Raw genomic sequence first — 72,089 nt, 5'->3', positions numbered from 1 at the left:
TTAAAAATTTGGATACGGCTCAAACAATAGGAGGGGCTGTATCAGTTAATAGAATCCGTAGAGCCACCAAATACTGACGAGTGCCCAATTTTCTACAGAGTGGTTTGAGCCAGTGGGATCTAGGGCGCACATAATCCGGGCATTCAAAAAGAAAGTGTGCCACAGTTTCGGGTCTGTCGGTACATAGGGCGCAGTGAAGTGATACCTGCTTGGACGTATTCCATCTGGAAAGGAGATCGGCTAAGGGTAGAGTCCCTAGTCTAAATTTGATGTAGAGAGCCCGGTCCATGGGGATGGTAATAATGTCCAGAAAGGGCTCAAAGGCAACAGCGTCTTTTATTTTCAGGTAAGCTGCGGTGGAATTGCAGTGACGCTGGTTGCTGATGAGCTTGGCAGAAACCCATTCCCAATATAGTTTTTTTAGGGTCTCCTTCGGGGGAGCTGAGTGGGTGGACCAGCAAGAACCCAATCCCAGGTCCCCAAGCAGGTGCTTAATGTCCCTGAGCCATTTAATCTTCTGCCAGCCATCTAAACACATCACCTCTGCCAGCCCGTCAGCATAAGATTTTAGTTCCGGGACCCTCCACAGGCGAGCCCACAGCAGAAGAGGCCGAAGGCGGGCCTGGTCCTTGATTGATTTGCAACCCGCATCCAGGAGCACCGGAACTGTCGGGGTACTCATTAGGATGGCCAGGAGGTCCTTGATGAATTTATTCTCTGCCTTGGTCAGAGACTCCATGTTACCTAGACCCCATAACTCGGCTCCGTAGAGTGATGCGGATACTGCTCGGGCTTTGTAAATGTCTATTATCAGAGCTACACAGTGTTTTGATGAGTTGTTCCACTAATTTAACAAGGCTCCCCCACCCTTTTGTGACCAACAGTCATTTTGTTGATGTGGGGAGTCCAGCTCATAACATCACTCAAACGGATTCCCAAATAGTCAAATTCTGACACTCTTTCAAGGGGAATAGAGTTCAGGATGGGGGGGCGGCCAAGTTTGCGGGGGGTGCATGATTAAGTACTTCGTTTTATCCACATTAATGACAAGTCCTCTGTTTACGCAAAAATCCTGGAAGCGGTTCAGGAGCTTCTGGAGGCCTTGGGGGGTTTTCGAAATGAGAAGGGTGTCGTCGGCAAACAACAAGGTTGGGATCTGTACGCCACCCAATGTGGGGGCGTCTGCTGCTTCGCCAAGCAGGTGCTTTACCACCCCATTCACATAGAGGGAGAATAGGGTGGGAGCTAAAACACAGCCCTGCCGGACACCCCTCACAACCCGGATCTTATCGTTCTTTTCCCCGTTCAACCCCCATTTAACCTGGGCATAGTTGGCATTATGCAATTTAATGAGGAGGTTTAAGATGCAAGGGGGCATCCCAAGACCATACAACACCCTCCAGAGTTCCTCCCTAGGAACCAGGTCAAAGGCAGTCTTCAGGTCTATAAAGGCCAGATAAAGACTGCCCTTGCCCAGCTCCACCACCTTCCAGTAAAGTAACAGGAGTCTAAAGACTTGTTCGATGGTTCCTGTGCCTGAGCGAAATCCAGCTTGCATCTCAGACAGTATATGGTTATCATCCACCCATTGAAGAATCCTCCCCAGAATAGCTTTTCCCGCCACCTTCTGGGTTGAGTTTATAAGGCTTATTGGCCTATAGTTCCCTGGTAGATCCCGACAACCCTTTTTAAAAATTGGGACTACTTCTGCCCCTTTCCAGGACTCTGGCACAGATCCTCCCTCAATAATAGCATTAAGAAGGGCAGAGATCAACACCTCTCCATTCACCTGGAAAGGCTCGAAGAAGGTCCTCTGGTAACCCATCCGGGCCAGCTGCTTTTAGTGGTGTAAGAGTTTTAATCAGGTTCGTGACCTCCCGTGCGGAGAAAAGGTCCGTATCTCTGACCATGGTATAGGGGGGAAGGATGAAGGGGTCATTAAGTGTACCTTCTATGGCGGAATACAGAGCCATAAAATGGTTAAACCACGCCTGGGCAGTGATTGTACAGGTCCTCAAGGTGTCATCAGGACGATTCCTACTGCCCACCAGGTCCCAAAACCCTTTGGCATCTCTCCCTCGATTAGCAGCCAAGAGGTCCTGCCAGAAATTGTCCTCCCATTCCTTCTTAGCGTCTTTTTGGCAGTGAGAGTATAGCCTTCTGGCCTCCCTGGTCCTGATTTGTGATTTGGATTTAACTGCTTCAACAAGCAGTATCTTCGCCTCCCTGCATTTGCGATTGAACCAGCCTTGTCTGGCCTGGATTATTTTTTAATATGTTTTTCACGAATTCGCGTCGGGTGCGTCCTTCGTGAGCGCAGAGTGCGCGGATCCCATGTGACCTAAAAAAAAAAGATTTCATTGGTTCATAACATTTCCCACTGTAACTATTAAAGTGTAGAAAATAGAAACCTACTCGGGGGTCTCACTGATACACCTGGTTCTTTAAACCAACAAAGAAGAGATTGGCACAAAAACTGTAATATAAAATACATCTTTTATTCACCTCAGATGAGGAAGACTATGTCACACAGTACCCTCAGGAACTGTAGGAGGCATTCTAAGGAAAACAGGGGGCCTTATAACCTTATATATGCTTAGGTTACATTAGCCAGCATAAAACCAAGGGGAGGTCCTGGCACATGTAAGCATGCAAAATGACTAATATGGGTATATAAGATTTGCTTGCTCAACAAAGTGGGAGGAGTGTAATTTCTCCCTACATCAGCAAGAATAGCCTGACAGTTATAACATAAGAGCAGGTGCATTCTACCAGCTAAGCCCCTCTGAGCATGTGCAAGGCTCTGGAAGAGGGAAACATTACACAGCGAGCACACGGCTAACTAAAATGGCTGCCAAGTACAAAATGGCTTTCAGCTCATGCTAACAGATCCCTGCAATCTTTAACAGAAGGACCCCACCCATTTTATTCATTCAAGTTCAAGTTCAATTTATTTATGATTTTGGAACTCAAAAGAGATCCACATAAAAAGAAGAACAAAAGATAAAACATGCATTCTCAGACAATAAAATATGATTTACAAATACACAACATATTATAAAACATCCGATAAGATTGATATTATTAATCATAACATCCATATAAAGTAACCCTGGGCGAAGCACTACGCTACACTCGCGGAGTTTGCGAAGTTTGCGCAACTTCGCACTACGCGAGCTGCACGTAGCACAGTGCGAACACGCGTAGTGCAGTGTAGCGTAGTGCAATGTTCATTTTTTTGCTTGTTCGCGGTCCTGAACGTCATGTTCGCGACCGCGAGCAAGCAAAATGACATCCCGGCGAGATTCTCAACGCGGGGAGGTAAGGTTTCTCATTGTCAGTGGTTGCGCATGCTCGCGACCGCTCTCAATGAGAAACTACCAGTTCACGTTGAGAAAGCTGCAGCTCGAGTAATAATCTACTCGAGCAGCAGAAAACTACAGCTCGCACTGGGCAAGATGCCGTTTTCAATGATTGCACAGTGCCGGATGCTTGTCCGCACTGTGCAATCATTGAAAACGCATCTTGCACAGTGCAAACATGCTACTACGCAGCTCGCGTAGTGCTACGTGAAGTTTGCGTAGTGCGAAGTGCACTTCGCGTAGCGTTACTTCGCGAACTACGCCCACCCTTAATATAAAGTTTTAATACATATCTAAAAAACATTTAAAAAAGTTAAAAATCCTGTGACAAAACATTTCATTTGGTGGATTATAGATGGCGTCTATAAATGCGGAGGCATACAAAATGGATAGTTGTAGACAGATTGGCCTCATCCACTTACATCGATATAATAAAAGAGCAGGACAAATAAATAGCACATGGGTAACATCCTGGATCATATTATTACACAAATTACAGACTGGGGATGAACCGTACCATTTGAATAATACATTTTTTAGTGGAAGAGAAACCTGCCTCAATAAAAGCCAAAAACGGCGCACTCCATGAGGGAGGTTCCAAGTAATATAAGATTGTACTTTATTTATCAGACAGGAGTCAATAGCTGGATGAATGCCTCTCTTTAGAATACAGGCTTCCCTGTCCATAGTGAAACTTAATTTCCAGGTGGCCTGTTTCAAAATGGCCTTTAGCTGATATGATGATAGAGTAAAAAGTACAGATTCGTCCAATTGAAGCAAGTCAACCGCAATTCTAAAATGTTTTACAATTAATGATTGCTCATTTAAGCTTCCTAATAATTCTTTCTGAATAAAAGATCTTAATGTACCAGGATCACCTTTTACAAGGCGTGTAACCCATCGCACTTTCCCTGCAGGACCCTGTACCCAACTACTTTGCAGACCGAATTTCAACCTGAGTGCGGCCACAGGACAAGCAGAGTTAACTGAGGCTAGGTTCCGTAAGATTTTACCTTCTGTTGTATTTAAAAACCCCCATTTTTCTGAGTCGAGTAGTTTAGTACCATACAACAAGGAAGCGGGAATTTTAGCACAAAATACCTCTAGTAATAGAGCAAAGTGTCTTCTTCCTGTGGATCTATAGAGGGAGGTTAAACTTTTCCCTTGTGTAATTGCTTTACGGATATTGTTTTCTATATGAACCTTTTTACTTAAGTTTCCGCACACCGTTTTTCCTAGCAAGACATATGATTTTACCAATTCCAATTTTTGTCCACCTACAGACCAAGCATAATTCCCATACTTCAACTTTTTCCTTACATGCATGCACATTACTTTACTTTTAGACACATTTATCTTTAAGTAATGGGCCTCTGCATATTCATGTAATACCTGCAGACGACTATTTAATCCCCTCGGTGTTAGATCCAATATTAGTATGTCTTTGGCATAAAGTAAACAGACAATCGATTTTCCCCCCAGCAATGGGGCGATACCTTCACTTAAAGACAGGGCACAGGGGAGGTCAGATATATATAAGGAGAATAGTAGAGGGGCCAATAAACAACCTTGTTTTAAGCCGTTTATTGTAGGGATAACTTGGGAGAGACCTCTTTCCCCTCCCATCAAGACTCTACACCAAGTATCAGTATGGAGATCACGGACTAACTCCAGGATGATAACCGGCATGCCGAGGTCCGACAGTTTTCTCCACAGCAAAAGACGATCTACTTTGTCGAATGCTGTGGAGAAGTCTATGAATGCTGTGTATACATTTCCTCCTCAGACTTTAACATATTTTTCATTTATTACCTGTAATGCCTTTAGATTATCCATGGTTCCATGCTTTAACCTAAATCCGGTTTGCTCAAAAGGTAAGATTTTACCCGTGTCCACCCAGTCATTAATTTGCATCAAGAGGCATTTGGCAAAGACTTTACCCACGGCATCTAGAAGTGCAATTTGTCAGTAGTTATGTGGAACATCTCGGTATCCCTTCTAGAAGAGGGGGACTAATATACTCCCTTTCCAAGACGGGAGAACCGTTTTATGTGCATAGCAGAATCTAAACACCGGGAAAAGGATTTTACTCCACATTGTACTATTTTGTTTCAAAACTGAAATTGGGAGCTCATCCGGGCGCATCACCCCATAAGATTGCATACCCTTGATGGCCAATTCAATATCTTTTTCGGATGCCGATCCATACGGTGAGTGGACTTCATTTGCTCCACTACAATCAATTACAGTTCCATTACTTGCATATAGGTTCTGAATATACCCAACCCATATATGATCCTCTGTAGCAACTGGAAGTGGTCTTGATCTAACTCCACATCCCTCCCCGATGAGAGACCAGAACGTTCTTACTTGACCTTTCAATACTGCTTCCCTCAGTTTGATCCAAATGCTATCTTCCCTCTCTTTTCTCAACTTAACCTTCAACCTAGCCCTCCTCCTCTTTAATAGTAAAATTCTACGATATCTATCGGAGGAGTAGGTCAGGTACTGTTCTCTAATTAATTTATTTATTTCAATATTAAACAGACGTAGAGATCTGGGAATTACTTTAGTATTACTTTTTTGGTTCGACTTCTTTGCAAAAGCAATCACCGTATTCATAAAGTCATCAAAACATGCTATTTCAGATCCATTCCAGTTAACCAAATTTTCCACGGCAGCCTCTAAAATACTTTCCAAGCCCCTAATTGCCCTGATATCCAAGTGGTATCTCCCTGATTTCTTACCAAAACCAACAGATTCACTGTTTAGTGACCATGGATCGGTCAGAATTGGATTTAAATTTACAGTGAGAGTAAGTACTTTATGGTCACTGTGGAGAGTATTGGAGACCTTAAGATCTTTCAAAAGGAAGAAGGAGGTGCTTCCCACTATCACATAATCTAGAATGGATTCACTGCTATTCGATTTACAGGTAAAGTTCGCCGGTGTATCTGAGGGTAGTCTTCCATTTGCTATGATGCCATCAACTTCTATCAATTCATCAAGGAGCAATTTCCCTCTTTTATTCGTCCTAATGTTTTGTGGAAAGAGCGCTTGAGGGATCTGAAAGGATTCTTCTTTTTCCTTATTTCTGAATATATCTAGATTAAGATAGGAGATTTTACAGTTAAGATCCCCTAACAAAACTATATGAGGGGTGGGTTCTGCTTCAATGGCTTTCTTTTTGTATAAAAAGACTTTATTCAAGAGTGCATCATGGCAAGCGTCTGGTGGAATATAAGCATTTATCAGGATCAGTGGTTTTCATTTTTCAATGTTGTCCAGGTTGAACAATGTTATTGCCTGAAAAAGGTTGCTAGAATCCATGTAATAATCATAATTCCATGTTATCTTATTTGACACCAGACATGCCACCCCTCCCCTTGCATGTCCTCTCCTGGATGGAAATGCTATACCATCTAGCGTGAAATAATCCTTACCTAATAATAATTTCTCTGTGCACCAAGATCACGTTTGCATCTAGTGTATGTAGAAATTGCAACTTTTCCCTACTATTCTTTATTCCTGCTGCATTCCACAATATTATTTTTAATTCATTGCTAAAAGAATGGTTGCTGGGAGAGATTATTATTAGATCTGCTCGACAGGACTCCAGGAAGCCAGTTCCATTGTTGACTCTCCTCTTTGGAGTTCCATTGAGAGGAGAGAAGGAAAGGGTCTTTAAGTTTCACTTGTCTACCATTTTTTGTAATACAGATTTTTAAATCCTCAGTCTCATGTGGGCGATCTCTACTGCCTGAATCTGCCTGAATTAACGGGGGCTTGTTATCAAGGACTCTATTACTTGGTTTCTCTAAAAAAGGGATGACATCAATCCCCCTACTTTGTAGGCCTTCTGACCATTGTAGAATAAGGTTTGCAATACTTTTGGAATTAAACCTTACCCTCGTTTTATAGCCAACTTCTTTTTTGAAGATGGAGACTAAACTTATGTCACTGCTTTGAATACGTTTCAAACTTTCAATCTCCAAGAGACATTTGAGGACCGAAGACCTATTTAATATTAGATCCATATCAAACAGAGGCATGAAATCTAAGTGGAGTGTGTCTATACTTTCCGTTACACGGTCATCATCAGGCAACTCGGATTCTCCTTTACTTTGTACGATTTCAGGGAACGGCCTAGCCAAGGGTTTGAGTGCTGACGAAAATAGGCTAGCGGGCCCCTGCTGCACCGCAATTTTAACACATGGGAACCCCTCTATTATGGTATTATAGGGAGCTGGCAGGGGGTGTGCAGTATTTGGGGGGGGCATTGCAACGTCATCAGTGGCCGCATCGCTAGATCTTTGGGATCTAGATTCACCTGATCGGCTTCATCATACTGATTCATATCTTGTGATACATTGTGCATTGACCCCTGTGAAGAATCCTTTTCAACAGAGGTCTCTGTTTTCTGTAAAATGAATTCTCCTTTGCCTCTTTTTTGCGAATCTTCATATTGGTTTCATCTTTTTCCCTCTGTTCTTTTTATTTTTACAATTTTTTTTCTTTTTATCCAGACACGACGAATCCAGAACACCCTCTTTCTCATCATTTAACTGGGTCTTAAAAATAGGAAATAGCTCCTTATCTATCCTTTTTTCTGAGTCCGCCGGTTTTTTTTTTACTTCTTGAGCTAACTCATGATCACAATCAACTGCTATAACTTTTGATGGAGATTCGAGGATCTTCTCTATTGTCGCCACTGTAATCAATTGCTTAATAGTTTGGGAATTACCATCATGGTCAATATGAATCAGATCACAGTTAGCATTCTGAAATATGTTCTCCACCACCTTTTCTTTCTTTACTTCCATTTCTACTTGTTTAGAGTCAGTTTTTAAACTAAGTTCCTTCTCCTGTTTACTGTTTAATAATACCTTTAATATTTGAATTACAGTCTCCAACACACAGTCTGAACCTCCTACGAATTTTTCAAGTAACATTAGTATGGAGGATAGTAGATGTTCTAAAGATAATAAAGAGTCTGAGACTAGTATGTCCTTCCTAGTGGTTTGACTGGGTTGGATATCAGTAATATTTAGGTCGGGGCTCGTAGAGGCGTGATTCTGCAATAGAGGGTAATTGGATTTATTAGATGGAGTACTACTGAATATTGAAGTCCTATAGAAGCTGTTATTACTGGGGTATTTGCTAATTCTATAATCTTGCTAGTATCACAGGCAATATATCTCCTGCAGAGCTCTGGATCTAGATCCGAAAGAGTGAAATCATTACTTTGAGCTTCCTCAACCAAAGAGGGACCGAGAGGTTCGTCTATGATTCCACCGGGGGCAGGTAGAGGTCTATGCAGAACTACCTCCACTGTTTTTAAAGTAGGTCCAGAGGATCCCTTGAAAGTTGGAGAACTATTTTGATCCCCAGGAATTCGTGCCGAATGCCTCCGGGGTTCCAGGGGACCTCGGGACCCTCCCTCCCTGACAGTATGTGGTTCTGCAGCCTCTGCCGTATTTACCAATTCAGCTAATTCAACATAATTGTTGTTCCCGCTCACAATTACTCCTCCATCCCCATTACTTTCTCCGATATTTGATCCAGCTTGGGGAATTCTATCCTTTCCCCTTTCCCATAAACTAAATAGTTGACATTTTCCTTTTAACAGCATACCTGAAACATCATTGTTTCGTAGAGGATTTGATTTAGTCTTTGAGCAAGACCTACCTACCAGTAGCCGCCCAGACCTTAGTTTTTTCGCTGTCAATATATTTAGGGATTAAAGATGCAAAGAAGAGTTGGGTCCCACCGTAAAAACTGCAGGCTACAAGCAGGCAGCAAGGCTGGAAAGGCCGAAGGTAGCCGCCACGGGACACCAACTGCCCTGAATGCTCCGAACCGCCTTCAGGTTCTGTGGGTCCGAACTCTGCTTCACAAGCTTTCCGCGAGCCGCATGCCGCTGCTCTCGGTCCCAGGCTGCTCTCCGCAGGGGGGGGGGGGCTCAAGAGCTGCTCCACGAGTCCTCCCGGAGACACCACTCGTTGCACACTGCACGCTGCCAGCAATTCCCAGTCCCAAGAACGCCGGGTTGCTTCCGCGGTGGAGGGGGGTCAGGCCCAGGCTCAGGCACAAGCTCCGGCACAAGCTCCGGCCAGGCCAGAGAACGAGAAAGAGAAAGAGAACTGAAGTGAGCACTCGAGTCAGTTTACGCGAAGATTCATTTTTGTTAGAGCATCTTTAGAGAGACATCTCTTTTCTTACAAGAACCCTTTTTGCTTATTTTTTTGGTGTTTTTCAAAAAAATATCAAACAAAGTGGCATCTGGACAGCAGCAGCAGCAGCAGGAGCAAGTATCTTCGGAAGACGAATTTGTGCAGGAGGCACCACGTCCACAGAGGCCGAAATCTGTCATGTAGAAATTCTTCACTTTTCCACCTAGAGAGAAGAAAGTAAATGCGAGAAAGGTAACGTGCAAAATTTGTGACCGAGTCCTGTCAAGAGGCAGTGAAAAAAAATACTCTTGTGGCACTGCTTCTATGTACAAGCGTCTCTGGACCACACATCCTCTCAATCTTGCTCGGGAGGATATGAGGTGAGCTTCTTTGAACCCCTCACCTGCAGTGGCAAGTACGTCTGGAGCATCCTCAGGAACACCTGCAATGGACATTAGGGCAGAATTCGCCTTTCTTGAGCAACACTGCGTGAAGTGTAATAAACATATATGCTTCGGGGAGCAGTCGGTGGATGCAGTTTGTGCTGCGCAATGCAACCATCTTTGTTAAAAAATGTTTTGTTGTTTTTGGAATGATAAGTAATTCCAAAAGTTTCCTGTTTTATTTGTTCTTTTTTTTGTTCATAATTTGAAGAAAAAAAACCAAAAGTATACAAAATTGTTAAAAAAAAAAATACAGAAGAAAAAGAAGTTCCTACCAGAACTACCTTATCTGGTTAAAGAAAGAACTGTAATTGCAAGGTAATGTGTGAAAGTTTGGTTGAATAAATGTATACAGCATCAATGACTGAAAGAATGCATTAGTAGTGTATGGTGAATTTATAGGTGACGATTTATGAGGTAGTACTGCAGCGTGACACTGCAAGCTCTTTTGCTGCACTGCACTGTGGCACTTCCAAAGCACAGGGATGTAACATATGTACATGAATATGTTGCAACTCTGTGCTTCCCTCTGCACTGCTGCAGAAACTGCAGCCATGCGGTGACACAGTCACCCTTGCACCATGGTGCAAGGATGTCCATATCGTGTGGAGATTGTTTTTGTGCAGTAAGGGACACCTTACTACACAAAAGCAATCAGTAAAGGCATTTTCCTCTTTCAACGTATGCTGTGGAATGCAGCATGCATTGAAAGAGGAAAAAATGAGAAGAAATTAAAATAATTCTACTTGTTGCGCCTTGCTAAACCAACTCTAGGATGGCGCAGCATTCACACACATCTCCAGATTTACGATTTCTCATAAATCTCGAGATGTGTCTTGTTCTTTTGGTGTTGCGTGGGAACACCCACAGCAACACCTATGGAACGCCCCTTCAACGCAAAGTTCTGTGCATGAAGGGGTCGTATTTACAAGGAGAGGAAAAACCATACAGTATGGCTTTTCCTCTCCTTGTAAATATGAAAGAGTGCCTGGCACCATCACTGCGTTACAAAAAGTGACGTACTAGTGGCGCAGGGTGCTTGCAAACCTGCTCCATAAGTGCTTAGGTATTGGCAGACTGATACAACAAGAACATAGTGCTGGAAGGGTGATTGAAGCATTGCATGAGACTGGCAGGAGGTATCCTATGGTGCATGGGTACTACTTTAGTATTTAATGGAGTGGACCAATAGTATGTATCTGCTTAGAGATTTGTAGGGATTATGCACAGAATATTTTATGTGCACTTGTGTTAGTGCCTAGGTCATTATATAAGAATACCACTATTAACTGGAATGATGACAGTGCTGCAAACAGAGTGAACACTAAATTTATAAGTGCTTACGTATTGGTGGAGTGATAGGATAAGTAGATAAGTGATTAAAGAAGTGCATGGGACACACTGGATGATTCCTACACTGTGTGAGTACTAACTGGGTATTTATACGAGCGTATAAATAATATGTAGCTAGTTAGAGGTCTGCTTGGATAGTGCACAAAATATTATAGCTGTACTTATGTTAGTAGCTAGGCCATTCCATAAGTTCATGACTAGTAACTAGAATAATTACAGTATTACAATCAGAGTGTATAGTGAATTTATAAGTGCTTAGGTATTGGTGGAGTAATAGGATAAGTAGATAGTGCTGGATGGGTGATTGGAGAAATGCATGGGACAGACAGGAGGATTCCTACACTGCATAGGTACTAACTGGGTATTTAGAAGAGCGTCTCAATAGTTTGTAACTGGTTAGAGGTGTGCATGCATAGTGTTCAAAATATTGTACCTGCACTTGTGTTAGTGACTCCGCCATTCCTCAAGTATACGACTAATAACTGGAGTAATTTCAGTGTTGCAAAGAAAGTGCGTGCTGAATTTATAAGTGCTTAGGTATTGGTGGAGTGCTAGGATACATAGATAGTTCTGGATGGGTGAATGGAGAAGTGCATGGGACAGACAGAAGGATACCTAGACTGCATAGGTACTAACTGGGTATTTAGAAGAGGGTATCAATAGTATGTAGCTGGTTAGAGGTCTGCATGCATAGTGCACAGAATATTGTTGCTGTACTAGTATTGGTGTAGCTATGGTTTCGAGAATGGTAGTCTGGTGTGAGGAGGTGCATCAGATGATCATGTGGATGATGTCATCAGTGATGTCATTTGAGATGTCATCAGTGATGTCATCAGTGATGTCACTGACCATGTCATGAGTGATGTAATATGTGACATCATCAGCAGTGCCTTGCGGGGGCACGAGTTATAGTTTGCACAACTAACAAAAACAGCCAAATTTCTCTTGTTTTGTACGAGTGAAATGTCCAACTAACTATGACGTCCATGAAACCTGTGTTTTTTTCAGTGAATTTCTGAGGTTTTTCAAATGCTAATTTCTAACTATAATGTCCCTGAAACTTGTGGTTTTTAAGTGAATTTTATATATATGCATTTAATCCCCTCTCACTCTTACAAGGAAGGAATCAGCACTCAGGCTGTAGTTTGGAAATATTTAATCTGCAAAGGCCGTGATCCACACGTTTTGGCTCGTCCGAACCTTGATAACGATACAAGACGTCATTGTACCATCCTTATTTGAGTGTACAAATGCCTAAAGTTGCCAACATTAAGAAAGGACTGCATATTACTTTAATCCAAAAAGCTGGCGGCCATATTGGCCTGGTCACGATGTGAAAATTCAGGAATTGATATAATAAAGAAAAGAAAACAAGTGTTAATATGCACACAATGTACTAGTATTGGCGTAGCTATGGTTTCGAGAATGGTAGTCTGGTGTGAGGAGGTGCATCAGATGATCATGTGGATGATGTCATCAGTGATGTCATTTGAGATGTCATCAGTCATGTCATCAGTGATGTCACTGACCATGTCATGAGTGATGTAATATGTGACGTCATCAGCAGTGCCTTGCGGGGGCATGAGTTATAGTTTGCACAACTAACAAAAACAGCCAAATTTCTCTTGTTTTGTACGAGTGAAATGTCCAACTAACTATGACGTCCATGAAACCTGTGTTTTTTTCAGTGAATTTCTGAGGTTTTTCAAATGCTAATTTCTAACTATAATGTCCCTGAAACTTGTGGTTTTTAAGTGAATTTTATATATATGCATTTAATCCCCTCTCACTCTTACAAGGAAGGAATCAGCACTCAGGCTGTAGTTTGGAAATATTTAATCTGCAAAGGCCGTGATCCACACATTTTGGCTCGTCCGAACCTTGATAACGATACAAGACGTCATTGTACCATCTTTATTTGAGTGTACAAATTCCTAAAGTTGCCAACCTTAAGAAAGGACTACATATTACTTTAATCCAAAAAGCTGGCGGCCATATTGGCCTGGTCACGATGTGAAAATTCAGGAATTGATACAATAAAGAAAAGAAAACAAGTGTTAATATGCACACAATGTAATTTCAGCATATCTTGCCACGTGACCGCCGGCGCCATACCTGTATGTTCGTCAACGTGACTTATTTATTTATTTTTTTATTTTTTTAGGAAATTTGATAAAGCGCGAACAATTGCCCGAAGGCGTCTCTGCGCTATAGCATTTGCATCAGGATCTCCACTGAGTATGTAAGACAGAGAGGGACAGATTAATTGTTAAAAAACCAGGTTTTTAAAAGTTTACGGAAGGACCAAAGAGTGGTGCAGGTGCGAATTGACTGAGGAAGAGTATTCCATAGTTTTTGGGCAGAGACCAGAGACCAGGAACCGACGGTCTCCCCAGGAGACCATCTTAGTGCGAGGCCCCACTAAGTCATTCAGAGTAGAGGATCGCAGAATCCTCGAAGGACAGTAGAGGGTTAGTTGGTCTTTGAGAAACTGAGGTCCTTGTCCATGGAGAGCTTTATACACAATACAACGCGTTTTAAACTTGACCCTGCTTCTGATAGGAAGCCAGTGTAGTTTCCTGATGGTTTCTGTAGCAGACACGTGTTTGGGGATTCTGGCAATCAGTCTTGCGGCCGCATTTTGTATTGTTTGCATTTTATCGAGTACCCTAATCTGGGCGTTTACAAAGAGGCTTATTCATAATAAACATACATAGGATTTCAAACATCAACAATGGACTACACATTACTTTAAAGTAAAAGGCTATTGGCCATATTAATCTGGGCACATTGCGTATTATAATGGTTCTTACACTAAAGAAAAGAAAAAAAGGGGTATTAATATACACACACTATCCCTAAATAAAGTTCTAGTGATTATAGTTCCATTCCATTCACAGCTCATTTGAGATGTCACGAGTAATTTCATGAGTGATGTAACTGACCATGTCATGAGTGATGTAATATGTGATGTCATCAGCAGTGCCTTGCGGGGGCACGAGTTATAGTTAGCAAAACTAACTATAACAGCCAAATTTCTCTTGTTTTGTAGGAGTGAAATGTCCAACTAACTATGACGTCCATGAAACCTGTGGTTTTTTCAGTGAATTTCTGAGGTTTTTCAAATGCTAATTTCTAACTATAATGTCCCTGAAACTTGTGGTTTTTAAAGTGAATTTTATATATATGTATTTAATCCCCTGTCACTCTTACAAGGAAGCAATCAGCACTCAGGCTGTAGTTTGGAAGTATTTAATCTGCAAAGGACGTGATCCACACAGTTTGGCTCGTCCGAACCTTGATAACGATACAATACGTCATTGTACCATCCTTATTTAAATGTACAAATGCCTAAAGTTGCCAACATTAACAAAGGACTACATATTACTTTAATCTCAAAAGCTGGCGGCCATATTGGCCTGGTCACGATGTGAAAATTCAGGAATTGATACAATAAAGAAAAGAAAACAAGTGTTAATATGCACACAATGTAATTTCAGCAAATCTTGCCCCGTGACCGCCGGCGCCATACCTGTATGTTCGTCAATGTGACTTATTCATAATAAACATACTTAGGATTTCAAACATCAACAATGGACTACACATTGCTTTAAAGTAAAAGGCTATTGGCCATATTAATCTGGTCACATTGCGTATTATAATGGTTCTTACACTAAAGAAAAGAAAAAAAGGGGTATCAATATACACACACTATCCCTAAATAAAGTTCTAGTGATTATAGTTCCATTCCATTCACAGCTCATTTGAGATGTCACGAGTAATTTCATGAGTGATGTAACTGACCATGTCATGAATCATGTAATGCCTGTGGTCATTAGCAGTACATTGTGGGGCGTAAGCTATAGTTAGCTAAGGTAACTATAACTGCTGATTTCCACTGGTTGTGTATGAGCGAAATATGAGACTAACTATATCGGCCTGTAATCTTTGTTTTAATCAGCAAATTTCTCCGTTTTTTTTATGTTAGTAAGATGCATATCACAATGGTTGGTGGGGGGATGGAAGCAGAGCCTGGCATTTTGCTGCCCCCACCCAAGCTTGCTGCTCCTGCCTTCCCTCCCCCTAGCCATCCATTGTCCGTCCATGTCCCTGCTCCCGTATTATAGCCATGTGTGGCCTTTGTTCTGCCACTGGCCTTCCCGCCTTCTCTGAACAGTTAGCTTGCTGCCCCATCTACCTCCTCCATATCATCTGTTGTCTGAATCCATAGACTAGCCTCCTCCCTCCTGTCATGCATGGTCTGATGTGCTGCCACTGCCCTCCATTTAGCATGATGTACCAGTCCACTCCTCCTGCCCTCCATTGCCCAATTATATGCCAAATCAATGACCTCCTGCTTAGCCTCTGTGCTTAGCTTGCTGCCCCTATTCTCCTTCCCCCTGCTCTCCGATGTCTGTGTGCATGCCCCTGATTCATCCTTTTTGCCCACCATGTTCCATGGACCTGCAACTGCTGTCTACTCTGAGTGTTCTGTTGAGCTGCCACTCCCCTCCCACCTGCCTAGCATTGTCAGATGACTGTAACCTGTCCTTGCCACCTCCACCCCGCCTGTCCATATTCCATGCCCCTATCCCCTTCCTCCTGTCCTCCATGGTCCATTTTACTGCCACACCCTTCTGCCATCCCTGGTCTGTTGTGATGCAACTGCTCCTCCTGCCTGCCCCGCGTGGTCTATTGTGAGGCCCCTTCCCCTGAACTCTCTTGTCTGTGCCCAGGTCCTCACCCTGCCTTCTATCCTCCATGGTCCTTTGTGCATGCCTCAGCACCCTCCTTCATGCCCATCATAGCCATTGTGCTGCCACTAACCCTCCCGCTTGCCATGCATGGCTTTCTGTGCTGCCACTGCCCCTCTAACCTTCCCTATGTGGTCAGCTAGCTGCCCCTGACCTCCTCATACCTTCCCTCCATGGTCTGTGTGTATGCCATTATAGTCTCACTGTTGCTCTCCATGGTGTGTCTAGCTTCTAGTGCCCTACCTGCCTGACCTCCATGATCATCTTGCTGGTCCTGCCCTGCCCCCTTGCCCCCAGCCCTCTGTTTCCATGTGCAGACCCCTATTCCCTCCCTCCTGGCTTGTCTGTTCCATTGTAATGCCCCTGATCCGTCCCTCCTGCCCTTTATGGTCCGTTATGCTGCAGCTTTCTCTCCTGTCTGTCCATTATGGTCAGTTAGCCTTACATGATCCCATGATCCAATGTACCATATTTGCTAACATTTCAAACTTGGTAAGAGGGAGATTTTGAAAAAAAACTGGGGTATTGATTTTGCCCTTTGACTTACATTGAAAAAGAGGAGATTGTAGACAGGAGACAGATCAATTTGGGCTTAAAAACATTTGGGCAGATTTATGTCGGACTTGCGCCGCCGTTGCGTCACGCAACAGCGGCGTAAACGTGGCGCATCCCTGCGACCCATTTACAACGTGACACATCTAGGCAGATGCGTCACGGAGTAAAGCCCTGCGTCACATGTGGGCGTTCTGGCGCAGGGGGGGCATTCCGGGGCAGGTGCGCCTCGCAAAAGTGGCTGAGTGAAATCTACAAGATTTCACTCAGTCACTTTTAGGCCAATGCTGCATCAAAACCCTGCACCTGCTTGAAGCAGGCGTAACGCTTGACGCAGCATTGGACAGATAGGGCAACCCCGAGCCTTGCTGGAGCTGCGTCACGCTTGCGATGCCACTCCAGCAATGCGCCACCTTTACGGCACAGATGTGTCACGCATCTGTGCCGTTTTTGTCCCATGGTGCGCCGCATTGTAAATGCGGCGCACCATGGGTGGCGGAGCTACGGCGCACAATAACTGGCGCATCCCTGGGGATGCACCAGTTATTGTAAATCTGCCCTATTGAACTTTTCCTGTCTGAATCGGGTCTTTTAGCATGCATGGTTGTACTACCACTGCCCCTTCCTTCTGCCCACAATGGTCTATTATATTGCCACAGTCTCTCTTGCCAGTCCTGTTTGGTTGTTTCCCCTGCCTCCCTTTTCACTGCCCTCCATAGTCTGTTCTGCTGCCACTGCCCTTCCTGCCTGCCCAGTGTGGTCAAATTGTTGCCTCTGCACCCTCCTACCTGCCCCTGTCCTCTGCCTCTCAACAGTATCCTAATGAACAACTAGATTGATAACATTCTATATTTATTACAAGTGTAGAACACCTGACGTCATCTTGATGTAATCCAAACTGTAATACCTAGAGCATTTCCTTTAAGAAATTACATATATGAGAGGGTCTTATTTGTATCAAAATTATGGTTAGTGCTCTAAAAAACTAAAATGAGGACATATTTTCTGAGTTTTCAAATGGCGAAAAAGCACTTTTAAATGATTTGTTATCTTTATGTTTTTTTATCCAGTTGACCACTTGATTAAATGTTGCACTTAGGGGAGAGGATGTGGTGTTACTTCCAGAGCTGCAGACTTTGCAACTGGGGAACCAGGTTGGAGTTTCTACTTCAGCTCGACATTCTGTGATTTTAGTCAAATCACTTAATCTCCCCATGTCTAAAACCAAAATGAATGTGTTCTTGTGTGATGTAACCAATGCTCATGTAAAGCACTCCAATACCTGACAAGTCTGCACTATATAAAACTGCAAAAACACAAACATTAATATGTGTTTTGCACACTTCTGTCATTGGGCTACTTGTGGGCTACATCTGGGTGATAATTGTGCAACAATTGGGCTCTTTTGTCTCTGGTGGCCATCTTGGGAGATTTATTTGTTATAAAGTTTCCTAATTTCCTCATTTACTGCTGTCTCCTCAGTAGGAAATGCTTTCACTTTTTTACTTTGATTCCATCAAGAAGGTATTCAGATGTCACACATTTGCCAAAAATTCTGAATGTTAGCACTCTAGTTGCTCATTAGATCACTGTGGTAAAGCTACTGCTCACCACGGAAGTCTGCTGCTGGTATTAAAAGTGCATGTCAGAATTTTTTTATGAAATAGAAGAGGATTTGAGAAGTCACTCAAAATGTCCCTAATTTTTCTTTATTCAGCTCTAATCATAAATTCAATAGCAAAATGAACCCCCCCCCCATTGTGTTCCTTTTTAAATAAATGTTTTAAGTGTGGCCAGTTTATTCCAATCAAGATGGCTTCGGGTGTGTCATACTTTTTTCATAAGTAAGACATTAAGTGCTCTAGTTGTTCTTAATAACCCTGGGCAAAGAACTACGCTCCGTTCGCGGAGTTTGCGGAGTTTCGGCAACTCCGCGCTCCGCGGAGAACGCGAAGTTGTTGAATACTCCGCAAACTGCTGCGTAGCGTAGTTCTCGCGCGCTCAATAGCATTTTCGCGTGTGCGAGGATGCTTGTCGGTAAGATCGAGTTGCCGAACACGCAGAAACTGCAATCTGGCACAGAATAACTCGCGAACACGTTAGTAGTGACCGGAAATAAGGGGACGCGAGCGGGCGGGACAAACCTCATGGGTAACTTCGCGCGCTACACATCCCGAGCATGCAGGCAATCAATCAATCAATCAATCAGGATATTTGTATAGCGCGCTACTCAACCAGAGGGTCTCAAGGCACTTGGGGGAGGGGGGTCCGCTACTGCTCGAACAGCCATGTCTTGAGTTGCTTCCTGAAGTAGAGGTGGTCTTGGGTCAGGCGGAGGTGGATGGGGAGGGAGTTCCAAGTCTTGGCTGCCAGGTACGAGAAGGATCTTCCTCCTATGGTGGATCTTCGGATGCGTGGCACGGCGGCGAGGGCGTGGCTGGTCGATCGTAGCTGGCGGGTGGGAGTGTAGAAGGTCAGGCGGTTGTTGAGGTACCTGGGGCCCAGGTCGTGGAGGGCCTTGTGTGCGTGGGTGAGGAGTTGGAACGTGATTCTCTTGCTGACAAGGAGCCAGTGAAGGTCTCTCAGGTGTCCGGAGATGCGTCGGGGGATGTCCAAGATGAGTCGTGCGGAGGCGTTCTGGATGTGTTAGAGTCTTTTCTGGAGTTTGGCTGTGGTTCCGGTATAGAGGGTGTTTCCGTAGTCCATTCGGCTGATGAAGAGTGCCGGTGTGACCGTCTTCCTGGTTTCGGTGGCGAGCCATGGGAAGATCTTTCGGAGCATGCGTAGGATGTTGAAGCATAATGATGAGACGGCGTTGACTTGTCTGGTCATCGAGAGGGAGGAGTCCAGGATGAAGCCCAGGTTGCGTGCGTGGTCCGCTGGTTTGGGTGCACTGCCCAGGGCAGGGGGCCACCAGGAGTCGTCCCAGGCGGAGGGTGATGATCCAAGGATGAGGACTTCCGTCTTGTCTGAGTCAGTTTCAGGCGGCTGTTCCTCATCCACTCGACTACGTCTTTCATCCCTTCGTGTAGGTTGGTTCTGGCAGTTCCTGGGTCGTTGGTGAGGGAGAGGATCAGCTGGGTGTCATCGGCGTAGGAGATGATGTTGAGGTTGTGTTGGCGTACGATGGCTGCGAGGGGGCTCATGTAGATGTTGAAGAGGGTGGGGCTGAGTGATGATCCTTGTGGTACGCCGCATATGACTTCGGTGGCCTTGGATCTGTACGGGGGAGGCGGACTCTCTGGGTTCTTCCGGTGAGGAACGAGATGATCCACTCCAGTGCCTTCTCTTGGATTCCGATGTTGCTGAGGCGCTGCACTAGGGTGCGGTGGCAGACCGTATCGAATGCTGCGGAGAGGTCCAGGAGGATGAGGGCCGCTGTTTCCCAGTTGTCGAGCAGGGCTCGGATGTCGTCAGTGGCTGCGATGAGGGCGGTCTCGGTGCTGTGGTTGGTGCGGAAGCCGGACTGCGAAAGGTCGAGGCTGGTTGGGCGAGCGCAATTGGTGATCCACTGTGTGAGGTTGTTGGCTGCTTGGTTGGGGTCCGTTGAGCTGGCGGGTGGGTTCTGGCTCAGTGAAGTGGTGAGCTGGTCGGTGGTGATCTTGTTCCAGTTCCTGCGGGGAACCTGTTGCGGGTGGTGGTGAGTCGTGGTCTTTCTGAAGCTGAAGTGGATGCAGCTGTGGTCTGTCCAGTGGAGCCCGGTGGAGTGGCTGAAGGAGATGTACTTGCTGGAGGAGAAGACTGGGTCAATCGTGTGTCCGGCGTAGTGGGTGGGGGTGTTCACCAGTTGCATGAGTCCGAGGTTGGCGAGGTTGTCCAGCAGGGTGGTGGTGGTGTTGGTTGTCGTTGTTGTTCTCCAGGTGGAAGTTGAGGTCCCCTAGGAGGATGTAGTCAGCGGAGGCGAGGGCGTGCGGGCTGATGAAGTCTGCGATGTCTTCGCTGAATTGTGTGCGAGGTCCTGGGGGTCTGTAGATGAGGGTGCCTCTGAGTGTGGTCTTGGGGTCGGTGTGTATCTGGAAGTGAAGATGTTAAGCGGCTGTGAGGGTGTCGTCTGAGTTGGTCGTGATGCGGATGGTGTTCTTGTGGACGATGGCGATGCCTCCTCCTGTCTCGTTGACGCGGTCTCTCCGGGTGATCTTGTATTCGTCTGGAATGGTGACCGCGATGTCGGGCGCTGAGGAGGCGTTCATCCATGTTTCCGTGAGGAAGGCGACGTCTGGAGATGTGGTGTTGAGCAGGTTCCAGAGTTCCACGGCGCTCCCGAAGACGAAAAATGGCTTGCGAACTGGTCAAGCAAGCTACTACGCATGCTCGCGGAGCTATGCGTAGTTCGCGGAGTGCAAGTGCATCTTCGCGTAGTTCGCGGAGTGCGGCTACGCGAACTACGCCCAGGCTTAGTTCTTAAGAACACTCTGGGACATTCTGTCATTGAGCTATACATGGGCTAAATCTGTATGATATTTCTGCTATATTTAGGCTCTTTTGTCCCTGATGTTCATCTTGGGAGACTTATTTGTTATGAAGTTTCCTAATTTACTCATTTACTGCTGTCTCCTCAGTAGAAAATACTTTCAGTTTTTTACTTTGGTTCCATTAAGAAAGCATTCAGTTGTGTCACGCATTCGCCATACATTCTGAATGTTAGCACTCTAGTTGCTCATTAGATCACTGTAGTAAAGCTACTGGTCATCAGGTAAGTCTGCTGCTGGTATTCAAAGTGCATGTTTCAGTCTGCATGTCAGAATTTTTTGATGAAATAGAAGTGGAATTGCGAAGTCAAAATGTGCCCTAATTTCTCTTTCTGCAGCACTATCCATAATTTCTATGGCAAAATGAACCCCCTCATTTTGTTCCTTTGCTAATTAAATGTTTTAAGTGTTACCACTTTATTCCAATCAAGATGGCTTCAGATGTGCCATACTTTTGTCATAAGTAAGACTGTTAGCACTCTAGTTGTTCTTTAGAACACCCTGTGAGATTCTGTCATTGGGCTACACTTGGGCTACATCTGGGTGATATTTGTGCTACATTTGGGCTCGTATGTCTCTAGTGGCCATTTTGGGAGACTTATTTGTTATGAAGTATCCTAATTTTCTCCTTTACTACAGTCTCCTTATTAGGAAATACTTTCAGTTTTTTACTTTGATTCCATCAAGAAAACATTCAGATATGTCACACATTTGCCATAAATTCAGAATGTTAGCACTCTATTTGCTTATTAGATCACTGTAGTAAAGCTACTGCTCACCAGGGAAGTCTGCTGCTGATATTGAAAGTCCATGTTTCAGTCTGCATGTCAGAATTTTGTAATGAAATAGAAGAGGATTTGAGAAGTCACTCAAAATGTGCCCTAATCTTTCTTTCTGCAGCACTAATCATACTTTCTATGGCAAAATGAACACCCTCATTTTGTTTGTTTTTAAATTAAATGTTTTAAGAGTTACCACTGTATTCCAATCAAGATGGCTTTGGTGTGCAATACGTTTGTCATAAGTATGATTGTTAGCGCTATAGTTGTTCTTTAGAACACTCTGGGAAGCTGCAGTAGAACACAAAGGAATCAACTGAAAGTCTCTGCCCTTGTTGGATGTACATGTTTTACTGAGAATGTCAGACTTCATTCTCACATGACGGAGGAGAGGGGTGCCTACCCCTGGGTACGCAGGAGCGAACAAGAGATGTTGCTGTGCCCAACGATGTGATCTCTGACCTGATTCAGTCTCATATCTGTCCCAGTTTAAGGACCTGCTGGATCGTACTGTAGGTCTGAGCCACCGGACAGGCATGCCCTACTGACACATGGCATTGGCTTTTAGGGCACTGTAGTGAGCTCATTACTAAGTGTACATGCACACAGGCTTCCGCCACTGCATTACACGCGCACATTATTCTTCTAGCATGCGCTCTGCTCCTTTGTATGTGAATCCGTGTGATAACATATTATTATTTAACCTTGTGTATTGCCGTGCAGTCAAACTCCTCTTTGAACCACGATTACCACTAACAGTCGGTAGATAGTACTAAAAAAACGAAGGATGCACTCAACACTTGTTTTCTATTCCCGCTTCCGGTTTAGTATAAACGCACAATAGCGGTCATTACTTTGCTTCCCACTCCCTGTACGGTATAAATGCCTACTGACATTACTTGCAAACGTATGCTACAAACACCAGAGCTCATCACTTTACAGCAATGAGCTCATGGTTTAGGCTCTGGGTTTCATACCCGAGTGTAGCAGTATATCATCTCAGCACCATGTCACTCTGAGCAACACCGCACTGTCAGACCGGTAGGAGTGACTACTTTACTCCGCACTCCCCCACAGAGGTTACAGTGCTCCTACCCTCCTTTCCTACTTTTTTCCTCCTTTTCCCCCTTACTCGCTTCAACGGAATCACAAAATGGCTGCCAACACTTCCTAGTTGCAACCGTTCGCAGCGCTCGCAGCGCTCGTAACGCCTCAGCCAATCAGATGATAGAATTCCCAAATATCGAATGCTGTAAATTTTTATATTTCTCAAAAACTACTGAACGGATTTACACCAAATAAACAAAAGCGTGCTCTCTAGACCAAGACCCTTCCCCCTGCCAAATGTGGGGTAATTCCGTTCACCTGTTCCACCTGTAGCCTTGTCTAAAGTTTCCTATGGAAATTAACAAGGAGAAAACACATTTTGGGCCCCCCCTTTTTTCTCGCCCCCCCTTGACGAATCACCTCCAAACTTTAAACATAGGAGCTGATATCAACAATTAGTTTTGAAACTTTCATGAAGATTCATCAAACAACGCCAAACTTCTAAGCAAAACAAAGAATGCTTTTCCTATGGAAACTAGGTCCTCACCATTACTACCTACTGGGGACCGCCAATAGATAATTTATATATATTACCATAGGAAAAGCATTTTTTGATTTGCTAATAACTTTGGCGTCGTTTGCCGAATCTTTGCAAAATTCTCCCAAAAAAAAGTCTATCCAGGTCATCTCCTATCCTAAAAGTTTGGTGGTGATTCGTCAAGCAGGGGCTGAGAAAAAAGGGGGGTCCCAAAATGCGTTTTTCGGGAATTAATTTCCATAGGAAATTTTGAGACAGGCTACAGCCCGAACTGTGAACGGAATTAACCCAAATTTGATAAAAAGGTAGTGCTTGGTTAAGAAAGCGACCTTTACAACAATCAGCTTGGTTTGATCCCTGAGTCTTCACACCGGTAGGCGTGAGTTCTTCGCTTCCGGTATAGTATAAACTCACAGTAGCGGTCAGCAGTTCGCTTCCCACTCCCTGTATGGTATAAATGCCTACTAACATTGCTTGCACACATATACTACAGTGCCCAGAGGCCATCCGTTTACAACAATCAGCTCGGTTTGATCCCTGAATCTTCGCACTGGTAGGCGTGAGTACTTCGCTTCCGGTATAGTATAAACGCACGGGAGCAGTCAGTAGTTCGTTTCCCACTCCCTGTATGGTATAAACGCCTACTAACACGACTTGCACATGTATACTACAGCACCCAGAGTCCATCCCTTTACAGCAATCACCTCGGTTTGATCCCCCAGTCTTCACACTGGTAGGCGTGAGTACTTCGCTTCCTGCTACCGGTATAGTATAAACGCACAATAGCGGTCATTACTTCGCTTCCCACTCCCTGTATGGTATAAATGCCTACTGACATTACTTGTACACATATGCTACAAAGACCAGAGCACATCACTTTACAGCAATGAGCTCATGGTTTAGGCTCTGGGTTTCATACCCGAGGGTAGCAGTATATCATCTCAGCACCATGTCACTCTGAGCAACACCGCACTGTCAGACCGGTGGGAGTGACTACTGTGCTCCGCACTCCCCCAAAGAGGTTACAGTGCTCCTACCCTCCTTTCCTACTTTTTTCGTTCTTTTCCCCCTTACTCGCTTCAACGGAATCACAAAATGGCGGCCAACACTTCCTAGTTGCAACCGCTCGCAGCGCTCGTAACGCCTCAGCCAATCAGATGATAGAATTCCCAAATATCGATATCTGTAAATTTTTATATTTCTCAAAACTACTGAACGGATTTACACCAAATAAACAAAAGCGTGCTTTCTAGACCAAGACCCTTCCCCCTGCCAAATGTGGGGTAATTCCGTTCACCCGTTCGACCTGTAGCCTTGTCTAAAGTTTCCTAAGGAAATTAACAAGGAGAAAACATGTTTTGGGACCACCCTTTTTTCTCCCCCCCCCCCCCTTTGATGAATCACCTCCAAACTTTAAACATAGGAGCTGATATCAACAATTAGTTTCGAAAATTTCATGAAGATTCATCAACCAACGCCAAACTTATAAGCAAAACAAAAAATGTTTTTCCTATGGAAACTAGGTCCTTACTATAACTACCCACTGGCGACCACCAGTAGGTAAATTACATATATTACCATAGGAAAAGCATTTCTTGATTTGCTAATAACTTTGGCGTTGTTTGACGAATCTTTGCAAAATTCTCCCAAAGAAAAGTCTATCCAGGTCAGCTCCTATCCTGAAAGTTTGGGGGTGATTCGTCAAGCAGGGGCTGAGAAAAAAGGGGGGTCCCAAAATGCGTTTTTCGGGAATTAATTTGCATAGGATATTTTGAGACAGGCTACAGCCCGAACTGTGAATGGAATTAACCCAAATTTGATAAAAAGGTAGTGCTTGGTTAAGAAAGCGACCTTTTTTTAAATGATGTAAAACCGTTCAGTAGTTGCTAAAAAATTTACAAAATAAGAGTCAAAAAAATCAATTTCCCAGAGGAAATTTTAGGCAAGGCTACAGCCCGAACTGCTGAACAGAAGTACCCAACATTTGGCTAAAAGGTAGTGCTTGGTTCAGAAAGCAACTTTTTTTTTTTAAATGGTGTAAATCTGTTCAGTAGTTGCTGAGAAAATAAAAAAAATAAAAGTTTTGATATCTATGGCCATGGAGGGTTCGCAAACCCTCCCGACCACGAGCTTTATTCTAATTGGCTGTCAACACTCCAAACCAGGATGTGTTGGCAGTCTTCTTGTGACTCAGTTATCGAGTGACAAGAAAAAGAGTGGAAAAAAGTCTGAAAAAGAAGAAAAGGGGGCAGGGTAGAAAGACCCTGACCCCCTAGGTGTGCACAGGGGGTCCCCCAAAAGGATTTTCTTAAAACAATTTTGGCGGAATTTGCGTTGGATCCGCGATTCCGGACAAAAATTGGAAAAAAACGAAATGTGGTTTCTCCCACTTCGTTTTTTTTAAGCCCCCGGGTGGGCCAGGTCCCGGGGGCAATGCTCAATTGTCAGGGGCCGTAAATACTGTGCCACCTTGGCACGTTCGCTTCAATGCCTTGTCAGCGGTAGTGAATACAGTAAACACCTCGGCACGTTCACTTCAGCGTCTTGTCAAGGGTCGTACATAAGGTATTGAAAATATAAATGCATACATCAGTCTTTGCAGTTTCTACAGTAAAAGGTGTCAAGTAGAGTGTGAGTATTCAAACTGCAAGAATACAGTTATCAGCGAGGCGTGGCTACACCTGTGTTTTAAAAACAAGTGCTTTGCAGTGCATTGCGGTGCGTGCGTGTCTGTCTTTAGTGAGGTCAGCTGGCCGCTGCTGCGTTTCACTTCACACAGCTTTAACACCATCGATGCTCATGATGAGCTGAGCTCGTCATGAGGCACGGCGCTCCAGTGCTCATGACAATCTCAGCTCGTCATGAGCCGTGGAACGCTCGTATGCGGGGATAATTCCCCTGCTGTGCTGAGCGTTCCACGGGAACGGGTGTGCTGATGACGAGCTCAAGAGCACACGAGCGCCATGCCTCATGACAAGTTGAGCTTCTCATGAGCATGGGGCACAGCGCACGCCCCCCCGCCCCCCAGCACAGGGGCAGAAGATCTCATATGTCTCACGCCAGGGGAGAGTAGGAAGTACGGGTTGATTTGTATTCTTTGAGATTCTATTTTCCTATTATTGATGCAACACTACAAATTCCAGAATGCACCAGGGTAAAAAAGCCTCGAGCAGCTACTCACACCGGGCATACAGCAGTCTGACATCTCTCACGATGTGGGCCGTAGTCGACTGGGTACAGTTGTCTCCTGTTAGTCAAAGTTTCAAGGGGACGAGTAGTAGAGTTTTTTTGTGCCCTAGTGTTGAACTTAAGTGCACAAAAAAGTGAATTAAGTGTTAAGTTCGGAACTCCTGATTCAAAGAGTCGGGCTCTACAAAAGACAGAAGTAAGTGCCCGGCATCCACAGGGTGAAAGTCGGTATGCCAGAACCCAACACAGCTATACTTCTGTACTGGCAAAATACTTTCCTTATAGACAGAATGAAACAAAAACCATTGTGGGAAAGAACAGATCTTTCAAATAAATGTACCTGGTTGATCAACAGGAGTATGTTTAGCGGATGGGGAACACAAATGTAATCCTACCATTTGCCTGAATTACTACTCAATTCTGTGGGTTTTGTGCCCCCTTCACCGGTCCCCTACCAAAACTGAACTCTGTGCGACTTTTAGGTGCAGATTGACAAGTGCAGATTTCCGATATTTCACTAAAATATTTTAAGTCCATAAACAAGCAACGCAGCTCTATTCTTACTGCGCTAATGCATAAAATAAGGCACAGGGTCAGACTGATTTGCATATAGCCATGTCTGAACTGGGGTGGCAGAGTGGGCTAAAGAACGGTGATGGATTAAACCCAGATCTTTTGACTGGGTGTGAGTGTTTGATTTATTCAGATGCTCCGTCCATCACCACCCCCTTTTGTAATGCTTAAAATAAAGCGCCTTCAGGCTAATTGGTTTGTAGAGTGGCGCTGCACCAGGACATTTATACAGCGATCCCTCTTGGATTGATCCTCTTCCGTCAAACTTATTTCTACTCACCAGACAGACTCGAGGCCTCTTGTAAAATCAGACAGAGGGGAGTGTGTGAAAGCAAATCAGTGAAAACTGTTGAAATGTTTCATTCAGATGGCATCCTTGTGAAAATTCCAACCAGTTAGTTAAGGATACATGTTTTAAACTGTATACAGTTTCTGGTATGTGTGTTTTTATAATTTCCTCTTGGCTGCGCCAGAAAACATTTTAAGTTAATGTATATACAATGTGCGAGCAGTAATTATTGGTCATTTTACTGGCATACGCTGCCCCCTCAATTGTCTTCAAAATGAAACCTCTGACATCATAACTAAATCCGATGTTCCATTTATCGCCCACAAAATGATAAAAGGCGGAGTCTGCATGGACGGTATTTGAACATGAAGCATACCCGCAGAGGAATGAGGTTTTACCAATTGAAGTTTCGGACAATTCTGAAAGAGTCTTAATAGGCGTGTTATTGGGGCCTCCTGGGAAGAAAAGGACAATTGGAAAACAAAACAAAAAATCAAAAGGCCCAACAAAGTGTAACCTTGCACGGGGCACTGCTGCTGATAAGAACTCTCAACTAACATTGTTAAATTTGATAGAGGACACATTAAGTTTGAGGCTGGAAACAACACTAACAAGAATTGCTAAAGACATAGTGGATACTTTAACTCTTTCGCTGCGGCGGCTATTCGGCCGCAGTGCTAAGGGGCCGTGTGGGCCGCGCTGCGCTCCCACGCTGGTGACAGATCCGCTCCTTCACGCCCCTCGGTGAGCTGTGCTTGTGACGGAACTGTTCCGTCATGGCCCGCCCGCTCAATAGAACGCGCCGCGCAGGCGCATAATCAGCACCCCGCAGGTGCGCCGAGCGAGCCGTGACGGAACCGTTCTGTCACCAGCACAGCCCACCCGAGGGGCGTGACGGAACGGTTCTGTCACTAGCGTGGGAGGGGTTAAGCACTTGTGTTACAGGCATTCTGAATAAATGTGAATGTATTGATTCCTTTTTTAGGGATTTGAGTACAACGCATTACATCCCCAACATAACTAGTGCACCCAAGGCAAAAATAGATCCCAGACCCCATATTGGAGAACCAGAGTCTGGTACTCAACCCCAAGAGTACCCACAGGCCAAGTTAAAACCCAGTCTTCCAGATAGAACCATGGTAAGCAAGGGTCCCTCTGCAGGTAGGGGATTATTGGTTCAAGATTCCCAGAGCCTTTCTAATGGCAGGCTCTGGCCACCGGTGGGAACCCTGCACTCCCTTGGAGGAACTCAAGGTTAAAAAGTTGTAGACTTAACCTTCCTCCAGAAGCTTCACCTTTGGTAGCGATCCTTGTACGGGTACCCCCTCTTAGCGACCCTGATATTGAATCAACCCCGTCCTTGCTACGAAAAACTAAGCACTGGTACGATCTATGATGTAAGGATAATGCGGAGACGTCATCACATGATATAATGGCTAGACGGGTGGGTTGGGTGGGAAATTCCATCAAGCAGGTCGATGGCAACTGTAGTGTAGTTCCTAGTTTCCCACTAGGCCCTGCGCATTGGAATAACATAAACAGTAGTATCGACGTGGAACTGCAGATATTCCAGGCCTCCACTGACTATGCTAAACTTAATTGGGTGTGTTACCAACTAGCTCAGAGGTCACTGGAAACTTTCTTCTCTGTATAGGAAGTGATCAGCTTCCCTGGCACAGACAAGAAGGGATTCAGCTTTCCAACAACCGTGCAACATGACAACTTTGCTCCTCAGATCAAGAGTCAATCTCTAGGGTCATGTGAAACAATAGACATGTATTTCACTCAGTCAGGTTAGTGCAGTTTACTTTCACGAGATGTAGAGAATAGAGAGACGGGCGTTTGTCAATAAAGGGTTAACATTTATTGAACAGTCTTTCTTCTCGTACAAGAGAAATGTATTGCCACAATTGCAAGACTTGTTATTATAAAAAGTACGTACAGTAAGATAAGGATTGCGAAATAATACTGTAAAAGCATTGATATGGTTTCTTAGCCATACAATGGTTTAAAGGTAATAAAACATATATACAGTCATATATACATTAGGCTAAAATACTCAACTGGTGTTTCTAACTAAGCCTACCCCAGTGTGCCTGACCTAAGCCTAACACGTGGAAGGGGAGTAAGTAAGTAGCTTTAAGTTAAGTTGGTTTTGCCAAGGTTTGCTTCAAGAATTCTCGTCTAAGGGTTTAGTCAACACCATACCTCTGAATAGAATGATGGAAGTCTGGTATTTCCTTCAGGGGGCACTCAATATCCCAGTCACCCGCGAGGGCAGACCGGAAACGCTGGAGCTGGATTTCTCTGCAGGAGAAAGGCAGCGGCTCTCTTCTCAGCGCGTCGGGAGGAGGAGGCGGGGGACAGCGTCCGCGGCAGCTGGAATCTGCTGGGCTCTTCGCAGAGGGACGGCTGTTCAGCTCCTAAGCTTACCACACCATCGTTCGCGCTTTAGCAGCGATAATGGTATCAGTAGCTTCACCACCAAGGGGACAGCAGCAGCATCAGCGTACTGCATGCAGCATACAACAGCAATGGGATGCACAACAGGGTGCACAACAGCAATTGCTTAAGGCAACGTTGGTAATATTTATACCTGACAGGTGCCGGGTTTGACGCAAGTTTGCTGGACATAAGACGTCAATTAAAGATGTCACTAGGAAGTGATCGCTATCAGTTGCTCATTAGAGTTCCATTACTAATCAAAACACAGCAAGCGGGGATTTCCAGGTTTGCTGAGTTTTTATCTTGTTGAAGAACTCGGAGTGTTAATCTAGGAATATCAGATAGTGACTTCTGCTCTGTCATTGCACTAATTGGTTGCAAAGGAAGTGGCAGAAAACTATGCTGGAATGTGGCTCTGTTCGTGTGAGGCCAGAGATGGCTTTTCTGAATATCGCACTTGAACGGTTATGCCAATATAGGGAATAAATGGATTTATAACCGAATAGGGGCATAAGGTCGCAGTATCGATCAGGAACCTAGATAAACACGCAACACCCACTCCACGTTTTCATGTCCATCAAATTACTAAAACTAGAGCAATTAGATGCATGTGTAACATTGCCCACCCCAAAATACATAAATGCATTTGAAATAGGCGTATTTGTAATACGTGAAATTTAGGTACTGTACGTCTTTGAAGCATAGAAATCATTCAAAAATTATTGCATATGAAATCAATGAACGATTATGCAAAAAGAATTACACATGAAATATCTCTTAACAGAAGAAGGGCGAGATAAGTCATCACATATAAATGCATTGCAATAAATGTGTGCTAGAGGCTGATGTAAGTTGTTATGTCTCTAGATGTGTTTAGAAATAGAAGTGTGAAGCTTCTGTTCTCTGAGAATAGTTTTTACCTTAAGCAAAGAATTGTTCGTGCCAAAAAAAGGTCAATATTAAAAAATGTTCAATTCAAAAGAATTATTGCTTGAACGGGAAAATAGAGTTCCAACGCTTTTAGCAGTTTTTGTTGATCAAAACTGAAGGCCGAATTCAGGGTTCATGGGAACGCTGTGTGTCGGAAAGCTTTTCCAAAGTTATTGTTTCTGTACGGGTGAGAACATCGTATCAGACAGGCTCTCAAAGAATTGGTCTACAAAATCAGGTGACAGTTCAACCAAATTCGATAGTGCTGTAACTTGGCAGGTGTGAGAATGATTGCTGTCATCATAGTCAGGAGCAGCAATGCTCACAGAAGGCCGTATCTGGGTGATGTTGCTTTTGTCACTCGCTCCACTGTTACCACCTAGTCGTAGTACAGGTGTCTCAACGAATGCCGTCATCAGGATTGGTAGCCGCTGGGGACAACACAATGCGTGAGCCGTTATTGGACTGAGCAAAGTATCGACGTCCATTGGTACTGCTGATGGAAGTGAAAGACAGATGTCCAACACGCATTCATCGCCGCAAAGCATACATCGTAGTACCGGTAAGATACAGTTCTGCCATATAGGTCTGAATGAAAGGAACCAGGTCATGTTTAGATCTCTCAGCCTGGCCAATCCAAGGACGTTAGTTATCCTGTCCTGGTAGCGCATTGCTAGGATTGTCTCTTCCATTCCCATGGGAGCTATGTCTGATTTTCGGCTTGCCATAACGAAGCAGGACGGTCAAAAATAAAATCCCTGCTACAAGTCCCAAAAATAAGGGTATGCCGCCAAAAACAGAGTGTACAAAATTAGGAACGATTCCCAAAATTGCCTGAAAATGTGTTAGCAGTCCCGTAAAAATCGTCTTAAATATGCCTGGGATGCTTGTGGCACTAGACATGTTAAGGAGTTGGCTGAGCATTTCTATGAAATGCACGGGGCAATTTGTTGATAAAAGGTCATGAACTTCAGTAGCTGTCCTTGCAACTAGAAGATCATACGTCTCTTTTGATGATGTTATAGGCACTGTTGTCTGTAAAAGTACAGATTTCATTTTGCTTAAAGTATCAATTCGTATAGAATAGAGATTCAGACGAGGCCAGATGGGAGTCACTGTGTCTGCAGGCCCACTCGGGAACAATGCCTGCATACAGCATTTGACCATGGATGTTACTCTTACTAGATAACTTTTCCCTGGCACAAGGCCACAACATCTGTGATCCGTTCTAAGAATGTAACTCCCGTTTGCGAGTTGCATAAAGAAGGGCTCTATCTGAGTTGCAGGTGTGACTAGCTGGTGGCATGAAAGGTTGTTAGAATTTCCATCACATGCTCCGTGTAAATTAATACCCTGACACAAAAGTATACCGCTTAGTGAATGTTTACAGTTGTCACCACTAAGAAATACATTTTTGTCGCTGTCACTATAGCAAGAATGTGTGTATGGTAATTTCCATTCAGATTTTACATATCCTTTACCCAATTGTTCATACTGGCCAGCAGGTATGTACTCAAGGCACTTTTTAAATCGGAAAGTTGTTATCGGAATTGTGATAATTCCGTGTATTATCCATTCAATGACAGGACTCTCTGACATTGTCAATGGTAATCTCTCAAGTTTTTCGATGCTCAGGATTGTATAGTCTGCTCCTTTCTGTGCCAAACTGATCTGTTTATCAGTAAGGTTAAAAATGGAAAATAATGACGTTGTGTTGATTAAACGCCAAGGCACATAGCCTGAACGAAGATTTTGCAGCGTCCAGCCTAATTCTATAATAGAACGTAATTGAGATTGGCCATGTTGTAACATTAGCAAGTCTCTATCTATCACATCAAAGGCAGATGATACAATATTGTCCAACGAATATATTCTGGAAGACAGAGTCATTAACCCATTGTCCACTACAGAAAGTGATTTCTCCAAATTAATACGATAAATTTCTCGTATTTTTTCAGCTGTTTCAATTTGTTTGACTTTCCAAGCCTCGTTGTACGCAGCATAGATACTGGTCGCTCTGAAACGCTTTTGACGCTGTTTGCGTGGTCCAAGAATGAAATCGCGCAAATCAGCACCATCTTTTAGTAAAGACAAGTGTTGCTTAATTTCAGCCAGTGTGGATGATGTTAGCCATTCAAGGCAGAGTTTCCCTACACTGTATGTTGTTATTATCCCTGGATGTTGTCTCTGGGAATATCTCGGGTCTAGTCTGGTCATTTTTAACCCCTGTGTTTTATTCAGGAATCTATCTTGACAGCTGTTTGTGTCAGTAGGCCAGATTAACCACTTTTTCCAATCGGGATGTGATCTGTTAAAATGTAAAATTTGTGACACGTCTAACTCAATATCTGTAGTTGTATTCTCAGGTATTGGCTTTGGAATAGACGGTGTTTTAAGGTCTTTGATCTTAGCTAGGCCAAGACAGGATGTTTGGTGTATTGTGTCATTTAAAAACAACATTTGTTCTGGTACCATGCAGGTTCTAAATAGTGCTTCAATGCCCTGTACCTGCCAATCTTTTGTACCCCAAATTGTTTTCGTTTCAATGTTATTTTTCCAATAATCAAAACCAAATGTCATCATTTTGTCATAAAATGCTTCTGAATATATCAATTTAGAATTTGTCAGCATTGTTTTCATTCCTGTTTTATCTAACAGTTTGTAATAAAATGTTTCTGCATCACTGGTGTTAAACCCTGAGAAGTATTTGAATTTCTCAAAAAATGCTTTAGAACTGCTTTTAGGTGGTGTAGCACAATGTTCCCATTGATTATACATAAAAACATTTCTAGGCTGTGCAGATTTATGCAAGTAATGATCACCATAGTGTGTGTAACAGAATAGCTGCTCATAACTAGATGAACCTTGTAAATAATCATGATCTGTGAATCTAGCTGACATTACTAAATCAGACATCATGTCATTAATACTGTTAAAGTCCCAATCATCAGAGAATGTACTCGGTTTTACAAAGTCACTTAAGGAAACCTTCAGTTGATGAGGATACTTCAGGATTTCGACCGGACCATATATCTCATAGTCAGTTTTCTCCCATACTACCCCACCAGGTATTGGAATTGCTGTGACATTTACTGTTGACAGTTCTCTTTTCTTCACATGGGATGATCTGTGTGGTTTCAGGACTGGGTTGATGTTCTGACTTGCTGTGTCCATTCTAATATATTTTGCCTCAATGAATTTTCCCAAACAAAGTACCATGATGAGCCAAAGCAGGAGGAAAAACACACCTAGACCGAACCAGAACTCTAACCAAGGGGAAACAAGGTAGATTTCCTTCAGTTGATGAAAGAGTTCCGTTGCTTTTTCTTTAAAAGTCTTTTTTGTTTCTGGCATCACTTCGGAGTCATTTTGATCTTCAGAGAAGTTGTCGAAGTTGATGAAATAACCAGAGGCAGTTCTGTCAATTGATGGGATCGTTCTTTCAATCTGTCTCTCGGTAGCATTTTCTGATGCCACATTAGTGTAGACTGGTGTTGTTTCTTGACGAACTGTTTCAATCTGTGTTTCAAGAGGCACGAGTTCCATGGCATTATTGCATAGTCCTTCATTGTGCACTGCAGGCTGATCGAATGTGATTAGTCTTTCAGTTTGAACCTCTTGGATTGTTGCAAGTTTGGGTATTCTGTTGTTTCTTGGGAGTCCACTGGGCCTACTGTTGATTATAGGCCACATGCTTGTGGTTTTACCAGGTCGATGGACACGACTCTGTTCTCCTTTTTACCAGCAAGGGGCGGTAGTACAACTGATCTTGTTCCGGTGACTGCCAAGACAGGTACTGCTTTTCTGTAAGAAGGCCCAAATTCCTTCTTCACCGCGATCTTTTCTCTGACTAGATCCCCAATCTTTGGAATCCAGACAGGCCTTGCTGGGGCTGTTGCTTGTGGTGCCTCGTCAGTGGTAGTTGGCTGTTGCTTTAACTTTATGTTGCTTAAGGATTTTCTTGTTTCATTCAGTTCCTGTAAAACAGCCAAACGATCCTTTACATCAAAGTGCGTTGTTTCTTCTTGTACCACTGACATCTGACTATCGAGATCCTGAATACGCATTCTAATTCCGAACAATAGTTCGTATGGGCTGAAACCTTTTAGAGAATTTCTTGGCATGTTGTTAAGACTAGTCTGGACACTTATTAAATGTTTGACCCACCCAGCGCCTGAACCTAATACCTTCGCTGTTATAGATCGCTTTATGTCTCGGTTTTTTCTTTCTACCACACTGTTCCCTTCGGGGTGCGACGGACAAGAATACCGCAACCCAATTCCCATGCTAGCTGTTAGACGGACCGGGAGGGTCGGCCGAGGACAAGGGGAGAGGTCTCCGGGGAGAGCCGTCTCCAGCGATCGTACAGACAAGTAACTTCCCCCCACAGATGTACACCACACAAGGATAAGGTTCAACGTTACTTTATGAGCAATTCTTCAAGTACGGTGAAATGGTACAAGGAGGTCTGGACTCAGGGGTCCCCTCTATTCTAGTCTCTTGGTTGGGAAGAGGGTAGCGGGACAGTCTCGTTACCAATCTGGTAGATGAAATAGCTCACAATCCTCGAGCTCGGCATTCTAGATGATCGGGCCGCGGCGGAGCCAGCAGGTCCCGGGATGGCTGAAGGTAGCGACGGTCCGCGGCGGAGCCAGCAGGTCCCGATGAAGGTGGTGGTTACAAACGGTCTGCGGCCACGCCAGCAGGTCCCGACGACGATGAAGGTTTCAGAAGGTTGCGGCAGCGCCAGCAGGCAGGTCGATAGTTCGCTAGGCAGGGCTACGGCAGCGCCAGTAGTCCGTCAAGGATGAGTTCTTCACTGCGTCTCTCGACTCCAGGATACAACTGCCTTCCTGCTCTGGAGCTGCCCCAGTTATAGGTCTGGCGCCCTTTGATGTCCGGACCCTCGCACTTGGAGGTCGGGAGGTCCAGGATGAGGGAGTCCAGACACCCAGCAGGGGGGTGGAGCCAGCGCCTGGGGGAGCTGGGGGCGATCGGCACCTGGCGGGGGAGAGCCATCGACACCTCTTTCTCCCATTGACCTGCCAAGTAGTCCGCTCACCTCCTGGGTGGATGGTGGTGCCGGGATGTCGGGGCCTGGCCAGGCCCAGGGTTAGGGTCGATCGGAGGCCACGCGGCCTTGTGGTGCTGTGTCCAAGATGGCGCCCAGGCCGGGCGAGAGGGCCGGTAGGGAATCGGGCCCATGATGGGGAGATGTCCAGGGGCAGGGGTCCCATATGAGACGGGAAACGGGTGGTTGTTGCGTGTAACACCTGAAGAGCCAGGCTCGGGCCTGGTCGTGCGGGGAGGGAGCAAGCCTTTCACGTGGCCTGTCCAACATGCGTCCCCCCCAGCTGAAGGCGGGGAGAGTCACCCATCCTCTTGGGGACTCTCTTCGTCGAGGCGGAAAAAGCGTGACAGGCCATCTGCGTTGGCGTGGTCTTGCCCGGGTCGATGTTCCACAGTGAAGTCCATCCCCTGCAGGGAGATGGACCAACGCAAGAGTTTCGGGTTTTCCCCCCGCATCTGCATTAGCCACTGCAGGGGCCGATGATCGGTCTGTACCCGGAAGTGGGTGCCGAAGAGATAAGGCCGGAGCTTTTTGAGGGCCCACACCACGGCGAAGGCCTCCCTCTCGATGGTGCTCCAGCGTTGTTCTCGGGCCAGGAGCCGTCTGCTGATGAAAGCCACTGGCTGGTCAAGTCCTTCGGGGTTCAGCTGGGAAAGGACTGCCCCAATGCCATGGTCGGAGGCGTCCGTTTGGACGATAAATTCCTGACTGTAGTCGGGGGCCTTGAGCACAGGGGCGGAGCACATGGCGGCCTTCAGCTTCTCGAAGGCCGCTTGACAGTCTGGGGTCCAATTGACCTTCTTTGGTTGGTTTTTGGATGTGAGTTCCGTGAGGGGCCCCACAATGCTGCCATAGTCCCTCACGAACCGCCGGTAGTAGCCTGTGAGTCCCAAGAAGGCGCGGACCTCGGTCTGGGTGATGGGGGGCTGCCAAGCCTGGATGGCAGCGATCTTGAGTTGCAGAGGGGCCACCAGACCGCTTCCCACCTGGTGCCCGAGATAGGTCACGGACCCCTGGCCAATTTGGCATTTGCTGGCCTTGATCGTGAGGCCAGCTCGTTGGAGGGCCTGTAGCACCTCTCGGAGGTGGTGGAGGTGGTCGGACCAGTGGCGGCTGTACACAGCGATATCGTCCAGGTAGGCGCGCTGAATTCTTCGAGTCCCGCCAGGACCTGGTTTACTAGCCGCTGAAATGTTGCTGGGGCATTCTTCATGCCGAATGGCATGACCTTGAAGTGGTAGTGGCCATCAGGGGTGGAGAAGGCAGATCGTTCTTGGGCCCGGGGTGTGAGACCGATCTGCCAGTAGCCCGCTGTCAGGTCGAAGATGCTGAGGTAGCGGGCAGCTCCCATGCGGTCGATTAGTTCATCTGCTCGGGGAATGGGGTGTGCGTCTGTTCTGGTGACCGCATTCAAGCCCCGGTAGTCAACGCAGAACCGGAGCTCAGGCGTGGTGCCGGGGGCGGCCGCTTTGGGGACCAGTACCACTGGGCTGGCCCAGGGGCTGTCTGAGGGCTCGATGACCCCGAGCATGAGCATCTTGGCCACCTCCTCTTGGATGCAGGCCCGTACCCGATCTGGTACGCGGTAGGCCCGATGGCGGACAGGGGGACTCTCTCCAGTGTCCACGTCGTGTAAGCACCAGGGGGTGACCCCTGGGGTGAGGGAGAACAGGGTGGCGAACTGCAGCAGGAGGTCTCAGCAGCCTTGGCGCTGTTCCGGGGTGAGGGCCTCCGAGAGTCGGACCCCGTCCACGGAGCCGTCCTTCTCCCGAGTCCGTAGGAGGTCAGGAAGTGGTTCGGAGTCCTCCTCGGCTCCGCTGTCTGTTGCCATCAGGAGGCTGAGCTCTGAGCGCACAAAGTGGGGTTTCAGTCTATTGGCGTGGAGGACCCGGAGAGGGTTCCGTGAAGATTCCATATCGATGAGATAGGTGACAGGGCTCTTGCGCTCGACTACTTTGAAGGGCCCCGTCCATTTGTCTTGCAGGGCGCACGGTTCGGTGGGAGACATTACCCACACTTGTTGGCCGGGTTCAAATTCGATGGAGGAGGCATTTTGATCGTACCACCTTTTCATGTCTTCCTGACTGGCCTCCAAGTTTGCTTTTGCCATCTCTCTGAACCGTCTGGTCTGGTTGCGGAGGGTTAGGAGGTACTTGAAAACATCTGGAGGGTTCTTTAGAGGGGGCATTTCCCAGCCTTCTTTGACTAGGCTGAGCGGCCCACGCACAGGGTGTCCATACAAGAGTTCGAACGGGCTGAAGCCGAGGGACTTCTGGGGGACTTCTCGGTAGGCAAAGAGGAGGCACGGCAGTAGCACATCCCACTGGCGACGGAGGGGCTCTTCCAACCCCCCAATCATCCCTTTGAGCGTGCGGTTGAACCGCTCAACCAGTCCGTTTCCTTGAGGGTGATAGGGGGTCGTGAATCTGTAGGTGACCCCACACTGTTGCCAGAGGGACTTCATGTATTTTGAAATAAAGTTTGTGCCCCGGTCGCTGACGACTTCTCGGGGGAAGCCCACCCGGGAGAAGATCCCCATCAAGGCCCGGCCGACTACCGGGGCTGTCACAGTTCGCAGGGGAACAGCCTCGGGGTAGCGAGTGGCGTGGTCCACCAGTACCAGGATGAACCGATGCCCTTGTGCTGTACGGGGGTCCAGGGGCCCCACAATGTCTATCCCCACCCTCTCGAACGGGGTGGTGACCACCGGGAAAGGTTGCAGAGGTGCTTTAAGCTTGCGGCCGCTCTTCCCGCTGGCCTGGCACGTGGGGCAAGACCGGCAGTGCTGGAGTACGTCGTTCCTCATTTTGGGCCAGAAAAAGTGGGTCACCAGGCGACTGTAGGTTTTGTCCTGACCCAGGTGGCCAGCCAGGGGGACATCGTGGGCCAGGTTTAGCAAGAAGTCTCTAAAGCGTAGGGGCACCACTAGCACTTGACTGGCCCCTAACTCTGCGATTCTCTGTTCGCTGTACAACAGGTCATTGTCCCAATAGACCCAATGGGTTCCGGAGGTATCCCCTGCACTCTGGGCGAGGGCTTGTTGGCGGAGTCCCTCGAAGAAGGGACAGGTCTTCTGCTCGTGGCGAAACTGTTCCTGGGTGGGCCCCCCCTCCTGACGCCACTGAGCCAGGCCGGGAAGGTCCTGAGGCTGAACGAGCCCCTCGGGAGTTTGCTCTGGGGGGACGGCACGGTCGGTGTCTTCTACTGGAGCGACCGGGGGAGGAGGTGCCGGCCATTCATGTTCTTCGGGTCGGGGGGTGGCACGGGCAGCCATGGACCGGGTGGTTACGCACGCCCAGTCCGGGATGCCCAACATCCCCAGGTGCTCTCTTCTCTCTACGGCGGCCCACGGGGAACTCTCAAGATCATTTCCCAGGAGACAGTCTACGGGGGCATCATCTCGGACCGTCACTTTCAACATGCCGGAGACTCCTCCCCACTCGAAGGGGACGCAGGCCATCCGACATAGACTCTCCGAATTGTCGGCTGAACGGACAGGGCAGAGAACGTTCGGCAGGATCTGTTCTGGGGTCACCAGGTGACAGCGGACGGCCGTTACACTGGCCCCGGTGTCACGTAGGGCTTCGGCCCGGCGTCCATTAATGTTCACCCACTGACTGTACTTCCGGGTGTTGGCGGGTAGGGGGACCCGCGGGACCATGTCTTTTCCCCCTAGGCACGCTAGAACCATGGCGGCGGGTTCCCATTCTTGGTGTTCTTGCTCACATTCCTCGTGTTCTTCGGAGATTTGTTCTTCCCCCAGGGCGGCGGCAGCCATCTGGCGGGGTCTCGGAGTCTGGCTCTGTGGACAATTCGGGTCGTTTGCGTAGTGGCCGACTCGCTGGCATCGGTGACATGTGACATTGGCTCTGTATCCCGGCCGCGCCGGGGTGTTGCCCCGGTTGGCCGGGGGTGGGGTGCTGGTAGCGGGAGCGGCCGGGGCGTTGTCTCTTCCTCGTCCCTGGCCCCCTCCTCCTCCTCGGGGACGGTGCTGACCGTGGTTGTTCCGGTTCTGTTCATGTGACCCATTTCGGCCCACTCGGGTAATTTCCCACCGGTCAGCCTCGGCGGCGAGCTGCCGCGGATCAGTCAATTTACTGTCGAGGAGGTGCTGCCTGAGCTCGACGAAGCAGTTGTTTGACAGATGCTCCCATACCATGAGATTGAAGAGTTGCTCGTAGGTCGTTACGTTGCTTCCCTTGATCCAACCCTCGAAGGCTCGGCTGAAATAGTTCACGTATTCCACCCAAGTTGTACCCGGGATCCGGGTGCAGTCTCGGAACCTCTGGCGGTACATTTCGGGTGTGAGCCCATAGCGGGTGAGGAGGGTAGCTTTCATGTGGTCATAGGAGGTCATCAGATGGTCTGGAAGCTGTAGCAGGGCATCGCGGCCCTCATTGACGAACCTCCCCCATAGACCGGCTCCCCAGTCGCTGCGATCGATCCGGTGGGAGGTCATAGCGATCTCGTAGGCCTTGAACCACTGCTGTATGTCGTCATCTCGGAAATATTCTCGAACGACATCCTTGGGGATGTGTACCTTCTTTTCTGTTGCCCCCGGGGTGCGCGGTTGCTCGGGCGCCCCTAATTCTTTGTTCTGCTTGCGTAAGTCTATCTCAGCTAGTTTGCGCTCGTGTTCATACGCCAGTACATTCTCTTCGAGCTCTCTTTGTCTCTGTTTCTCTTCCCGTTCTTCTCGGAGCCGCAGGTGTTCCAGGTTCAGTTTTTGTTCGGCTAATTTTAGTTCGCCATCCATTTTGAGCCGGGCCATTTCTAGCTCATGTAGTCGGGTTCTTTCTCGTTCTTGGATCTCATCTTGCGAGAGACCCGTTCTTCGCTCCTCGGGAGCCGTGGTGTCTTTCTCTGCTGCTGCGACATTTTGGTCCGGGGGTCTGACGGCCCCGGTTTCTGCCCATGACTCAATGGCGTGCTTGAAATCGTCTTTAGTACTCAGACCTGTGGTAGCGATACCTAGTTCAATGCAGAATTGTTTCAACTCACGATGGCTGTATTCTTCCAATTTCTCCATCTGGAATTTCTCGGTGGATCCGCTTTCTTTGGTTGACATTGTGGTTTTGTCGTGGGGTGAGCTACTCTCTGTACGGTTACGCGTCGGATCGCGCCGCTGGCCACCAATGTTAGACGGACCGGGAGGGTCGGCCGAGGACAAGGGGAGAGGTCTCCGGGGAGAGCCGTCTCCAGCGATCGTACAGACAAGTAACTTCCCCCCCACAGATGTACACCACACAAGGATAAGGTTCAACGTTACTTTATGAGCAATTCTTCAAGTACGGTGAAGTGGTACAAGGAGGTCTGGACTCAGGGGTCCCCTCTATTCTGGTCTCTTGGTTGGGAAGAGGGTAGCGGGACAGTCTCGTTACCAATCTGGTAGATGAAATAGCTCACAATCCTCGAGCTCGGCGTTCTAGATGATCGGGCCGCGGCGGAGCCAGCAGGTCCCGGGATGGCTGAAGGTAGCGACGGTCCGCGGCGGAGCCAGCAGGTCCCGATGAAGGTGGTGGTTACAAACGGTCCGCGGCCACGCCAGCAGGTCCCGACAACGATGAAGGTTTCAGAAGGTTGCGGCAGCGCCAACAGGCAGGTCGATAGTTCGCTAGGCAGGGCTACGGCAGCGCCAGTAATCCGTCAAGGATGAGTTCTTCACTGCGTCTCTCGACTCCAGGATACAACTGCCTTCCTGCTCTGGAGCTGCCCCAGTTATAGGTCTGGCGCCCTTTGATGTCCGGACCCTCGCACTTGGAGGTCGGGAGGTCCAGGATGAGGGAGTCCAGACACCCAGCAGGGGGGTGGAGCCAGCGCCTGGGGGAGCTGGGGGCGATCGGCACCTGGCGGGGGAGAGCCATCGACACCTCTTTCTCCCATTGACCTGCCAAGTAGTCCGCTCACCTCCTGGGTGGATGGTGGTGCCGGGATGTCGGGGCCTGGCCAGGCCCAGGGTTAGGGTCGATCGGAGGCCACGCGGCCTCGTGGTGCTGTGTCCAAGATGGCGCCCAGGCCGGGCGAGAGGGCCGGTAGGGAATCGGGCCCATGATGGGGAGATGTCCAGGGGCAGGGGTCCCATATGAGACGGGAAACGGGTGGTTGTTGCGTGTAACACCTGAAGAGCCAGGCTCGGGCCTGGTCGTGCGGGGAGGGAGCAAGCCTTTCACGTGGCCTGTCCAACACTAGCCATGGCCTCCTTATAGGCTCGAGAGCTGAAAGCAGGACCCTGGTCAGAATGGAACGTGGTAATTGCGTATGTGCTGATAAAGACTCGCAGATCTCTCTTATAACAGTTCTAGGCGTCAGCCGAGTGCTGGAGGCCACATTATTTAAGTGTGTTTAGCCTTAACTGTGTACAATGGGACGCGCCTCTCTTCTTTGATTGCGCAGATAGACCGCCTTATGCTGTCTAGCAGGGATCCTGAAACTACACTGGCCTGTTCATTACTGCGATCTCTGTTGCAGTTTTCACAATTTTGAGCAAAACATTGAATATCTATACTCATTCCTGGCCACCAGTACTCTGATTGTAATTCTTTCAGAGAAACCTTGATTGTTTGGTGTCTCAGACCCAACCCCATGTGTGCTTCCAGTAAGAGGAAGCCCCTCCTGCTCCTGTTTGGAATTACTCTGTCCCCCACTCCAGGGATGCGAGCAAAAGGAACGGAGTTTGCATCGATTACGTATGCATAATTGAGTGGATAATTCACGGGTAGTGCTGCACAGTCGCCTTTTACGGTCGTTTTTACTGCCAGCATGGTTTCCCCGTCTATGTATTTATCTGTACGCTTTTTTGTGGCTACGGAAGCCGGGTTAGTTGCTTCCGCTGTGGCTGTATTAGCCAATGAACTCCCTGCAACGTGAACGCCATCACGTCGAAGACTCTGTGCGTGTATCACGTGAGTCTTTTGTAGTTCTTTGTGTAAAAGAGCTACCTGTTTCCAGAGCAATTTATGCTTTATTGTGGCACCTGTGTCGTCTTTGTAGTCGTTTTCAATCCAACTCTGCAGTTTATTGTTGTAAGAGTTGACGCAAAAATGAGAATCGCACACGATAAGTGTCGGGAATTCACGTTCTGCATTTTCGAGCGCCATCTTTAAAGATCTGATTTCAGTTCTCTGAACCGAACAGTTTCTTACAGATTCAGTTTTTGTTACTTTCGGTCTGAATTTACCGCACAGCCAACGACCTTTAATAATCGCACATGCTGCATCGTAGGATTTTCTCTCTACGTTGAAATACTGTACAAAGCTATCTGTATTGATTATACAGGCGTATTGTGGGAGAGGCAGAAGTTCGATTGGCAGAGGATATTCTTCTTCATATTCTAAATCATTCAGTTCTTCAAATTGCGGGGCGAAATAGTATTTCACGTCTTCCGCTCCTAGAGAATCTATACACTGTATCCATTTCGGATCCAGTGACACTGTAGGCAGGTTTACTTGGCTGAATAGCGCTTCGAAGGCGGATTCCGCTGTGAGGATATTCATCCTTTTGCCGTGTGCTAGTTCTCGTTCATTTGCTAATGCGATTTGCACTGCTTTCACAGTTCTTTCTGTGGGACTGAATGTTTTTTCTGCTTGTGTGTACAAGTGAGATTTAATTGAAATTGGTACCTTTTCTCCCTCATTAGAGGTCAGGTACGTGAATCCGCATCTTCCTGGGATGACTCGGATTACAAGATCGATCGTGTTGTCACGTGTATCTAATTTTGTTTTTGCTAACATGTCTGTTTGCAGTGATCTCAAAATTTCTGTGTGTTTTTGAGTCCAATTGATTTGTTTAAAATCAGGTTTAATTAGTTCGTAGAGAGGTTTAACCCTCTCTGCGTAATTTAGGATGTTAGTTCTTCCGAAATTCAGAAAACCTAGAATGGATTGTAAGTTCTTCAGCGTTTTTGGAGCTTGGAGTACAGCGCACTTCTCTAAGAAGTTGTCCGCTAGGCTTTTCCCTTCACTTGATAACTCGTACCCTAAAAATAGTACTGTCAGATGGGCAATCCGGGACTTTTTAAAGTTGAATTTGTAACCCTCTGCTGCGAACCCAAGTATAATGGTGTTCACTCTTTTCAAGTGAGTATCCAAGTCGTCGTCTGTGAGATAGATATCATCTACGTAAGATAATGCCTCATCATCATATATTTGTAGTAACTCTGTTACCCTAGCTGAGAATAGTCCTGGGCTGTTCTTGAACCCCTGTGGGAGTCGACAGAATTTTTCTGCGACCCAAATGCAGAGAAAGAGGTCAAATATCTGCTTTCCGGTGCAATGTTTTGACAAAAGAAACCATTAGATATGTCTAGTGTCATTTTATATTTTTTCCTAACTATGTTATTCATTAGGGCTGCACTATGCGAGTTTTGTACTGCAAAAGTTTTGCAACACGAGTTAAGGTGCCTGTAGTCCAAAACTAGACGATATGAATTGTCTGGCTTGGAGACAGGAAACAAAGGATTGTTCATTTGAGAAGTGCATGTTTCAATCACCCCCTGGTATTCAAGTTGATCTAAGATCTCCCTGACCTGTTTTTTAGCTTCTTGCTTTATGGGATACTGCCGTTGGGCAGTTGGTTCACTTTTTAGTTGGATTTTGTGAGGAGGAGAGTCCTCATCCCATCCTACATGATTTTTATACAATGCAGGTGCCTGGGCTACTGCCCATTTCCTTGCATAAGTATATTTTTTGTGAATCGGAATGTGATTCGAGAAGGCAGGCATAATCACTTCTTCGCCACGAGGGCACTCCCTGACAAACTCCGGGGGCCAATCTTTTTCAGCTAACAGAATATCATAGCCTTTTGAGAGCTTATCCCAAAATAGACCTCTTATTTTCCTAGTCTTATCACCCTCTATACGCAATGTTATTTTGTATATTTTATGGGGCTCGCTAAGTCTGGTGTCGGTAGTTTCAACCTGAATGTATTCATTCGTGTCCACTGTCTCCAGATGGCTCATCAAGATCTTGCGCGCTATACTGATTTCTGCTGCACTGTCCAACATTGTCAATGCCCACTCCCCGTTTTTCAACTGTGTCCTCAGTATTCTCGGCATGGTTGATTACTCTAATACTGGCTACCTTCTTTTTCTGAAATTGTGATTTCTTATTTTGAGCAGGTTCCTTGTCTTTGGACTTGGTGTGCTCTCCTGGGTCTGACCGTCCTCTTCTTTCCGAATTCTGTGGAAAAGATCGAGAGGGACGTGTATCAATACTTTGATATCTATCAGGTTTTTTCAGATTATCCCTATTTCTAAGGTTATATCTTTTCTCAGAGGGCTCCCGCTGGGGAGACTGGCGTTCTCGAGTCGGAGTTCTTTCCCTCCGTCGAGGAGACCTTCCTCTGGACTGGAACACTTTTTCCTTGGGAGTGGATTGTTTATTTCCATCCCAGCTCTTTTTAGAAGTGTTTAAATTATTTTTAATAAATAATTTTACTAACTCTCTATAAGCTTTTGTTAATTCTCCTATGTTAACTAAGAGATCTTCTTTTGACATTTTTTCAATGTCCGGATGTGGTGTGTAGCTGGCTAGAACCGGCCAAGTTGCTCCTGGTCTACCTAGTGGACCGAGCCTGGTTATGTGATCTTTATGTTTCAGGGCGCCATTAAACCAGAGCAGGTGCTCTTGAAATTTAAGTGGAATTTCAATCTCCTCGAAAGGAGCGTACTCTTCCGGAGGTTCCTCTATTTTGTAATAGTGAAACTCTTTTGTTGTAGCGTTTGCCGCTGGAAAGTTTATCCATGAATAGAATACCTCTGTCTGCCGATACTCGTGAGCCTCTATCACGAAGATTACTGTACCACCTTGAGGTGTCAGTCCATTTTCTATAAGTTTTAACGTTATAGATTTTCTTAAGTGGACCGGGATGATAATTGCACCCGGGGCCGGGTGTTCGGGACCTTGCTGAGTCGCATCTGCTGCGGCCCCAGTGGTTCCGTTTTCTCCTGGCATTGTTTAAAATGCAAGGTTTGCAGAGTTGGTCTCCAAGGAGACAAAGATTAGGTGCACAATATTTTGGAACACTGTATCCTTCAACGTTGAATAAACCAGAGCTTTACATAGGAATCTCTTCCTACTGAGTTCGGGCGGATTTTAACCTTTCACCCACTCCAGACGTCTATTGGAGTATTTACGGGAGAAAGGGGTCTGTGTGAAATATGCACGACTGAGTTACTCTAACGTCTTGCGTTAGTTTATCGCCTTACCAAACGTTGGGCGCCATGTAGTGTAGTTCCTAGTTTCCCACTAGGCCCTGCGCATTGGAATAACATAAACAGTAGTATCGACGTGGAACTGCAGATATTCCAGGCCTCCACTGACTATGCTTAACTTAATTGGGTGTGTTACCAACTAGCTCAGAGGTCACTGGAAACTTTCTTCTCTGTATAGGAAGTGATCAGCTTCCCTGGCACAGACAAGAAGGGATTCAGCTTTCCAACAACCGTGCAACATGACAACTTTGCTCCTCAGATCAAGAGTCAATCTCTAGGGTCGTGTGAAACAATAGACATGTATTTCACTCAGTCAGGTTAGTGCAGTTTACTTTCACGAGATGTAGAGAATAGAGAGACGGGCGTTTGTCAATAAAGGGTTAACATTTATTGAACAGTCTTTCTTCTCGTACAAGAGAAATGTATTGCCACAATTGCAAGACTTGTTATTATAAAAAGTACGTACAGTAAGATAAGGATTGCGAAATAATACTGTAAAAGCATTGATATGGTTTCTTAGCCATACAATGGTTTAAAGGTAATAAAACATATATACAGTCATATATACATTAGGCTAAAATACTCAACTGGTGTTTCTAACTAAGCCTACCCCAGTGTGCCTGACCTAAGCCTAACACGTGGAAGGGGAGTAAGTAAGTAGCTTTAAGTTAAGTTGGTTTTGCCAAGGTTTGCTTCAAGAATTCTCGTCTAAGGGTTTAGTCAACACCATACCTCTGAATAGAATGATGGAAGTCTGGTATTTCCTTCAGGGGGCACTCAATATCCCAGTCACCCGCGAGGGCAGACCGGAAACGCTGGAGCTGGATTTCTCTGCAGGAGAAAGGCAGCAGCTCTCTTCTCAGCGCGTCGGGAGGAGGAGGCGGGGGACAGCGTCCGCGGCAGCTGGAATCTGCTGGGCTCTTCGCAGAGGGACGGCTGTTCAGCTCCTAAGCTTACCACACCATCGTTCGCGCTTTAGCAGCGATAATGGTATCAGTAGCTTCACCACCAAGGGGACAGCAGCAGCATCAGCGTACTGCATGCAGCATACAACAGCAATGGGAGGCACAACAGGGTGCACGACAGCAATTGCTTAAGGCAACGTTGGTAATATTTATACCTGACAGGTGCCGGGTTTGACGCAAGTTTGCTGGACATAAGACGTCAATTAAAGATGTCACTAGGAAGTGATCGCTATCAGTTACTCATTAGAGTTCCATTACTAATCAAAACACAGCAAGCGGGGATTTCCAGGTTTGGTGAGTTTTTATCTTGTTGAAGAACTCGGAGTGTTAATCTAGGAATATCAGATAGTGACTTCTGCTCTGTCATTGCACTAATTGGTTGCAAAGGAAGTGGCAGAAAACTATGCTGGAATGTGGCTCTGTTCGTGTGAGGCCAGAGATGGCTTTTCTGAATATCGCACTTGAACGGTTATGCCAATATAGGGAATAAATGGATTTATAACCGAATAGGGGCATAAGGTCGCAGTATCGATCAGGAACCTAGATAAACACGCAACAAGCAGGTCGATGGCAACTGTGTTATTGTTAATTTCAACAAACGGGATATAGCGTGCACATTTTTGGGGGATGCTTCTGAGCTGGAAAGGGGGGGAATCAGGGCTCTGCCGATGGGATTTTTCTATCCCCTGTAAGTAGATTATCTGCACCGGCCGGTTTTCATTCTGAGCTATACTCTTCAAGTTCCAACGGAGCGATAACTTTTACTCCAGACATATAGAGCCTTAATCCCATGCTGTAAGTTCCAGTTGGAATGATGTAACCGCTCCACCCCAACTACATCCATCAGTAGGGCAGGAAGGAGATGGGCTAGTTCTCACAAATAGATTTATCCCACTGTCCAATCTTGACGCAAATGACTGGCTGGAGGCGCCCATTGACCGTCCGTTCGACCTTGACCAAAATGTCCAGGCCCCTGATGTAGAACCTGTTTCTAAATGTAAGATGCTCAGTTGGAATATAGCGGGCCTAAGAAGTAAAAGAGATTATTTAAACTGCCTTAAATTTATACAACTATATGATATAATTGGCTATAGGAAACTTGGGATAGGGAGAGCAATTTTTGGCTGGACGGGTTCAAGTCTTACTTCTTACCTGCTCACTCTGCCTTGGCAGGTAGAGCTAAGGGAGGACTTATGCTCCTTTTCTCATTAAAACTAAAAGGGTCTCTAAAGAGGTTGGAGGTGGATTCCCACAACTTTTTAATAGTAGAACTAACTACACCTAATTATCCTAAAACATTATTTTTTAAATTTCTATTATTCGGGTGAAAGTGACTTTACGAATCAATCTTTTAATCTATTCGAAATGTTTCTTTAGAGGATTACAGGCTAAAACAATCCACTTTCTATCATATTATACTTATGGGCGATTTTAATATACATTTGTGTAACCTCATGTGTCATGTTCTTGATCATCTAGGGCCTGATCACTCAGTCATACCCCATTTTGGGCATACACATTAAGGGGAAACACTGGAGGACATCCTGGCTGGAGCTGACCTCTTTGAACCTGGTTTCAATGACCGAACTGACCGGGTTCCCACGTTCAAAGACAAGACGAGGGACACTGTCAATGATTATATATTTATGTCCCCTTTGTTGTTTGCTAAGGTAATCTTTTATAATGCTAGGTTGTCTACCTTTGGTGAATATAATCCCGTTATTTTAGAGCTTGACAAAGACTGTGGCCTACTGGGAACAGTAGGAAAGAAAATTGAAGCTAACTGTTTGGTAACAACTGCCCAGGTTAGGCGGCTCAAAAGGTGAAAGGTAATCCCCAAATCTTTTTTTTGCTGACCTTCGTGAGATGGCCAAAGTAAATATTGCTGAATGTATAGACTGTAAGACCCCTAGGGCTGAGGTTCTTCGTGTTTTCGAAGGAATCTGCGACCAGATAGCCTCTGATTTGACTGTGATAACAAAACCCAGTTTCAATATGGGCAAAAGGTGGTTTGATAACAACTGTTCACAGACCCATCGACATCTGGTTCAAGCCTTAAAAAAGTCTCCTTGTGACAGGGAAGAGATAGCTGTCTAAGGAAGCAGTACAAGTCCGTGGTTAACGCACGAAAAAGAGAGATTAAGGAAGAGGACTGGAATGCACTTTTATCCGTGGAAGTTTTAAAGAACAGTTCAAGATTCTGGGCTATTGTAAACACTCCCTTTTTCTCTGGTCAGGCGCGCAACACCCATTGGGCTCACCGGGCTTCAGCCCCCCCCCCCCCGTCGCCTCCTCTGCCCGGGCTAAGATGACACGCACTGAAATGGTGCAAGAAGGCTGCGCATCCGATCCGAGAATGTGATTGTTTTAATGATTTCTGAGAGGCCCAGCAGCCCGAGCCAGACAGCCAGCTTCTAACAGTTTCAGCGAGTGAACCCCCCTGCCCTGACCTCTTGTGTTTCCTTTAGAGTGGCACAGAGGTGAAATCCTTGCCTGAAGGCAGGGATTTCACCTAAGCACTTGATGGGTTGTGAGAACGGGGTGTGAAGATGTGCACAGCAGGGGGAAGGCATGGCCAGTTAAGGTGATGCTTTTCCTTTGTAAAGGAATTTCTGCTGGCATCTTAACCCAGGGTGTGCTGTCTGTGCACTTGTATAGATGTGTATTCCATACAAGTGCACAGACAGCAAACCCTGGGTTATGATGCCAGCAGGAATTAATTTACAAAGGAAAAGCCTCACCTGCACTGGCCATCCCTTTCCCCCTGCTGTCTGTGCATTTGACCCACATTGATCTACACAGTGAGACCTTCGGGAGGGGCTGGATGCCAGGACACAGTGCTGCTGATCAGCCAGACTCCTCAGTATAGTATCAGAGGAGCAGGCAGCAGTTTTTTGTGTAAGTTCCAGTAACTTTAATGCATTTTTCAGCACAGCATTACCTACTGCCTGCATATCTAGGTTACTGTGAATGTTGTTCTTGACTTACATACATAGAAACGTCAAAGAGGACAGTCCCCTCCAAATATGCAAATGTAGTGTAAGTTTGTAGTGTTCATTTTATTTTGGGGTGCTAGTGGGTAATTTTAGAGTTCAGGGTGGGTATGGGTTATGGGGTGCCAGGGGGGAACTTATGGTTCAGGGTGGGTATGGGTTATGGGGTGCCGGGGGAATTTATGGTTCAGCGTGGGTATGGGTTTTGGGGTGCCAGGGGTAATTTTAGGGTTTAGGGCAGGTGTGGGTTTTCGGATGTCAGGGGGCTATTTTAGGGTTCAGGGTGGGTATGGGGTGCCAGGGGACATTTTAGGGTTCAGCGTGGGTATGTGTTTTGGTGTGCCAGGGGTAATTTTAGGTTTCAGGGCAGGTGTGGGTTTTGGGGTGTCAGGTGGTAATTTTAGGGTTCAGGGTGGGTATGGGTTATGGGGTGCCAGGGGGGAACTTATGGTTCAGGGTAGGTATGGGTTATGGGGTGCCGGGGGGGAATTTATGGTTCAGCATGGGTATGGGGTTTGGGGTGCCAGGGGTAATTTTAAGGTACAGGGTGGGTGTGGGTTTTGGGGTGCCATGGGATTACTTTTAGGGTTCAGCGTGGGTATGTGTTTTATACTGCCAGGGGTAATTTTAGGGTTTAGGGCAGGTGTGGGTTTTGGGATGTCAGGGGGCTACTTTAGGTTTCAGGGTGGGTATGGGTTATGGGGTGCCAGTGGGGAATTTATGGTTCAGGGAGGGTGCGGATTATGGGTTGCCGGGGGGCATTTATGGTTCAGCATGGGTATGGGGTTTGGGGTGCCAGGGGTCATTTTAAGGTTCAGGGTGGGTGTGGGTTTTGAGGTGCCATGGGATTAATTTTAGGGTTCAGTGTGGGTATGTTTTTTATAGTGCCAGGGGTAATTTTAGTGTTTAGGGCAGGTGTGGGTTTGGGATGTCAGGGGGCTATTTTTGGGTTCATGGTGGGTATGGGGTGCCAGATGGGAATTTATGGTTCAGCATGGGTATGGGTTTTGGGGTGCCTGGGGTAATTTTAAGGTTCAGGGTGGGTTTGGGTTTGGGGGGGAAAGGGGGAATTTATGGTTCAGCATGGGTATGGTTTCTGGGGTGCCAGGGGTAATTTAAGGTTCAGGGCGGGTATGGGTTTTGGGGCTCCAGGGGGGTGATTTTAGGGTTCAGGGTGGTATTGGGTTTTGGGGTGCCAGGGGGTAATTTTAGGGTGTGGGATAGGTATGGGTTTTGGGGTGCCAGGGGTAATTATAGATTTCAGGGCGGGTATGGGTTTTAGGGTGTGTGGGGGTTAATTTTAGGGGTTCAGCGCGGGTATGTGTTTTGGTGTGCCAGGGGTAATTTTACGATTCAGGGTGAGCATGGGTTTTGGGGGGCAATGCATCAAACTAACAAAAATGTGTGCTTTAATTGTTGTCCAGTTTCAAATGCAGAATTCACCACATTTTTTTCTCAGCTTGACCTGAGCATTAACCGATCCTGATTATCTGCCATTTTAGCTCCGCCTCATTGATTTACATTAGCCACGCCCCTTCATCTGCCATGTTAGCCCCCCCCGAAATTAAGACCTAGTTGCGCCCCTGTCTCTGGTCAATAGTGGAGGGAGATAACCACCACCACCATTATCAACTGCATCAATGTCACCTGTGACTCTACATGCCTGACCAGCATGAACGGTTCTCCAAACACAAGAAAAAACAACCATTGGCAATAGCAATATATTTCACCTTTGGATCGTATTCGGTGTGCCAGTGATTTTCGGGAACTATAATGCTTGTTGAAGATGATGTGCAGTTGTAAAGACTAAAGAAAAATGTGGCATGACACCCATAGCAAGTATGCTCATGGCAAAACTGTCATTCACATCATTCAGTAGAGTTGTGCTGATGGAGCGAGGATTTGCACGTGAAGCGACTTGCCTGAACTCATGAACCTCGAAATAATGTTAATCAAGTAATCAACCTGTTTTGTTTTATTAATCTGCCCCTCGTCCGACATTTTCGGGTGTCCGAGAGACGCTTGCTTATGTGTCTATTAATATTAATACGCTTGCAACCTAAAATGATTTAGACTGCGCATGCGTCGGTCATACCCATGTGACGTGACGTATTCGATGTCTTGGTGGGAAACTGTTTGCACTTGCGCAATAGAGCTAAGATGGCTCCTCTGTGTTCTCACATGCTTGAAGCTTGCATTGGTGCTTTCGCTAAGCTGTTCATTCTGCTTAATCCTAATGCTATAGTTTATCATAAAGTAAAGGGAGTAGTGTAGAGATTCATGGTATACAGTGAAATCATTTATTCTGTGTTCTAAAAACTGTTTCTTTTCCATTTCATGTTACACTTCGAAACTTGGCCTGTCATATTACGCTGTACTCCATCTTGAATGAGACTGCGTCTGCGCGAGATCTGCGAGTCTCCAGAGCAGTGACCTTTGAATCCCAGCCAAGGAGCTGACTGACTGAGAAGATGCTCCTGGGAACTTCACCTAATGAACTCTAGACAAATAAATTGTATGTGTAAATAGAACATCCATTGTTATATGAAATGAAGACATCAGGAGAACCCACATTCGATGGGCGGGAACCTTAATTAGAATAAGAGATGGAAAATTCTGAAATATTAGGTGGTGTGATGACCTGTCCTCCTCCTTTGTCCAATTAAAATTGGGGATCCTTACACTTGCAACATTGGGAGTGGTACACTGACCCAAAAAACAGTATAACTAGCATAGGTTTAGCTAGAGAAATTGTCCGACTTGTCTGAATAGCTGACCTGTCACTGACCCAACGTACTCAATAGGTGACTGAAAGCAGAGAGCTGCGGAGCACTCTGTTGGGAGGTTCGAGAAACCCAATCAGGGTTTTTGGGAAGTGAAAGTGATGGTGAAGCACTTTGCTGATAAAGGTTCAAGAACCCAATCTGGGTTTTTGGCAGATTCCTTGCAGAGAGGGAGTAGCGCAGGTGTTGCAACAGAAGCTGCAGGTGTTGATCTTAACCTTTGGTGAACCGGTCCTGATCCAAATCCTGGGGTTATCCTGTCCTGACTGTCCATGAGCTGCACCTGATCGCCTACTGGCACTTAAAGTCCTTGGGGTTTCTTCCCGTCTTTTCCAACTGACCCGTGGCCAGGGTTGGTCTTCACTTTATCCTAGGTAAATATAAGTCCGTGTGGGTGTTGGTAAATTAACTTGCATTCATTTCTCTTACCCTACTCAAATTTGCAAAGTTTGCAAAATTGCATGTTCCTTCTTTCTCCGTCCCTTGGTAAATGAAACTTTCACGAGTTTCATTGGTTGTTTAGCCTGTAGTGCAGTTCCTATATTCCCAATAGGCTATGCACATTGGAATAACATAAACAATAGTTTAGACGTAGGACTTAGGACGTAGGACTTAGGTCGACTAGGTCTCTATTGAATATGTTAGACTTAATTGTGTGTGCCAGCTAGCTCAGAGGTCACTAGAAACTTTCTCGAGTAAACAAGAAGGTGTTAACTTTCCTGAATAGACAAGAAGGGATTAGCTTCTGACAACCATATAACATGAGAACTTCGTTCCCCCAAAAATAAAGAATATCTCCAGAGTCGCGGAAACAATAGATAGCTATTTCACTCAGTCAATCGTGCATGCTTCGTTTCACCAGAAATGCAGAGGAATAGAGAGACAGGCGTTTTCAATAAAAGGGTTATTTATTGAGCAGTCTTCTTTCTCATGCAAGAGAAATTAATTGCCACAATTGCAATACTTGTCATAAAGTAAAGTGCGTACAGTAAAAGGAGTATTATGAAATAATACTGTAAAAGCATTTATATGCTTTCTAAGCCATAAGATACTTAAAATGGATAAAATACATACAATGACAAAATAATGACTAAACGTACTCAACTGGTGTTTCTAAGATACGCCTACCCCGGTGTACCTAAGCCTAGTACGTAGGAAGGAGTAGATGAGTTACAGTTTTTTGCCAAGAATCTGAATCAAGAATTCTCTAAGGGTCTAATCAGCTCCGTACCTTGGGTATAGAATGAAGGAGGTCTTGTATCTCTTTTCTGCCTGTCGGCGTGCATTGCGTAGGGATTTCAGCTCCTCATTAAACCAGGGAGCAGAAGGTTTCCTCTTATTCTTTATATTTTTCAGAGGGGCAAATCTATCCATGGTATTTATGATGTAATTACAGTACTTTTGATAGTTCAGGTCTACCGATTCCTCTGGATCATAGGAAACGTTGCTTATAAAGATAGGCTTGGTTTTATCCTTTGGTAATTTAGACCAATCCCGTCTCTTCCTATAAGTCACCGGGCACTCACTTACGTTCCCCTCAGTGAGTATGGAGATCTGGAAATGGATTAAGGAGTGGTCGGTCCAGCACTGAGGTAGGATGTTGATCATCTTAGTCTCAGTCTGGTTGGCGAAGACCATATCTAGGATATGTCCCCCTGAGTGGGTTGGTTTCTGTACCAGCTGATCAAGACCCCAGTTGCCACAGATGTCCTTCAGATCCCTCAGATGGCTCCCCAGGGACCCATTGTCCCATAGATTAAAATCTCCCAGGATCAGCATTCTGGAGTGGGACAGGGCAAGGGCAGCAATGGTGTCAAACAGCGCCTGGTATTGTGTATCCGCACTTGGTGGTCTATAACATATCAATCCAGTCAGGATCCTACCTTTTGGTTCTTGCAAGGAGAACCCCAGTAGCTCCGCCCCCGCCACCCCCATCGATCTGTAGAGGGGAAAAGTCCCACTTGTCTTTATAAATCACTCCAAGCCCCCCTCCTCTTCCCAGTGGCCTAGGTTTATGGAATAGCTTATACCCTTCCGGGCACGACGAACCCAACTCAACAGAGGTGTCCACACTAGTCCACGTCTCCGTGATGAATAGGACATCTAGGTCCATGTCATTTAACAAATCTGACACTTCCTGGTGATGTTTTACCAGGGATCTACTATTGATCAGCCCACAATCCAGCATTATAGAGGACTGTGGTCGAGTATTTTGAGAAATATCCTCTACACTCTTACCTATGGCCAATAGCTCGTCCTTTGAATACCTACAGTCGGCAGCGGTCTTGGCCCTAGGCCCGTCCGGAGCACGGGCGCTCCTCCGGCGCGACGCTGTGCGTGTGCGCTGACCGCTTGCATACTGATCTTCAAATAAGGTGTGGCAAAGGGCACTCGCAAACACTAGAGAGCTAGCCCCTGGAGCGTTTCAAAGCCCACACCCAAAATGGCGGTCGGGAGTGAGGCGGCGCTAAATTCACCAGATTGGTGAGTCCTGTAGGGTCTTTATTGATTTGTGGGCAATGCGAACATAATGGGAGCGTGGAATGCAATTAAGAGTTATCACAGAGTCAGTATTATTAAAATATCACCACAACACAAACAATTTTACAATTTTTTAAAAAACAAGCAAGTACTCCTACAAATATTGTTTTTAAGCAGCAGAAGTTCTAAAAGAGCAGCAACAGCGTGACAATCCTATTCGTTTGTCCGCGCGAAGCCGACTGGCCCCCTAAATAGTGTTTGTCAAGGGCACTCGCAAACACTAGAGCGCTTGCCCCTGGAGGGTTTCAATGCCCACACCCAAAATGGCGGTTGGGAGTGAGGCGGTGCTAAATTCCCCCGATTGGTGAGTCCTGTAGGGTCTTTATTGATTTGTGGGCAATGCGAACATAATGGGAGCGTGGAATGCAATTAAGAGTTACCACAGAGTCAGTATTATTAAAATATCACCACAACACAAACAATTTAAAAAATTTTTTAAAAACGAGCAAGTACTCCTACAAATATTGTTTTTAAGCAGCAGAAGTTCTAAAAGAGCAGCAACAGTGTGACAATCCATTAATATGGATATGATTCTTATGCCTTTATAAGGATATGATTTTTTATAACCACATAAGGGCATAAATCGGGAATGTCTTAATTAGGGTCCTAGATACATTCACAACACCCACTCCACGTATAATGTCCATCATTACTAAATAGTAAGCAATACAAAACATATAACGATGCATGTGTTTTCCAGCCCACCCCAAAATACATAATAAGCATTTGAAATGGTAAATACACGAAAGATGAGTATAATACTGTACGTTTTTTTTTGTATGAAGTGATGTCATTCAGATAATGCATATTTTGTACATTTAGAATGTTGACTGAATGAATCACGAAATTTACATTTATGAAATGGCTCTTAGTACAGAAGAGAAGGTCGAGACCATTTCATCACATATTTATACAAGACTGTACATGTGCTAGAGGCTAAGTCAAAATATTGTCTCTAGAGATTTTAAAATTAGAAATCTTGTTCTCTAAGAATAGTTCTACTTTAAGCAGAGTATCGTGTGCCAAAAAAAAAAGGTAAATATTTTGGGAACTGGAGAAAAATAATTTTGTTTCTGGGAAGAAAAATAGTTCCAATGTTTATTAGAAGTTCTGTTTATCAAAACTGAAGGCCGAATTCAGAGTTCAGGGAATGCTGTGTGCTCGCTATTTCAAAAGTTATTCTCGTTGTTAAGAGAGAACATTAACTCAGATAGGCTGGTAAAAAATTTGTCTACAACAGTAGGTGAAAGTTGGACCAGGTCCGAAAAAGCAGAAATAGTGCATATGTGCGCAGCATTGCCATCATCGGTGTTCAGATCAGCAATGGTCACGAAAGGTTGTACCTGTGTGCCGCTTTCATCTCGTACCTCACCGCCACCTAATCATAATGGTGAGGTCTCAACGAATGCCGTCATCAGAATGGGTAGCCACTGGGGACTACATGTTGCATGAGCCGTTACCGAACCAAGCAAAGTATAGACATCCATAGGTACTGCTGATGGGAGTGTGAGACAGACGTCTAACACGCATTATTCTCCGCAAAGCAGGCATCGTAGAACAGGTAAGATGCAATCTTGCCAGATTGGTCTGAATGAAAGAAACCAGGTAGTATTCAGATCTCTTAGCTGAGCCAAGCTGAGGACTTTAGTGATCCGCTCTCGGTATTGCATTGCTAGGATCGTGTCTTCCATTGTAGCCTGAGTTTTGTCTGTGACTTGACTTGCCATATCGGAGCAGAAGGAACAAAAATAAGATTCCTGCTACGAGTCCCAAGATGAGAGGCAGGTCGCCGAACACAGAATGTACGAAATTCGGGAAGATGCCAAGAACTGCTTCAAAGGGTGCTAACAGTCCTGAAAAAATTGTCTTAAATACATGTGCGATGCCACTGGTATCTGACATGTTTAAGATTTGACTTAACATTTGTACGAAATGTACGGGGCAATTTGTTGATAATAATGCATGTATCTCTGCTGCTGTCCTTGCAACTTGCAGATCATACGTTTCTCTAGACGAGGTTAAAGGCACAGTTGTTTGTAAAAGAATAGACTTCATTCTGCTTAAAGTATCAATTCGAATAGAAGAGATATTCAAAGAAGGCCATATTGCCGCCTCCATGTCTGGTTTGCTGTTTGGATACAATACTTGCATACAACAAGTGACCATGGAAGTAACGGTCACAAGATAGGATTTTCCTGGCACCATACCACAACAGCTGTGGTCACTTATTAAAACGTAGCTACCGTTGGAAAGCTGTCTGAAAAAAAGGCTCTATCTCTGTAGCAGGGGTGCCGTGCCGGTGACATGAAAGGTTATTTGAAGAACCTTCGCAGGCTCCATAAAAATTAATACCTTGACACATAAGTGTACCGCTTAGTGATTTTTTACAGTTGTTACCACTAAGAAATACCTATTTCTTGCCCCCACTCCAACATCTATGTGTATAAGGCAAATTCCAGGTTGACTTGATATATCCTTTACCCAACCGTTCATACAGGCCTGCTGGTATATACTTTTGACAGTATTGAAACTGAAAAGTTGATATCGGGATTGTAATGGTGCCATGGATTATCCACTCAATGACCGGTCGTTCTGGCATTGTCAATGGTAATTTTTCTAGTTTTTCAATGCTCAGCACTGTATAGTCTGCCCCTCTTTGTGCCAAAGAGATTTGTTTATCAGTAAGGTTAAAGATAGAAAATAATGACGTTGTGTTGATTAGACGCCATGGCACGTTGCCTGAACGCAAATTGTGTAATGTCCAGCCTAACAGTACAATAGAACGTATTTGGGACTGGCCATGTTGTAACATTAGCATATCCTGTTCTATTATATCAATAGCAGATGATACAATGCTGTCCAGTGAATAAATTCTGGAGGACAGAGTCGTTAACTGTCCACTACAGTCAGTGATTTTTCCAAATTAATACGATCAATTTCTCGTATTTTTTCGGCAGTTTCAATTTGTGTTACTTTCCAAGCTTCGTTGTAAGCTGCGTATATACCGGCGTATATGAAACGTTTTTTATGCTGTTTGCGAGGTCCCAGTAAGAAATCTCGCAAGTCAGCACCTTCTTTAACCTCTTCTGCACGGCGCAGATTCCTGCGCTGTGCTGAACGTTCTAATGAGCCAACGGGCTCATGACGGAACGGTTCAGTCATGAGCACAGGCCAACCGACGCTCATGACGGAACCGTTCCTTCATGAGCATCAAAGGGGTTAAGTAAAGTTAAGTGTTTCTTAATTTCGGGTACTGTGGATTTCTGTCGTCATTCAAGGCATATTTTTCCTACACTATAGTTGTTATTATCCCTGGATGTTGTCTCTGGGAATATCTTGGGTCTGGCCTGTTCTGTTTGAACCCCTGTATTTTGTTCAGGAATCTTATTAGTGTCTGTGGGCCATATCAACCATTTTTTCCAAATAGGATGTGTTCTGTTATGTTTAAAAATATGTGATACATCTAGCTCCACTTCTGTAGTGCTATTACTATCAGGTATGGGTTTTGGTATAGACGGTTTGTTTAAATCTTTTATCTTGGCTAGACCAAGACAGGTTGTTTGTTGAATGGTGTCATTCAGGAACATTATTTGTTCTGGGATCATGCAGGCTCTGAATAATGAATCTAGTCCTTGTACCTGCCATTCTATTGTACCCCAGATCGTTTTTGTCTCAGTATTGTTTTTCCAAAATTCAAAACCAAATGTAGACATTTTTTCATAAAACTTTTTAGAATAAATCAGTTTAGTATTTGTTAACATGTTTTTCACTCCTGTCTTATTCATAATTTTAAAATAGAGCGTTTCTGGATCAGTGATATTAAACCCTGAGAATGAATGTATATTGAATGTCGTATACTTGTAAAGCGCACAGCTGACCCAGCAAAGGGGAATCCCGGCGCTGTATACCGCTAGGGAACCCATCCTGGCTTTCCCTGTGAGATGGTCCCTCCTGGGCATCTCCAAGGTGAAGACAAGCATCCACGGCACTGATGGGGCCGTTAGTAGAGATTAAGCAAGCTATTGCCCAGAGTTGCTGAGTGGCACCCATGGTTGGAGTAGGCACCGAGGCGAGAATGATCGAGTCCGCTGACCATGGCCCAAGACCCTGCCGCTTCGGGAATCGAACCCTGGTCCCGGGCCAACCTCTGCTTCCAGGTCTGCCGCCTCTTACCAGTCAGCCACACCACTCCTCTCCAGAAGTATGGGAATTTCTCATAAAAAAATTTCGAACTGCCTTTTGGCGGAGTTGGACAATGTTCCCACTGATTATAACTGAAAATATTTCTGGGATTAGCAGATTTGTGCAAAAATTGATGCCCAAAATGATTAAAGCAATACATTTCTTCATAATTTGATGAACTTTGTAAATAATCATGTTCTGTAAATTTTGCTTACATTTCTAAATCTGACATCATATTATTAATATTTTCAAAGTCCCAATGGTCAGAGAAAGTACTAGGTGCTACAAAGTCACTTAAAGAAATCTTGAACTGATGTGGATATTTCAAGAGTTTAACCGGGCCATAGATTTTGTAATCAGTATTGTCGCATGCTACACCACCAGGAATAGGAATGGCTGTGATGTTCACTAACGATAGTTCTCTTTTTTCAATGTGAGAGGATCTGTGAGGTTTTAGAACCAAGTTGATGTTCTGACTTGCTATGTCCATTGTACTGTATTTTCCTTCGATCATTCTTCCCAAGCTTAAAACTAAGATGAGCCAGAGCAGGAGGAAAAGTACACCTAACACAATCCATGGTGAAATCAAATATGTTTCTCCAAGTTGATGAAAGAGTTCTGTAACTTTGTCTTTGAAAGTTTTGTTTGCTGGCTTGTCTCCATTTTCACTTGGATCATCAGAAAAGTCAGCAAAGTTGATAAAGTAGCCAGATGCAGTTCTGGCAATTGCTGGAATTGCTTCCGGATGTTCATTAATCTTTTGATTAGCTTCTTCCTTTGTCTTATTAGAATAGTCTGAGGCTACATCATTGTAGACAGGTGTTTTTTGACGAACTGTTGCAATTTGGGTTTCAAGAGGCACAAGTTCCATGGCTTTGTTGCATAGTCCTTTTTTATTCACTGCAGGTTTATCAAATGTGATTAGTCTTTCAGTTTGAACCTCTTGTATTGTAGCAAGGTTTGGTCTTCTGCTACATCTTGGGAGTCCACTGGGCCTACTGCTTATTATTGGCCACATGGTTGTGGTTTTACCAGGTCGATTGATACAACTCCGTTCTCCTTTTTACCAGCAAGGGGGGGTAGTACTACTGATCTTGTTCCGCTGATAGCTAAGACAGGTACTGCTTTTCTGTAAGAAGGCCCAAATTCCTTCTTCACCGCGATCTTTTCTCTGACCAGATCCCCAATCTTTGGAATACAGACAGGTCTTGCTGGGACAGGTGGTTTCTCTTCAGTGGCCGTTGGCTTTAGCTTTGTGTTACTTAGACTTCTTCTTGTTTCATTTCAGTCCTGTAAAACAGCCAAACGATCTTTGATATCAAAAGCTTTTTGTTCCACCACTGAAGTCTGACAATCGAGGTCTTCGATTATCATTCTTGTACCAAACAAAAGTTCATACGGAGTGATTCCACCCAGAGAATTTCTTGGCAGATTGTTAAGACTACCTTGGACACTTATTAGATGTTTGACCCACCCATCACCCGAAACTAATACCCTCGCTGTTATAGATTGCTTTATGTCACGTTTTTTTCTCTCCACTACCACATTTCCCTCAAGATGGAATAGACTAGAGTACCGCAATGCAATGCCCAAGCTGGCCATGGCCTCCTTGTAAGCTCAAGAGCTAAACACAGGACCCTGGTCAGAATGTAGCATGCCAATTGCGTATGTGCCGATAAAGACTCGCAAATCTTTTATAACAGTTCTGGCATCAGCCGAGCGCTGGGGCCACATCCAAATGAATCTCGTCTTAATATTTATGGGATCGCATTTGTCTGGTCGGTCGCCTGCGTGCAGATAGTCTAATGCTGTCTAATAGAGGTGTCTGGGCTGGTATTACTGTGCTAGTCTGATATCTGGTCCAGTTCATAACTGCGATCTCTATTGCAGTCTTGACAATCCATTGCAAAGTTATAAACTTGCACGCTCATTCCCGGCCACCAGTATTTTGATTGCAATTCTATTAGAGATTTCAGGATCTCTTGGTGCCTCAGACCCATTCCCATGTCTGCTTCTTCAATCAAGTAAGCCCTCCTGTGCGTGTTTCGAATTACTCTATCCCCCACTCCCGGGATTTGAGCAAACGGAACGGAGTTCGCATCAATTATGTATGTATTTCCGAGTGGATAGTTTAGAGGTAACGCCACATAATTGCCTTCCATTGAGGCTCTTACTGCTAGTAGCGTTTCTCCATCTATTTGTTTTTTAGAACGCTTTTTTGTAGCTACGGAAGATGGTTGACCAGCTGCCGCCGTGGTTCTGTTAGCCAATGAATTCCCTGCAACGTGAACGTTGAAGACTCTGCGTATGTATCACGTGAGTCTTTTGTACTTCTTTCTGTAAAAGAACTACCTGTTCCCATAGTTTTTTATGTTTTATTGTGCCACCTGTCTCATCTTTGTAACCATTTTTAATCTAGGTCTGCATGGAATTATTGTAAGACTCGACGCAGTAATGTGAATCGCACACTATTAGTGTGGGGAATTTGCGATCTGCATTTTCAAGCGCCATCTTCAAAGTTCGTAGTTCAGCTCACTGAGCTGTACAGTTTCCGATTGATTCAGTTTTAGTGACCATTGGTCTGAATTTACCTAAGTGCCAGCGACCTTTAACAATCGCACATGCTGAATTGTAAACTTTTTTATCCACAACGTAGTGTTGTGCAAATCTATCTGCGTAGATTACACAGGTGTACTGTTCCAGAGGTAGAATTTCGATCGACAGAGGACATTCTTGTTCGTATTCTAGTTGTTCTAGCTTTTTCATTCTGGGATCAAATGCGTGTATCACGTCAGTTGTATCAAGAGAATTAACCCATTGTATCCATTTTGAATCTAATGCCATAGCATTTGGAATGCTCGGTCTTGTTTGTTACTGCTTCAAGGACTGATACTGCTGTTAAAACAGATATCCTCTTCCCATGAGCTAGGGCTTTTTCTTTTGCTACAGTCGTTTGAACCGCAGCCAGAACTTTTTCAGTAGAACTGAATTTTATTTCAGCTTGTGTGTACAAGTGTGATTTGTAAGCTATTGGTACCGTTTCTCCCTCATTAGAGGTCAGGTATGTAAATCCGCATCTTCCTGGGATGACTCGGATTACAAGGTTGCGTTCGTTTGCGCGTGTTTGCAGTTTTGTTTTAGTTAACATGTCTGTTTGTAATGATCTTAATATTTTGGTGTGTTTTTGAGTCCTATTGATTGGTTTGAAATCAGGTTTTATTAATTCGTAGAGTGGTTTAACCCTCTCTGCATAATTTAGAATGTAAGTTCTTCCGAAGTTCAGGAAACCTAGAATTGATTGTAAGTTTTTCAGCATTTTTGGGGCTTGGAGTACTGCACACTTCTCTAAGAAGTTGTCTGCGAGGCTTTTGCCTTCACTTGATAATTCATATCCTAAAAATAGGACAGTCTGGTGGGCAATTCTTGACATTTTAAAGTTAAATGTGTACCCTTCAGATGCGAACCCAAGTATGATGGTGTTCACTCTTTTCAAGTGTGTCTCCAGGTCATTGTCTGTAAGATAGATGTCATCGACATAAGATAATGCCTCATCATCATATATTTGTAGTATCTATGTTACCTTGGCTGAAAATAATCCTGGGCTATTCTTGAATCCCTGTGGGAGACGACAAAATTGCTTTTGGGCCCCAATGCAGGAGAAAGCGGTTAAATACCTGCTTTCTGGTGCAATGTTTGGCAGAAAAAAACATTTGAAAAATCTAATGTCGTTTTATATTTTTTGCACACGATATTATTCATTAGTGCTGCACTGTGTGAGTTTTGTACTGCAAATGTTTTGCAACAGGAGTTTAAGTGTCTGTAGTCCAAAACTAGACAATATGAATTGTCTGGTTTGGAGACAGGAAACAAAGGATTGTTCATTTGTGAGGTGCATGTTTCAATCACCCCCTGTTACTCAAGTTGATCTAAGATCTCCCTGACTTGTTTTTTAGCTTCTTGCTTAACAGGATACTGCCTCTGTGCAGTAGGTTTATTTTCTAACTGGATTTTATGGTGAGGAGAATCCTCATCCCATCCTACATGATTTTTATATAATGCAGGGGCTTGGGCCACTGCCCATTTTCTTGCATATGTATATTTTTTATGAATTGGAATGTGATTTGAGAAGGCAGGCATAATCATTTCTTTGCCATGTGGGCACTCCCTAACAAACTCTGGTGGCCAGTCTTTTTCTGCTAGAAGGATACCATAGCCTTTAGATAGATTCTCCCAAAAGAGACCTTTTATTTTCCTAGTTTTGTCCCCCTCTATACGTAATGTTATTTCATATAGTTTATGGGGCACGTTAACTCTGGTGTCTGCAGTTTCCACTTGAATGTATTCATTCGTGTCCACTGTCTCCAGAAGATTCATCAGGATCTTGCGAGCTATGGTCACTTCTACTGCGCTGTCTAGCATTGTTTGGGCCCACTCTCCGTTCTTGAGTTGTGTCCTCAGGATCCTCGGCATGTTTTACTTTAATACTGGCTACCTTTTGTTTGGGAAATTGTAATTTTTTACTTTGATGAGCAGGTTCTTTGTCTTTGGACTTGACGCACTCTTCTTTATGTTCTGACCGTCCTCTTCTTTCGGATTTCTGTGAGGAAGTCTGAAAAGATTGAGAGGGACGTGTATCATTATCTTGATATCTGTCAGGTTTTCTCAAACTATCCCTATTTCTAAGGTTTTATCTTTTTTCAGAGGGTTCCCATTGTGGAGACTTGCCCCCCCTTTCTGGAGATCTATCTCTTCTTTGGGGAAACCTCCTCTGGTCTGAAAATGTTTTTCTCTGGGAGTGGTTTGCCTATTACCCTCCCACTTCTTCTTTTGAGAATTGAGATAATTTTTAATGAAAGTCTTTTCAGGATTTTCAGTTAGTTGTGGTTTTAGTGGTTTCCCACCCAAACTAACTCTACCTAATTCTTCATAGGATTTTTCAATTATTCTGGCAAGTTCAAAAGGTTGGTCTGCTATGTGTGTTTCTTTTAATTTTTGACGGATCGCCACGGATGCTGCTTCTCCTTTTATGTTGGCTAGTAGTATAGCCGAGACTTGCTTAAAGTCTTTCAGTAATTTCATACCTAGAGTTAAAGCAGGTTCTAGACCATATTCATTTTGAAATTGTCTTAGTACATCTGGTATAACCGCCATAGACGGAAAACCATGTGTTTTTGTGTATATTGAAGCAAAGACTGTTCCCCAAGTGTCACAGTCCTCCACATGTGGTGCAACCCCCATTGGTAAGCAGATTGTCCGAATTCTGTGTTTTTCGTGAGGGGTAGTATCAGGAAATACTGCTTCTATCCGAGTAATTTTTTGAGCTAACCAGAACGGAATTTATTCCCGTTTTGTGGGTATTTTACCAATGACTGATTGAATAGTCTGTGGTGTAATTTTATTTGTGTTCCCCTGGTGAGGGGTGTGCTGTGGAATTTTTATTGCTGGTTGGACTGTTAAAGTCTGCATGACATATTGTACCAGTTGTCTATGTATTTTAATTAGTTGTTTTAGCTGACCTAAAAGTTCTCCGCTTGACATTTTTTCAATGTCAGGATGTGGTGTGTAGCTGGCTAGAACCGGCCATGTGGCTCCTGGTCTACCTAGTGGACCGAGCCTGGTAATGTGATTTTGATGTTTAGGGCGCAATTAAACCAGAGCTCATGCTCTTGGTAAGTTAGTGGAATTTCAACTTCCTCAAAAGGATCGTATTCCTCTGGCGGTTCCTCTATTTTGTAGTAGTGGAACTCGCGTGTCACAGCATTTGCTGCTGGAAAAATTATCCATGAATGGAATACCTCCGTCTGCTGATATTCATGTGCCTCGACAACAAATATGACTGTACCAACTCTTGATGATACTCCATTTTCTATAAGTTTTATAGTTAAGGTTTTCCTTACATTTACCGGGATGAGTATTGCATCCGGCTGATTTTCTTGGAGAGTTGTGTCTACTGCCAAAAGTTGAGCTGCCAAAGCATCTCTTTCGTCTTCACTTCCCGTCATTTTACTTACTGAAAGTTTGCAGAGCAAGTTTCAAGGAAACAAAGATTAGGTGCACAATATTTTGAAACGCTGTATCCTTCACCGTTGACTAAACCAAAAATTAATACATAGGAATCTCTTCCTACTAAGTTTTGGTGGATATTAACCTTTTACCCACTCCAGACGTCTATTGGAGTTTTTACGGGAAAAAGGGGTCTGTGTGAAAAGCACGACTGAGCTACTCTAGTATCTAGCGTTAAATTATCGCCTTACCAAACGTTCGGCGCCATGTAGTGTAGTTCCTATATTCCCAATAGGCTCTGCGCATTGGAATAACATAAACGATAGTTTAGACGTAGGACTTAGGTCGACTAGGTCTCTATTGAATATGTTAGACTTAATTGTGAGTGCCAGCTAGCTCAGAGGTCACTAGAAACTTTCTCGAGTAAACAAGAAGGTGTTAACTTGCCTGAATAGACAAGAATGGATTAGCTTCTGACTAAGCATGGGCAAAATTTCCGAATTCGCGTTCCACGAATTCGCGGATTTCCCCGCAAAATCGAGAAAAAAAATTTGCGAATTCGCAAATTTTCCTGCGAAATCGCGGATTTTTTAGCGATTTGCCCTGGAGTAATTTCTACTGGCTAATCCAGTAAGTGCTCCCTCATTGGGTAAATATATAGTGCTTTTACTACACTGCAGCTGTGTAAAGGGCCAGAAGATGTGTCTCCAGTGACCATGTGTGCCTGTAACACAGGCACAAGCACACATGGTCACTGGAGACACATCTTCTGGCCCTTTACGCAGCTACAGTGTAGTAAAAGAACTATGGGGCAGATTTACCAGCCGCTTGCGCCTCTTTTGCGCCGCAGTAGCATCACTTTTGTGATGCAGCTCCAGCAATGCGCTGCTTTTACGGCATAGATGCCTGACTCATCTGTGCCGTTTTTGCTACACGGTGCACCACATTGTAAATGTGGCGCACCATGGGTGGCGGAGCTGCGGTGCACAATAACTGGCGCATCCCTGGGGATGCGCCAGTTATTGTAAATCTGCCCCTATACATTTAGCCAAAGAGGGAGCACTTACTGATTAGACAGTAGAAAGTACTCCAGTTGAGTAGAGGTATTGCACAAAAAGGTGGCATCTTCGTGGATAAACACGCAGGACGGGATTCATTCTGCCCCCTGTTAGACTAGTTTTTTCTGCCCTTCTGCCCTCTGTTAGACTTGTTTTTTCCCTTGTTTTTCTGCCCTTCTGCCCTCTGTTAGACTCGTTTTTCCCTTGTTTTTCTGCCCTTCTGCCCCCTGTTAGACTCGTTTTTTGTGCCCTTCTGCCCTCTGTTAGACTCATTTTTCCCTTGTTTTTCTGCCCTTCTGCCCTCTGTTAGACTCGTTTTTTGTGCCCTTCTGACCTCTGTTATTCCCTTGTTTTTGTGCCCTTCTGCCCTCTGTTAGACTCATTTTTTGTGCCCTTCTGCCCTCTGTTAGACTCGTTTTTGTGCCTTTCTGCCCCCTGTTAGACTCGTTTTTTGTGCCCTTCTGCCCTCTGTTAGACTCGTTTTTCCCTTGTTTTTCTGCCCTTCTGTCCTCTGTTAGACTGGTTTTTTGTGCCCTTCTGCCCTCTGTAAGACTCGTTTTTCCCTTGTTTTTCAGCCCTTCTGCCCTTTGTCAGACTGCTTTTTGTGCCTTTCTGCCCACTGTATCACCACATCATCACTCAGCGCTACCCCAGCATCACTCAAGACCACCACATTATCACTCAGCACCACCACATTATCACTCAGCACCACCACAGCACCACTCAGCACCACCACAGCATCACTCAGCACCACCACAGCATCACTCAGCACCACCACAGCACCACTCAGCACCACCCCAGCGTCACTCAGCACCATCCCAGTATCACTCAGCACCACTACAGCACCACTCAGCATCACCACAGCACCACTCAGCACCACCACAGCACCACTCAGCGCCACCCCAGCGTCAATCTGCGCAACCATTCAACAACAACTGGTTAAAATATGTTCTCTCAATGTTTCAAGCTTTATTACAAATGTCACAAAAAGATGTTAATATTTCACTTCTGTTCTTGGATTTTCGTCACAATAAAATGCACTGAACATAATCTTCACAAAAGTTATTTACAAAAGTTTAAGCTATTGCCATTATAAATTAAAATCACTTTTATTTAAGTATTAATTATTTAAAAAAATAAAAGATATTGTAATTTGTAATATCAATACATCTAAGTCACGTAAATACAAAACATGTTGCATTACAAATGCTATAGGTGTCACATTTGCGAAAGTAATAACTATTGGCATTGTAAATGACAAAGCTATTAATTTAGCTATTTTCAAAACCGACACATAAATAAAAAAAATTGTCATTTACAAGATCAATAGCTCAAACTTTCCTAATGCGAGACCGATTGCATTGCAAATGCTTGTTTTTATATCTGTCAGTGCTTCCTGTTAAGGTTTAATTTTCGTGACAGGTACCTCATTGCCTACTTGTAACTATTTTCTGACCCTGCTTCAAGGGTCAGAGCAGGGTCAGAGAATAGTTGCAAGTAGGCAACGAGGCGCCAGGAAGCACTTACAGGCTTACAGCAGCAGGTGCCCAAGTTGAAGTTAATTTCTTTGTAACCCTTTTGTAAAAGGTTACAAAAAATTAGCTTCAACTTTTGCGCATGCTGCTGTAACCCTGTAAGTGCTTGGCTGAAAATTCGTCCCCGCTGATTTGCCGATTTTACCGCGATTTCACGAGATTCGCAGATCGCGAAATATCGGAAAATCCGCAAGTTCCGCGAGCGGAACGAATTTTCAGCCCATGCTTACTTCTGACAACCATATAACATGACAACTTTGTTCCCCCTGAAATAAGGAATATCTCCAGAGTCGCAGAAACAATAGATAGCTATTTCACTCAGTCAATCGTGCATGCTTCGTTTCACCAGAAATGCAGAGAAATAGAGAGACAGGCGTTTTCAATAAAAGGGTTATTTATTGAGCAGTCTTCTTTCCCATGCAAGAGAAATGAATTGCCACAATTGCAATACTTGTCATAAAGTAAAGTGCGTACAGTAAAAGGAGCATTATGAAATAATACTGTAAAAGCATTTATATGGTTTCTAAGCCATAAGATACTTAAAATAGATAAAATACATACAATGATAAAATAATGACTAAGCATACTCAACTGGTGTTTCCAAGATAAGCCTACCCCGGTGTACCTAACCTAAGCCTAGTACGTGGGAAGGAGTAGATGAGGTACAGTTTTTTGCCAAGAATCTGAATCAAGAATTCTCTAAGGGTCTAATCAGCTCCGTACCTTGGGTATAGAATGAAGGAGGTCTTGTATCTCTCTCTCAGGACTCGATCTCCCAGCAACCCACGAGGGTTTCAGGTAAACACTGGAGCTGGGTTTTCTCGGCAGGAGAAAGGACAGCGTCTCTCTCAGTGCGTCAGCAGGGAGGGTTGGCTTCCTTAGGCACTCGCATCAGCAGGGTGTCGGGCAAATAGATAGCCAATCTGCTCCAAACCACCGTATCTTGCTTAAGGCAGATGTTATTATAATTATACATGGAAGGTGCTGAGTTTGACCTAAGGTTGGACATAAGACGTCACTAAGAACTGGCAGTTCTTTCAGGACTCCAGGAGTTCAAGGACAAATCAAAACAGAAGCAGGGGGAATTCCCGGGCTGCTGGATGCTTGGTTTGTTTAAGAACGCTTTGTGCTTTCTAGGAGTCTATGGGAGTAGCCTTGCCGTATTTGGACTGCATTGGCTATGACTTAATATGGATATGATTCTTATGCCTTTATAAGGATATGATTTGTTATAACCACATTACGGCATAAATCGGGAATGTCTTAATTAGGGTTCTAGATACATTCACAACAAGCCAAATGCTAAATCGTTTTCTATATAGTATGTGTTCCTTTTCTCACCCTCCTTTTTAGGAGATACGTTGAATTTAATAGTATGTTCCATATCTTATCTTCCCTATAGTATTAAGCTAAATTTAAATCTCGAATTGCAATATGTTCTTCTTTAAACTATTATCTGAAATTGCGAAAGTCTTTGGGTTTAGTATGTTCCTTTTCTTTACCCTCCTTTAATCAAAATTCGAAAGTCTGTGATCTAAAAAAATTTGCATGTTCCTTGTTTTTACCTTCCCTTTATTTTCAAGTTCCTAAATGATTAGCATACTCTATCTTATGCATAGCTATACACTGTTTATGATTTTGATTATAGATAGTCTCATTGCTTTTAATTTCCTGCTCATGACATATGATGATGATGATGATGATGATTTGATAAAAGTTTGAACCTACTCAGAGTCTGTGGTTATTTCATCTTTAAAAAATGTTATAAATGTTTTGAGTACCTCTCTTTAAACTCAACTCCCTGATCCTATGTGTTTAGGTTCCTAGTATCTACATTGCTAGGTTATAGATATATGAATTAGAGATTAGAATCGCAAATATACTGATAGTAGAGCGTGAGTTACCTAAATAATGTTAAGGTATGCAATTTTAGAATTATGGGCCCAGGTGAGTATTAGTAAAATTTCCTAGCTGGGTGACCTGTGCACTCTATCAGTATACTTTTCTGGTAGCAGAGCTATGGTTAGGGATTAGTTAAAGTTAGGTAATTAGTTAGCTAGTAGGTTAAAATTCATATTTTATTGATCGATCAAATGTGCTATTATTGAAATGTTTATTTGATGCTGCTATATTGAAGTTTATATATTAACCAAAATTGTTCGTACCTGTTATATGTTTTGTCTGGAATCTCCGGGGGCAGAATAGCGGGTGGTAAATAGAAGCCACATCACAGTGAGGTCAGTGGCTCGAGGAAAATTAGTGCATGGTTGGCCAGAACTGGAAGCGCTAATTAGGGTTTTTTCTGTGTGAATGAGTGAATAAGTGATAGCAAACAGTTGGCTGGCAAAACTTCTAAAGTGATATAACCTAGTAAGGGTCACACAGAAGGAGTAGCAGGTTCGTTGGAGCTTGATTGATAGCAAAAGGGTTCGCTGGTGAAACTTTAGACTTAGTATATATCCCTGAGTGGATGAGTCGAGGGAGTAGCAGGTTCTCTAATGCTTGTGTGAAGGGTAGGCAGAAGGGATCTATCCACTGTATATGAAAAGTAAACAGAAGAGGTTTACTTGCAGTGAAATGAATCTTTCCTTTTTAGACTCTCGAGTACAGTGGCAAATGTTTTACGTTGTAAATTAAACAAAGCACTTGCACTTTAAAGGAAGAAAATTTAATTTCTGTTACCTTGTGAAGGAGGGAGTCAGTTGCGGAGCTGCGCTGACGTCACTCAGTGCCACGCTGGTATTGGTCGAAACAGCGGGTGTGTAGCTGAGATAGCATTGTAAAGGAGGGGTGAGCGCAGGAGCATGAGAACTTGACTCACGGGAAAGGCAGCGCACCCATTGGTTGAAAATTCCTTGCAACCACAGTGTTGATTGGTTGTTGAGAAAAATAAGACGCGCTAGTATTGGAAGTGATTTTGTAAACAAATGAAATTTGCGGAAAGTATATGTGGTATCCAACTTTTCCAGAAATTAGACCTGATCCCACATACCAGGGGTTTGCTAGAGAGCAGGTGATACGAGGTAGACCTAGAAAAATGTACGGAAGCAAGAGAAAAATGACTTTCGTAGACAAGGTAAAAATTACTTCAAGAAAGACATGCCCATTAAAACTAGAGAAGGAGTTATTATTCCCCCACCAAACACTCCTGCATCCTTTATGATGTTTGACAGAGGTTACCATTCTTGTGTATGGTTAGAGAATTGGGTGGAATATACTAAAGATGACGGAATTTTAGCATTTCCCTTAGAAGGTACCTTTAATGAAGAATTTTGTTCAACCTGAGGACCCGAATGAAGGATTTACATCCCAGACCTAGATTGACACAATATGAGGTATTAGAGGAATGGGAAATAGAAGCTTTTGAGCAGGACAGACCAAGAATTAATAAAGGGGTAAGTAAGTTTTACCTAAAAGTTAAAAGAGAAACCAAAGAAAAAAGAATTAAAGAATGGAGACAGAATATGTTAGTGGAAGGACTTTACCCAGTACTAACGGTAGAGGAGCCTGTGGGAGGTAAAAGGACTGAAAAAAACTAGACATTTAATGACTGGTGGTGATTCCGATGATGATTACATGGAGGATTTATTAATGAAAAATCCACCACCCTATAATGAAGAAACGAGAGTAGTAAATCCAAATAACCTGTTCTTTAGGCCTCCTTGTAATGAGGGGTCAATCACATCAAACCTGACTGCCCCGTTTTTAAAGCCACTTTTAATTCTGCAAGTAATACATGAGACCTCTATCGTAAGGGTGTTACAAGAAAGAGAGAGAGAAGCTATAACTAAACAGAGAAGTGAATTAATTCAGAATATTTCCCAATTAAACAAAAGTCCTGAGTCTTTGGCA

Source organism: Lissotriton vulgaris, chromosome 3_1 (genome assembly GCF_964263255.1).
Source record: "Lissotriton vulgaris chromosome 3_1, aLisVul1.2, whole genome shotgun sequence".
Classification (NCBI taxonomy): domain Eukaryota; kingdom Metazoa; phylum Chordata; class Amphibia; order Caudata; family Salamandridae; genus Lissotriton; species Lissotriton vulgaris.
Note: the sequence above shows the minus strand (reverse complement) of the source record.